The following is a 72,089-nucleotide window of genomic DNA, read 5'->3' as shown; positions in this document are numbered from 1 at the left end:
CAATACCCCATTTTCGCAGTCCACTGGTACCGCTTCCAATTATCGAGGTTCCCTTTGATCGCATAGCCATTTACTTGGTGGGCCCCTTACCTAAGTCAGCTGGGGGACACCAATACATTTTTATTGTCCTCAATTATGCAACCAGGTATCTGGAAGCGGTCCCTTTAAGAAATTGCTCATACAAGGTCATCGCACGGGAGTTGTTTCAGATGTTCATGAGAACAGGGCTCCCATCCGAGATCTTGACAGACCAAGGTACCCCGTTTATGTCAAAAGTGATAAAGGAACTCAGTAACCTGTTTAAGATTAAACACTTGCAGACTTCAGTGTATCACCCACAAACTGATGGGTTAGTGGAGCAGTTCAAAAAAACCTTAAAGGGAATGCTAAAGAAAGCAGTTGAAGAGGATGGTCGGGATTGGGATTGCTTGTTGCCTCCCTTGTTGTTTGCTATAAGAGAGGTACCCCAGGCCTCCACGGGATTCTCCCCCCTTCAGCTGGTTTATGGGAAACACCCCCGTGGACTATTGGATATAATGAAAGAGACGTGGGAACAAGAAGCTTCCCCGTATCGGAGTGTGGTAGAACACGTGTCTCAAATGCAGGACCGAATAACAAAAGTTATGCCCATAGTACGGAAACATTTGCAGGCTGCGCTAAACGCCCAGAGTCGTGTAAACAACCGATCTGCTAAAATTAGAGAGTTTAAATCTGGGGGATCGGGTGCTTGTCTTAGTGCCTACCATTGAGAGTAAGTTTCTCGCCAAGTGGCAAGGACCCTTTGAGATAGTTGAGGGTGGGCAAGGTCAACTATAAAGTCCATCAGCCCACCAAACATAAACCCTACCAGATTTACCACGTCAACTTGATCAAACCATGGAAAGATAGACAGGTTTTGACAGTCAGTCTGAAAGTCCCGGAAGACCCTGATGCTCAGAATAAGAAGGTAGGGATTGCAGAGGTTCTCTCCTCTTCTCAAAAATAGGAGTCCTGGGAGTTTTTGCAGAGGAATCGAGACTTTTTTTTAAAACCTACCGGGCCTAACCTCGGTAATTGAACATAATGTCATTACAGACCCTTGCATTCGAGTAAACCTTAAACCATACCGCATACCCGAAGCTCGCCGGAATATTGTCTCGGCCAATCTTAAGAGTATGGTGAACCTTGGGGTAATTGAGGAGTCTTCAAGTAGCTGGTCCAGCCCTATAGTCCTTGTACCAAAGCCAAATGGAACCTGGCGGTTCTGCAATGACTTTCGCAAGTTAAATGAAGTCTCCAAGCCAGACGCGTATCCCATGCCCCGGGTCGATGAGTTAATCGAGAGATTAGGACCAGCCCCGTACATCACCACTCTTGACTTGACCATGGGATACTGGTAGATCCCGCTTTCCCCAGAGGCTAAAGAAAAAACTGCATTTGCCACACTCGAGCTCTTATGGCAGTATGCCCGAATGCCATTTGGGTTGCATGGGGCCCCAGCCACTTTCCAGAGGGTCATGGACTTCATCCTGAGACCTCATAAGGAATTCTCAGGAGCCCACCTTGATGACATTGTCATCTTTAGTCAGGACTGGGAGAGTCACTTACCGAAGGTCCAGTTGGTCATGGATGCCCTCCGAAGGGCGGGGTTCACAGTGAACCCAGAAAGGAGCAAGGTTGTTTTGGAGGAGGCTCGCTACCTGTTGTAGGCAGGGGTGTGATCAAACCCCAAGTAAACAAGGTGGAGGCTATTCAGAAATCACAAAGAAACAAGTGCGTTCTTTCCTTGGCATTGTGGGCTATTATAGGAGGTTTGTCCCCAGCTTTGCCAGTCTAGCAGCGCCTCTGACTGATCTCACCAAGGGAAAGAACACAACTGTTGTTCAGTGGAGTGCAGAAGCAGCGTTCTGCCGGTTGAAGCAAGCTTTGTGCCAGGAACCAGTGTTGGTAGCTCCCGACTTCCAAAAAGAGTTCCTGGTACAAACAGATGCCTCAAAATTGGGTCTGGGTGCAGTACTGTCCCAGATGGTTGGGGGGGGGGTGAGCACCCTGATGTTTACTTGAGCTGGAAGCTCACGCCAGCTGAGAATTATTCCATTGTGGAAAGGGAGTGTCTCCCAATAAAATGGGCTTTGGAGACACTCCGCTACTACTTGTTGGGCTGACTCTTCAAGTTAGTTTCAGATCATGCGCCCCTTAAGTGGATTGCCCAAAATAAAGATGAAAAACTCCAGAATCACCCGGTGGTTCCTTGCTCTACAGGACTTCAGGTTTGTAGTGGAAAGGTACATCAGAATGCGGACCCCTGGCCTAGAACAGAGGGGGGAGGGGGATATGTAGAGGTCAGCCTGGGGCAGGGTTAAGAAGGGGTTAATCGAAGAAGGCAGGTACTTCCCCTTCAGACCTGCTTTTAATCAGGAGTGCTGAAAGTGTCAGTGTGGAGCTGTTGAATAGGAGAGAGAGACACAGCAGTACCCTGTGTGGAAACGTCCATTGCTAGATGGTATACCTGCTGGGTGAGCTTAACCACAAAAAGACTGTAGCTCTGATTGGAGCCATGAACTGTTTTCTATAAGCCTGTGTGCTGCTGAATTGTGAGCTGTACCTGTGTGCACATCCGTGTGATAAGACAAGTCTGCCTGGTCTTATGTTTATTTTTTTGCTATTTTTGTTGAATAAAGCCACTTTTATTTTACTCGACTGCCTCTGAGCCAGCTCTACACCCCTCTGATCCCCTACAATTGGTTTGGCAAGAACGATTCTTCATGAATCCATGCTGATTACTGCTAATGATACCGTTCTCATTACTAAAATCTTGTATATAGTCCCTTATCATCCCCTCCAAGAGTTTACATACTATTGATGTTAGGCTAACTGGTCTGTAATTCCAAGGGATGTATTTTGGGCCCTTTTTAAATATTGGTGCTACATTGTCTTTTCTCCAATCAGCTGGTACCATTCCAGTCAGTAGACTGTCAGTAAAAATTAGGAACAATGGTCTGGCAATTACTTGACTGAGTTCCCTAAGTACCCTCGGTTGCAAGCCATCTGGTCCCGGTGATTTATTAATGTTAACTTTTCCAAGTCTAATTTTAATTCTGTCTTCTGTTAATCACAGAGGTGCTTCCTGTGATGTGTCATGAGGATAAACACTGCAGTTTTGGTTGCTGAAGCTTTCCGATTCCCTTGTGAAGACTGAGAAGAATAAAATCAATACCTTCACCACCTCCCCATCCTTTGTAACCAGATGTCCTTCCTCATTCTTTATGGGGCCAATATGGTCTCTCCTCCCTTTTTTACTGTTTACATAATTAAAGAATTTCTTGGGATTTTTTTCTTTCTACTGCATGTTCTATCTTAGTCGTCCTTATTGCACCCTTACATTTCTTGTTGCATTCTTTATAAAGTCTGAATGCTGATGATGATCCCTCAACCTTGTATTTTTTTTGAAGGCCTTCTCTTTTTTGTTTTTATATGCATTTCTACATTGGAGTTAAGCCATCCAGAACGTTTGCTTGCTCTTTTAAATGTATTACCCAATGGGATGCATTGGCTAATGCCCTAAATTAATATGCTCTGAAAGAAAACCCATCTCTCTTCTTTGTTCCTAAGATTTTATCCCTGTAGCCATGGTGACGAGCAATCCTGACAAATAATCCACCAATAACCCTGCTGCCAGACCCCCATACATCATTTGAGACAATGAGTAGTCATTTGCATAGTTTTATTGCGGGATACAACTTGGGTGGGGTAAAGGAAGATATGAGATGCCCAAAGCACTTAATGAATTGTCAGCACATTGGTAAGACATTGATTAGCAGCTTTAGCCTTGGAAATGATGCACTCCTAACATTCACAGTCTGTTTCCCCTGCATATCTCCAATGCAGACTATTACTCCTCTTCCACTGCACTCACTCATGCAGACTATTACTCCTATTGTACAAATCCTCTACTGCAAACTGTTAAATTCCTGTTGCTTCACTTCCAATAATACAAAGAGGGACCACTCTGAATAATTACAGTTTGCTGGCTGTACTTGAATGCTGTTGCTTCAGCAAATCTGCAAGCCAGAGCCAAGCAATGCCTCTCCCCGATGGCTTAGTGAACTGAATAGCTGCACAGTCTCTTGGAAGGTATTACCAGAGTGCTTTACCAAGCCATAGATATGTGATACCTCTCCCCGGCCTAGCACGTGCTAATAGACGGACTACTGTTCCCAGCCAGTCCATAACTGCAAACGCTGCACTCCCCCGCCACAGCATTCTGCACTACTCTCCACAATTATTTTTTTGCTTATTGTACACCGACCTTCTCGAAAGGGCAAACTCTGTGTTCCCTGGTAACAGAACTCTGTTCTTCTCAGTCCTACTGTTACTTTTCCTTCACCGATCTTCTCCTGTGTACAAGTCCTGTGTTCCCCGGTCACAGCAGCTTGACACCAACTCATTGATGAAGATCTTTATCCAGGAATACATCCTAGCAGCTCCTCCATCCCTCCTCTGCACTCGGCGCGTCCCCCACTTGCGGCAGCTACCTATAACTCCATTCTCCTTTTCTCCTGCAGCATCAGAACCTCCCGGGCAGGATGTAACCCCAGCTTATGTGGGAGGCTTGCCCCTGCCAATACCGCATGGTAACTGGTCAGAGCTCCTCACATGAGCTGCCTGCCACTCAAACCTCAGGTCCAACCTCTGTTCCAGAACAATCTTCCTGAAAGCAAGGGGAGGTGCTTCTGAGTCAGAGCACAGGTAGTCACACCCACCACTACACTAAACACTCCCAATCTCAAATCAGCACACAGGCCTAACTTACAGCACAGGCCTGTCTAAATTTGCCTACACTGATCTCTCAAACCCAGAAAAAATCCTATTCTAGCACCTACCTTCTAGTACAGGGTGCTACATCCCTATTAATGTCTTCCAGCAAGGTTTGTAGTTTAGGGAAGTTAGTTCTTTTGAAGTTCAATGTCTTTGTATTCCCCTTATGTTACCTATTTGTGTGATTTATACTGAAGCCAATTGGCCTGTGATCGCAATTGCCTAAATTGCCCCATATTTCCACATCCGTGATCAGGTCTGTATTGTTGGTAATCAGTAGAATCAGTAACGCTTGTGGTGCATCTGCCATCTGACCCATAAATTTGTCCTGCAAGACATTTAGGAACTGGCGAGCCTTAGATGAATGCGCGGTTCCCTCCGCCCAGTTTTTGTCTGGATAGTTAAAATCCCTCATTATGATAACACTTTCCATCCTTGCTGCTAATCCAAATTGTGATAGGAGATCTGTCTCCCCTTCCTCCCTCAGGTTATGGGGCCTATAGCATATTCCCAGTTAGAGATGGACGAACTTCCGACGGGACATTTCGCTAACGCAAACCGCGAACGCGGCCAAAAGTTTGCGAACTGCAAAGTTCGCGGTGGGCCCCATTGACTTCAATGGCAGGCGAACCTTAAAAACCTACTGGTCATATTTTTCAGCCACAAAATACTTACTAGCTGTGCACACATAGTCCCACCACAGGGCCACTGACATAATACATGTATGAAGTGAATCTGGGATCGACAAATACAAGCATTCTTTTTTTATCTGTGAAATTTTGACAATTCAGGACTCAGGAGCGCATGAAGGCAATGGAGGAGAGGAAAGGTCAGGTTAAGCTATGAAGAGGGTGCAGGAGATGATCACCAGCACCGTGATAGAGAGTACTGACACCAACACCATGATAGAGAGCACTGACACCAGCACCAGTACCGAGAGAGAGCACTGACACCAGCACCATAGAAGAGTACACTGACACCAGCACCGAGATAGAGAGCACTGACACCAGCACCGAGATAGAGAGCACTGACACCAGCACCGAGATAGAGAGCACTGACACCAGCACCGAGATAGAGAGCACTGACACCAGCACCGTGATAGAGAGCACTGACACCAGCACCAAGTTAGAGAGCACTGACACCACACCAGCACCATGATAGAGAGCACTGAGACCACACCAGCACCGAGATATAGAGCACTGACACCACACCAGCACCATGATAGAGAGCACTGGCACCAGCACCGTGATAGAGAGCACTGACACCAGAACCGTGATAGAGAGCACTGACACCAGCACCGAGATATAGAGCACTGACACCACACCAGCACCGAGATAAAGAGAGAGCACTGACACCAGCACCAAGATAGAGAGCACTGACAGCAGCACTGATACCAGCAACTCGCTGCGGGACCCAAAAATATGACACCGCTCAACCTCTTCAAACAGGAGGGTACGGGCATATAGTACAGTGTGCTTTTTTTGTACAAGGAAGTGAGCCAAAGGTAGAAAAAAGGTCAGTGTGCTCGATTAAATTAATAGTTTATAGAGTTATGCATATACATGGTCTACTGGTCACATGTGTTGAATTCCTCTGAGATCCATGCCTCATTAATTTTTATAAATGTCAGGTAGTCAACACTGCCGTGAGCTAGGAGAGTGCGCTTATCGGTCACGAACCCCCCTGCTGCGCTGAACGTCCTTTCGGACAGGACACTGGACGAGGGGCAAGCCAACAGTTCCATTGCAAATTGAGCAAGCTCTAGCCAGAGGTTAAGCCTGCCCACCTAGTAGTCCAGGGGTTCATCACTCCTCAGAGCATCCACATCAGCCGTTAACCTGATGTAGTCGGACACCTGTCGGTCTAGGCGTTCCCTGATGCTGGATCCAGATGACACCTGTCGATGGGTCGGCTGAAAGAATGACCTCATATCAGAAGTCACCAACACATCTTCAAACCGCCCTCTTCTTGCAGGCGCTGTTGGATTTGTACCCGCAACTCTTTCTCTGGGAGTGGGAATTCCTCCTCTGCCAGCGCACGCAAAAACAGAATGCAGCAGTTGTCGAAGCAAGGTCTGTAAGTGCTCTATTCTGACAGCCCTCTGTGACGGTGGTAACATTTCCACCATTTTGTGTTTGTACCGGGGGTCTAAGTATGTTGCCACCCAGTACTGGTCCTTGACCCTTATGCTTTTTATACGGGGGTCCCTGTTAAAACACTGGAGCATGAAGGCCCCCATTTGCACTAAACTGGAAGCGGTGTGGTGGCCTGGCTCCTGCTCATCATCTAGGATAATGTCGTCCTCCTCGTTCTCCTTTCCCCATCCACGCACAACAGGGATCTCAGAAAGGTTTAAAGCATGATCTTCTTGCTCCTCCTCATCCGCCCCGGCACCATCCTCCTCTGACTCCTCTTTAGACTCCAGTTGTTGACTTGTCTCAGAGTAGTCCCCCCTGGGAATTCATCCAGCATTGCGACTTCCACATCTTCCTGCTCCTGCTCTTCCATGGCTTGATCAATGGCACGACGCAATGCACGCTCCATAAAGAATGCATAAGGTACCATGTCCCTGATGACGCCTGACCAGTTTGGTGATCTCATCAAATGGCCGCAGAAGTCTGCATGCGTCACGCAAGAGCAGCCACTGGCGCGGTGAAAAAAAACCAAGCTCCCAGAACCTGTTCTGCCGCAGAGTTCGTACAGGTAGACGTTAACTGCACGTTTCTGCTGGAGCAGCCTATCAAGCATATAGAAGGTTGAGTTCAATCGCGTCGGGCAATGGCAAATAAAACGGCTGACCGGCAGATAGGGATGAGCCGAACACCCCCCCCAGTTCGGTTCGTACGAACGTTAGAACCCCATTGAAGTCTATAGGACTCGAACGTTCGAAATTAAAAGTGCTAAATTTAACTGCTAATATATGCAAGATACTGTCCTAAAAAGGGTTTGGGGACCTGGCTCCTGCCCCAGGGGACATGGGTCAATGCAAAAAAAGATTTAAAAACGGTCGTTTTGGCGGGAGCACTGATTTTAATGACGATTAAAGTGAAAAAAAAAAGTAAATATTCCTTTAAATATCGTGCTTGGGGGGTGTCTATAGTATGCCTGTAAAGTGCCACGTGTTTCCCGTGTTTAGAACAGTCCCTGCACAAAATGACATTTAACTGAAATTTTAACTGCTTGCGGTTTTAATGTTATATCTGGTTCCTGCAATATGGTTGAAAATCATTGAGAAAAATGGCATGGGTAGCCCTCCTTGCCCATTACCAGCCCCTTTGGGTCTTGTACGGATATTAAGGGGAACCCCGTACCCATATTAAAAAAAGGAAATACGTGTGGCCCCCATGCCCTATATACTCAGAACAGCAGTATACAGGTGGTGCAAACAAGACAGGGACTGTGTAGATTTGTTGTGTTAAGTTGAATATGTTTGTAATTTTCAACTGGTACATTTTTAAAGTGTAGCTCCAGTCAAAAAAACAATTTTTAAGCTTTTTGGAAAACATAGGGAAGGGTTATCACCCCTGTATAATTTGTTTTGCCGTCAGTCTTTTTTCATCTCACTTGCTGTTGTCTCCTTCTGTTTGCAAGTAGGAGATGTTTGTAAGTTGGATGTTTGAAAGTAGGGGCCTGCCCTATATGCTTCGCAGAAATGGCGGAACAAGGTGTTGGTTTTGCCACAACATTGTAAGCCCTCAAAGTGACTCTTGGTGGGCGCTCGAGCGCCCTGCTGTGAACGATTATATCAAGAATTGTAATTGCATGCCATTGTTGAACAGTGGTAGAAAAATTGACCTTTGGTGGTTGTGGTGCTGGTGCCACAACACTATAAGTCCTCACCGTTACTCTTGAAATATTATATCAAGAATTGTAATTACATGTCCCTGTTAAACAGGGGCAGAAAAATTGGACCTTTAGGCACTGGTGCTGGTGCCACGACACTGCAACCTCACCCATATACTCTAGTTGTAGTGCAGGAATGAGCCCTGCTGCAAAGCATTGCATCAAAAATTGTAATTAAACGCCCCTGTTAAACAGGGGCAGAAAAATTGGGCCTTAGGCACTGGTGCTGGTGCCACGACACTGCAACCTCTCCCATATACTCTAGTTTTAGTGCAGGAATTAGCCCTGCTGCAAAGCATTGCATCAAAAATTGTAATTCAACGCCCCTGTTAAACAGGGGCAGAAAAATTGGGCTGATGGCATCACCCAGAACCAGAAATGTTCTTCCAACATATCAGCGGAAGAGGAAGAGGATAGACAATCAACATAACAGGACAGTCACTCAGCATCAGCATAGGCAGTCTTGAAGGGATGTGATATTTCAAAAAAAATTATTCGGTTACATCAGCTTCAGGTGCTTGGTAGCTGTGGGTGATCCAAGACTGATTTATCTTGATGAAGGTCAGTCGATCAACTGATTCGGTGGACAGGCGCACCTGTGATCGGTAACAAAGCCACCAGCAGCACTGAAGGTGCGTTCCGAAAGAACGCTGGATGCAGGACAGGCCAGTAGCTCAATTGCATACTGTGCAAGCTCTGGCCAGTGATCCGTCCTCAAGACCCAGTAAGCCAGAGGATTTTCGGTGGGAAAGGTGTCCAAGTCTGACCTTGCCCCTAGGTATTCCTGCACCATGTAAATCAGACGCTGGCGATGGTTGCTGGAACCGATCATACCTTGGGGCTGCGGACTAAAAAATTGTCTGAAAGCATCGGTCAGACGGCCACCTTCTCCACCGCTCCTTCTGACCGATGCCTGAGCAACACGTTGTCCAGGACCAGGAGTTTGTAACTTCCCAGTCTCTGGGAACGCGTTGCACAGACCTTTCTGCAAGGCCTCCTGGAGATGTCTCATCCTCTGCGACGGCAAGATAAGGTCGGCAACCTTATCCTTGTACCGTGGATCAAAGAGAGTGGCCAGCCAGTAATGGTCCCTCTCCTTGATCCGAGGAATACGAGGATCCTTCCGCAGGCTTTGCAGGATCAGGGAGGCCATGCAGCGTAGTTAGGCATTCGGTCCGGAGTCCTCTGGTTCACTAAGGACAACATAATCCGCAGCTACCTCCTCCCAGCCACGTACAAGTCCACAGGTTTCTTGGGACTGTAAATCATTCCTACAAGACTGCTGCTGCTGCTGATGCTGAGTGCCAGCCTCCCCCTCCATGCTGACACAATCATCCTACTCCTCCTCCTCCTCCTCATCCTCTTCCTGTGTGATGGGTGGCACAGCAGGAACACTGGATAAAGGGGGCCTTGAGAGGCAAGGAAGTCCTCTTCTTCCTGCCTCTGTTCTGCCTCAAGTGCCCTGTCCATTATTTCACGCAGCGTATGCTCCAAGAGGTGGACCACTGATGCATGCACTGTCACTGCTCACCACCCTTGTGGCCTCCTCAAATGGTGACAGGACAGTGCATGCATCCCTGATCATGCCCCACTGGCGTGGTGAGAAAAAACCGAGCTCCCCTGACCCTGTCCTGGTGCCGTAGTCGCAGAGGTGCTCATTGATGGCCCTCTGCTGCGTGTGCAGCCACTGCAGCATGGCCAACGTTGAGTTCCACCTGGTGGGCATGTCACATATAAGGCGGTTCTTGGGCAGGTTCAACTCCTTTTGGAGCTCAGCCAGCCGAGCACAGGCATTAAATGATCGGCGGACATGCGCACACAGACTTTCCTGGCCTGCTTCAGGACATCCTGTAAGCCCGGGTACCTGCCCAAGAACCGCTGCACCACCAGATTAAGGACGTGAGCCACACAGGGCACATGGGTCAGTTGTCCCTGTCAGAGGGCGGAGAGGAGGTTGGTGCCATTGTCGCAAACCACCATTCCTGGCTTAAGCTGGCGTGGCGTCAACCACCTCTCGGCCTGCCCCTGCAGAGCTGACAAAACATCCGCCCCAGTGTGGCTCCTGTCCCCCAAACAAACCAGCGCAAGCACGGCATGGCATTGTTTTGCCTGCGTACTTGTGTAGCCCCTGGAACGCCTACGGAGCACCGCTGGTTCTGAGGACAGAGCACTGGAAGAGGCCATGGAGGAAGAAGAAGAGGAGGGGGTGGAGGAGAGAGGTGTATCACAACCAATAGTAGCATTTTGGAGGCGTGGTGGCGGAACAACCTCCAACACTACTGCACCTTGTCCTGCATCCTTCCCAGCTGCCAGAAGAGTGACCCAATGGGCCGTGAAAGACAGATAACGTCCCTGTCCATGCCTGCTGGACCATGAGTCAGCGGTAATATGCACCTTACCGCTGACCGCCCTGTCCAGCGAGGCAAGGACATTGCCTTCCACATGCCGGTAGAGAGCAGGAATCGCCTTCCGTGAGAAAAAGTGGCGTTTGGGGACCTGCCACTGAGGAACCGCACATTGTACAAACTCACGGAAGGGGGCCAAGTCTACCAACTGAAAAGGCAGCAGTTGAAGTGCTAGCAATTTAGCCAAGCTAGCATTCAACCGCTGGGCATGTGAATGGCTGGGAGTGAACTTCTTTCGCCGGTCCAGCAGCTGGGGCAGGGACATTTGCCTGCTATAATCGGACGTGGGTGTACTGCTAGCAGAGTGCCCGGAAGCACTTGGCTGTGATACACCTAATTGTACACCTTCATTCCTCTCAGAGTAGGTTTCAGAGAGGACTGAAGGTCTAGTGGGGTTGGAGATCCCAGCTGATGAGGAGCAAGGGGAGGTCCGCTTTGTTCTTTGGTGTAGGTCTTTGAGGTACGCTTGCCAATGAGCTGCATGGCAGGTCAACATATGTCTGGTCAAGCATGTGGTGCCCAAGCGGCTGATGTTTTGGCCACGCGAGATACGCTTGAGACATATGTTGCAAATAGCAGCGGTGAGATCTGATGCACTCGTCTCAAAAAAGGCCCACACCAAAGAACTTTTAGAATAACGCGCAGAGGCAGCACCCTGCACAGGCGGAGCTCTGCGGTGTGATTCAGTCGGTGTGCTGCCCCTAAGCTGGCCCCCGGAGGGCATCCTGCCTTGTTGGACATGTGCCTCCTCCTCCTCTCTCCTACCAGGCACCCACGTGGAGTCAGTGCCCTCATCATCCCCTCCCTCTTCATCGCTGGAGCAAATCTGGCAGTATGCTGCAGCTTGTGGAACATGACTGCCAGATTGCTGTCCTTCTTGAGCATCCCCTATCTCTGCATTCACGCTACTGCCTTCCTCTAGCTGAGTATCATCATCAGAGCCTACAAAACACTGGGCATCATCCTGGAGCATGTACCCAACACTGTGCTCAAAGAGTTCAGGAGACTCCTCAGGAGGACGTGGTGGGTCTAGGGAAGGAGTCACTGATGATGACATTGAGAGGAGGGAAGACGTTGCGTTGGCAGCTGCTTTGCTAGTACCCTGAGCCTGGGTGAGACACAATGAGGAGGATGAAGAGGGCTTGGTCATCCACTCTACCAAGTCGTTGGCATGTTGCGGCTCAACATGTCCAGCTGCCGAAAAGGACAAGCGTGTCCCATGGCCACGTGCTGATGATGACGATGCACCGCGTCCACGACCAGCACTGTTGTCTCTAGACACAGAGCCTGCTTGCCCTCATTTATCGGCTTGCGCCTGTCTGCCTCTCCTTGCTGGCCTTCCAGACATGGTAATGGCCTGAAGGGAGTTGGGAAAACCAGCAATTGGGTAGTGTATATTGTGCTGGAGGCACACACAACTTCCACTAACTCCTGCAGATGGCAGATGGTTCAATTAGAGAAGAGCTATGTAGGTGGATATAGCGGTGTATACTGGGTTCAGAGCACGCAGACAGCACGCACAATCTCCTACCACTGACTGCAAGCTCTATTTAAAACGAGCAAGATAGATAGCTATATAGGTGGATATAGCGGTGTATACTGGGTTCAGAGCACGCAGACAGCACACACAATCTCCTACCACTGACTGCAAGCTCTATTTAAAACGAGCAAGATAGCTAGCTATATAGATAGATATAGCGGTGTATACTGGGTTCAGAGCACGCAGACAGCATGCACAATCTCCTACCACTGACTGCAAGCTCTATTTAAAACGAGCAAGATAGCTAGCTATATAGATGGATATAGCGGTGTATACTGGGTTCAGAGCACGCAGACAGCACGCACAATCTCCTACCACTGACTGCAAGCTCTATTAAAAAAGAGAAATATAGCTAGCTATGTAGGTGAATATAGCGGTGTATACTGCGGTCAGGGCACGCAGACAACAACCACTACAGAAGAGCAAGAACGAAAAATCGGCCGATGACGATCGGTGTATACTGTGTTGAAGGTACACAGAACACCCACTAACTCCTACAGACGCCAACACACTACACAAGGCCGCCGCGCTGGCGGCGTTATATAGTGTGGGGCGTGTACTACACAGCCTGAGCTATGATTGGCCACAGGCATCCTGCCTGTGGCCAATCATGGCTCTCCTCGCTGCCGGCGCTGTGATTGGCCAAGCATGCGGGGTCACAGTGCATGCTTGGCCAATCATGAGCCAGCAATGCACTGCGATGGCGCAGTGCATTGTGGGCCGTGAGCGCCACACGAATTTGGCGCGAACGGCCCATAATGTTCGGAATTCGCCGAACGGGCGAACAGCCGATGTTCGAGTCTAACTTATGTTCGACTCGAACACGAAGCTCATCCCTACCGGCAGATTGTGTCGCCACTGAATGTCAGCAAGGCGAGCCATGGCCGTGTAAGATCTTCTGAAATGGAATTTTCCTTGCCTGCCGTAACATGTCCTGGACCCCAGGGTATTTGATAACGAATCGCTGCACGACCAAGTTTAAGACGTGTGCCATGCATGGCACGTGTGTAATTTTGCCCTATTCAATGCGCTAAGCAGATTGGCACCGTTGTCACACACCACTTTACCAACTGTCTAATTGAGCGGTGTTAGCCACTGATCTGCCTGTGAACGCAAAGCTGAAAGGAGTGCAGGGCCAGTGTGGCTCTTGGCTTCCAGGCACAACAGACACAGCACAGCATGGCAACGTCTCACCTGGCATGTCGAATAGGTTCTGGGGAGCTTGGGCGGCGCAGAGGAAGAGACGCTAGCAGCGGAAAAGGAGGAGTCAGCCAAGGAGGAGAGGGAGGAGGATGGAGTAGGAGGAGGAGAAGAAGAGCCAGGCCTGCATGCAATCCGTGGCGGTAAAACCAAATCTACACGGGTGCCACGGGTTACATGCTTGACGGCCATCAGAAGGTTAACCCAGTGGGCAGTAAAAGTGATATACCTTCCCTGCCCGTGTTTGCTAGACCACGTGTCTGGGGTCAGATGTATCCTGGCACCGACACTGTGCCAGAGATACATTCACTTGCCGCTGAACATGGCCATATAGCTTTGGGATGCCCTTCTGTGAGAAATACTTCCTTCCTGGGACCTTCCATTTTGGTGTTCCAATGGCCACAAATTTTCGAAAGGCCTCCGAGTCCACCAGTTTATATGGCAGTAGTTGGCGGGCTATCAGTTCTGACAAGCCAGCCGTCAACCGTTTGGGCAAGAGGGTTATCCGGCGTCATCATTTTTTTACGTTCGAACATTTGACTCATGGAAGCCTGCCTTTTTCCAGAAAAATGTGAGGATGGCATGATGGAAGGTAGAGTGGAGGACAATTGTGAGGAGAGAGAGAAGGAAAAGTAGAAGAAGAGGCTGGACGGTGAGAGCCTGGAGTGTGGCTTTGTGGGTTCCGTTGCTCCCACTGGGCTCGGTGATGGCAGCTCATGTGCCCCATCCCTAGGTGAGTGTTGGGCTTACTGCGACTTATGCGTTGACTGCAGATGGCAACACTATTGTCAGCAGTGGACGTGTAACCGTACATGGTTGATGCCTCGCTCCTGATACATTAGTAGTCTGCTTTGTCCCTCCTGTGCAATGTAAGTCCTTCCTGCTTCTCCTCCCTATCTGCTGGTCCATATCTCCCTCTGAACTCCCCTCCTCTTCCTCTCTTGTGGGCACCCATGTGACATCACTAGACACGTCATCATCGACGTCACCTTCCCCACCGCTATAATTAGAGATCTTGGAGTAGGCAGCAACACCGGGGACCAACCTCCTCCTTGGGCAGATCTGGGTACTGTCGTCAGACTGCTGAGTGGCGGTTGTTGCTACCTCCTCTTCCTGATCCAATGCCAAGAGTGGCTGCGCATCGGAAATGTCTTGATATGGATCAGAAAATAATTCCTGTCACTCAAGCAGAAGGTATATGGTGGTGGTGGTGTTGGTGGTAGTGTCTTTGGGGGTGCACATAGCAGAGAGTGAAGAAGAGGGTGCAGATTGAGAGGATGAGGAGGGTGCAGAAGATTAAGGCTGAGTGAGCCACTCAACCAAGTCTGGTGCGTGCTTTGACGTAATCGCACGCACCTTCTGCAATTTGCCACTTTGGCTCAAGCCTGTTGCTCCTGCCCTACCCCTACCACCCCTGCGGAAGGGCCTGCCTCTTCCTCTGCCTGTCATTTTTTTAACCCCCCTAGCGGTAATCCCAAGTCTGGCACGGGTTGGGATTTTAATTACAGGAGCGGTAACCCCGAGCCAGACTCGGGATCGCATCGCTCGATGCAGGGGAGGACACAGGGAGAGTTACTTACCTTGTCCCCTGGATCCAGCGATGTCCGCCGCGCTGTGTGATCGAGCTGTCCTCCGCTCGATTCACAGTGCCGAGTGCCGCCGAGCTCCGTTCCCTGCGGCGTTACGGCGCACGGGAGCGGAGAACGGCGGCAAATTCAAAAAAGTTAAAGTACACAAAACACACACAGCACTGTAATCTTACAGATTACAGTGCTGTATTAAAAAATACACACCCCCTTTGTCCCTAGTGGTCTGTGCAGTGCCCTGCATGCACTTTTATATTATAAATACTGTTTTTTTCTGCCTGGAATTTGGAGATTGTCCATAGCAGCCAAAACTTGTCCCTTTTTCAGTGTTTTAGGATTTGATTACATTATTGAATATTTTTTATTATTCTTTATTATATTATAAACTTTATCATACCCGAAATGTCTGCTAGACTCTGGTTTGAACAGATTTAAAGGGGTTCTGCACTCATAATACAACATTTGCCCATTCTGTTGCCTCTAGTTAATATATCTCATAATGCCACCTGTTTTTTTTTTTTGATTCACCTACCTTTTGTAATCTTCAGTACTTTATTTTAAACCCCTGCGGCGATGGGCGGTCTCTTGCGGGGATCAGCGTAATTTCCTGTTGAAGCCCGCACTGTCTCCTGGGATCTCGTTCGTGTAATCCCAGGAGACATTGCGGCTAATGCACCCGACATCTCGCGAGATTTCGGGTGCTACAGCCGACATCTCGCGTGATTTTGGTAATTACAGCCGAGATCTCGCGAGATCTCGGCTGTAATTACCGAAATCACGCGAGATGTCGGCTGTAGCACCCAAAATCTCGCGAGATGTCGGCTGTAGCACCCGAAATCTCGCGAGATGTCGGCTGTAGCACCCGAAATCTCGCGAGATGTCGGGTGCATTAGCCGCAATGTCTCCTGGGATTACACGAACGAGATCCCAGGAGACAGTGCGGGCTTCAACAGGAAATTACGCTGATCCCCGCAAGAGACCGCCCATCGCCGCAGGGGTTTAAAATAAAGTACTGAAGATTACAAAAGGTAGGTGAATCAAAAAAAAAAAACAGGTGGCATTATGAGATATATTAACTAGAGGCAACAGAATGGGCAAATGTTGTATTATGAGTGCAGAACCCCTTTAAGAGCGTTATTCCTAAGAATTACAGGACTACAAAATAAAACGCCAGATTTCCATGCAAAATAATTGTACCGCTTTCAGCACCTAAAACCGGACTGAATCATACCGCCAGGGAGGTTAAATGACCCTGTGACAAAAGTCTCTAGAGAAGTGCAGTATGTATGTGGAAGAAGGTATATAACACCACGCTTCAATCTGTCGTTTTTGGGGGCCACTGGTCTATCACACTAATTATAATACTTTTTTTTTATTGCGTTTGTCACTCTTTGTAGTATCGCTGCAGAACCGCTCAGCAGTCACAATGCTGCACAGTGGAAATGCACGATACTATGCTTTCTATATGTGCAAGTATTTTATACATGTATTACACACCTATATACTGCACACCAAATAGTACACCTATACCAGTCCTTAAAAGGATCTTTGTGGACCTAGTAGCTAGTGATTTGCAGACTGTCCCTCAGTCCCTACACTGATAAAAGACAGCTGCAGAAACGAGCTGTAATCTGCAGTGCACCAGCACCCTATATATTGTACACCTATACCAATCCTTAAAAGGACCTTTGTGGACCTAGTAGCTAGTGATTGCAGACAGTCCCTCACTGATAAAAGACTGCTGCAGAATCGGGCAGCAGTCAGCAGCAGTGCACCAGCACCGCATATACTGTACACCTATACCAGTCCATAAAAGGACCTTTGTGGACCTAGTAGTAATAGCTAGCTAGTGATTAAACTGATTGTCCCTGCTCCACACAGCGTCCTGTTCCTACACTGACAAAAGACAGCTGCAATCACCAGCACAGCAGTGCACTGAACCCTATATACTGTACTACACCTATACCAGTCCTTAAAAGGACTTTTGTGGACCTAATAGCTAGTGATTTGTGTCACTACAGTCTCTCTCTGCTGCACACAGCGTCCTGTCCCTGCACTGACATAAGACAGAATGTAAAATGGCCACCAGATCAGGTCTATTTATAAGGTAGGGGGTATGTCCAATTGTCCATGTGTTGAAATGTCTCAATTGGCTGTCCTGTACCCCATGATGGATGTGTCATCATGGGTCAAAGTTCTTTCACACTGTAAACATAAATGTCCGCTGAGCGAACAGCGGAAATAGTCCACCGGTTTGGCGAATCGCGAACACTCAAAATTCGCCACGAACCAACCGCTGGGCGAACAGTTTGGCCATCCCTATTCCCAGTATTATTTTCCCCTTAGCTTCATCCCTTTGGGGATTGCCCATAAGGATTCCACCTCCCCCAAGCTCCCTTAGTGATGGCATCTCTCACATTCACTTGTACATTATTCTTGATATATAGGCATACCCCTCCCATTTTTTTTACCCCCCCTAGCCTTGAGATAAAGGATATACCCTTGAATATTTGCCAGCCAGTCATGAGAGCTGTTGAACCAGGTCTGAAATTCCCACAAAATCCAAATCCTCCTTGTACAAGAGTATCTCTAGATCACCCATCTTGTCTGCCAGGCTCCTGGCATTGGTGAACATGCCACGTAGTTTAGACCAGTCGCATATTATCCTCTTATTGAGTGTTCTGAGATTGCAGTTAGAACTTGCTACTATACTTACCTTGGGTTTATGTGCTTTGGTCAACCTACCACTAATGCCCCCAATACTACCCTCTGGAATATGTTCTGTGCTGACTATCTCTACCTCTGGACCCTCCCCTCCATCGCCTAGTTTAAAAACACCTCTAACATTTTGGCCATCTTCATTCTTAGCTCATCTGCACCCTCCTCATTTTTTTCCCCCGGGCCGCTCTGATGCCCCATACAAAGGCCGCACCACATCCAAAATTCGATCCGTATCCATATCCATATCCGTATCTATATTGCGCAATTGCGTATAGTTTATATACTGTTTTTGTGCGTGTTTGCTAAATTAAAGTGGGCCGGTCTGGGTGATGTCCCAGTCCAGCCCTGGTGCTTCTGCAGTAGTCATTGGTCCTTTTTACAACCTCTCTAGAGTGTTAATTCATGATTTAATATGCATTGCAGTAAGGCAGCCCTTTCATTTTGCCAACATGGCACACAAAAATCACATGGAAGTGCACTGGCAAGGTGTGCTGGGGTTCCATTCCATAAAAATGGCATCACAACGTGGATCATGAGTTACCGCAGGTTATCGCACATATAAGTGTGTTTCCAGTGTTTATACTTGGCCGTGTGGTTGTCACACATAGATCAACCTCCTGCTGCCATTCACCAACTTTTTAAAAAGTTACAAGTATAGCCTGAATAGGTGATGTAAGTATAGTCTGAATAAGCAGAGACCCGGTGGTGACATTACTGGGGCTAAAATATGTTATGTAATGAAAACAGAAAGGTTTTATTTAAAAGTTTAATTAGGGGGGACCAGAGAAGATAAAATATATGCAGACCATACCTCAGCTTCAAACATTATCTCAAATATTTTTTTTAACTCTTTAAGTTTCAACATACGTCAAAAAGAACAGGAAAATCAGTTATGATCTAAATGCAACAGATATCCAAAGAAATAAATGTCAGTTGCTGACAAGCATTTAATAAATGCCAGACTCTCCTGTAAGTTTGATCAGTGATATATGATTTGACATATAATGTGACATACTGTATTATGACATTATCTTTAGTACGGTATGTTGCCAATGGCAACCTCTAAAGAGGATGGTTTAACTTTGATTTATTTAATTTAAAAGTAAACCAATTTCAAGCCTTCAGAATTGCTTTTTATTTTAAATGAAATGAAGAAAGTTTAGATCCTCTGTTGTGTTTTATTGTTGTGTTTTTGGGGTAAGTTCACTTTTGGAGTATGTTACACATTATACCTGTATTTAGGGTGCAATATGTATCATGCTCCAGCACCCGCAACCCTTAATCTCCCCCCCCCACACCCTGTGACAGTGTTTCCTCACCCCCCGCATCCATTGTCACATTCAAAACTGGCGAGGCTGTGCAGGGCTTTGCCTGCATAGCTATGTTATTCATTCACATGAAGAAACTACAAGTCCCGTCTTCCACCACGGTAAACATATCATAATTCCCAATGAACTGTAAGGGTGCTGATGAGCCTCCTCATTGTCCACTGACAATTCCACCAGCTTTCAAACAGGCTATATGGAGCTATGGGCAAGAGAGGATGTAGCTGCAGGAGCCTGGGATTGCACCTACGATCCATTAATTTTTAATTAAAAAAAATATAAATAATGGTCATTTATTAATTTTCCTCAAAGCTGAATCTATACTTTAAAAATATTCCTTTGATTTCCTGTGCTTTATGATACCCACCACCTGGACAGGAATTTAGGAGATTCCCTCAACTGGGAAAACTAAAGCAATCAAGAGTTCTAGACCCTTCCTGACACCTATGTTTTTTGAAATTATTCCTATTGGAAATATTTATCACCGCTTCCTGCTCTATTTGATATCTGTGTAATAGACAAGAAATTATAGGAAATCTTTACAATGGGGACAGAGACAAGAACACCAAATGTGATATATCTGGGTAACTAATGGATTTCATTAAAGGATGATTTATAAAAGTGGAGGACATGAAAGGTGCAGTTGTTACTTATAGCAAAACCTTAGCATTTGCTATAATGCAACATCTTAATTTTCCAAACCAGGCTAAGTTCTACAGAAAAAAAGGTAAAAAACTTAAATAGATTCTGTCATCTGAGAATAAAAATGCTGCAGTAGGTATAAAACAGAGGCACATAGGGTGCCTACAAATACCCTTCAGCAGCCTCCCAAACCCTTTCATGATGGCTGAATGCCAGGAAGTTCTGACAAGCAAATCTTCACAGTTTTTTTAAGTGGCGAATCTTGTCCAAGCTCTCCTTCCTCTCACAGAATCCTATTGACCAGCGAAGTGCCCATGATAGTGGTGTGCCAATAGAAATGTGGGTGTCAAGACTTGGTAGCAAGCTCTGACAGAACCCAGCTTTATTGGAACGTTGCCTGTCCAAATGGTCCACCATTTGGTTGGGCCTACAATTTATACGTGCAGTCGTTTTGGAGGGTTTCCCCCATGACAGAATCTGTTTAAATACCTTATATATATCTTAATTTTCTTTGGTTATTTTTCATACACATTAGTGCCCTCTAAGAACCACTTTTCCAAACTAGGAATGACTTGGTAATCTGGAGCTTGCCTTAATGCCCTACATGCTTTGCAGTAGTGATTGTCCCACCCAGTTTCCCTTCTTACTCTATAAAATGACCTCCAGTTGAAATATTTCTTGTATCTTTCATCATCGTTGTCCAACTGAAAAAGGTAATCTGCTAGATCCTTTGCACTTGAAAAATCATCAACATGAATAAATGCTTCCCCAGGAAGGAATCTCTCATAGTTTTTCCTAGTTGTCCCTAACACAACAGGTACAGCCCAAGAGTCAAAAGCATTTGACCACAGCTTCTCAGTTATATAATCCTTATAAATGGAGTTTTCAAAGGCCAGGTAAAATTTGTACTGAGAGATGGTTGTATAAAAATTATCCCAAGATAACTCCATGTGGTTCTTTCCATAAACATCAATTGGAATGTACATTTTCAGCTCCTCATAATACTCATTACGCCGTACGCCTGGATACCATTTACTGACCACCCAAGCAACCAATTTAGACTTTGATGGGATAGTAAAACTTTGAGGCTCTCTCAAAGCTTCAATACGGCCATAAGGTCTATAGACATCAGAGTCCTGGCGGAATGTCATGGTCATATTGAACATATTGTCTAAGAAGTGGAGATTTTTAATGATCAAAGGGGGTTCCATGTTGAACCAAACCCAGCGCTGGTGATGAGGTCTTGGATCCCGAGGCACATTTTTTTCATACATGATATCTACATGGTGCATGACCACAGCATCGGCTGTGTTGTAGAGGCTTCGGTCCGTGGTTAGTTTGCAGCCAGAGATGCCATAAACACTTAAACAAGTATTTAATGGAAAAGTTTCCCCAAAAGGCCAAACCCAAACAAGAATAAGGAGATCTTTCTCTTTATTGTGGACTGAGATTGGGGAGTCATCAACTTTATCTGCTGTTGTGCTCATAATGTCTTTTTGTTTACATTCAAAGACCATGGAGAATCCTGCTCTTTGCCATGACCAGGTAAAGAAGATCACAAAGAAAAGAACTGGGACTAGGATGATCAAATTCTGATTACAAAATGGTTTCATTGCTGAGTTTATTCTGAAAAGAAATAAGCAAAGGAAACATTAGATTCAGTTGTGATTCTGAAAAGCATATTACTACTATATTGACTTTTTTTGGAAATGTATTTATATATAAAATTGTTAAATATTACATTTCTAATTATATTGTAGCACTTGTTTGTCTGTTAAAACATACATCATGTGGGTTATTTTGCATATATTGCTAGGTGTCCACTAGAGTGTGATCCGATTAATATGTGTTAAAATCAGAGGATAGTCTATTGTCTTTCTTGCTGTGTGCATACTGAGTTGGAAAGGCTATGCTATAACAAAAATTCTACCTACAACATAACTGCTGTTCCTTCCTAATTTTTTTCAGTTATATAACCATTTTTTTCTTATCATCTTTTTCTATGGAATCCCGAAAATTGATAGACCAAATAGCTGCTGGAATTACTCCAGCCAGAATATAATCCTATAGTCTACCAGAATGTGGTTCACAAAAAGTTCATGAAATTGTGCTGTGGGGTTGCTGGAAAAATTGTTTTACTTGTTTATTTATTTATTTATTTATTTTATTCATCCCCACTTGCACTGAATAGAGAAACCTGATGATATGTGAATATAAATAAGAGTAAAACATATATTCGCAATTAAAGCAAGGAAAGCAAATACTACTTTGGACAATTTTAATTGAATATTTTATTTTGAAAGTGCGTTACTTCATAAACCATTATATATATTCTTTATTTATTATTTAATATGTTTAATCCAATGTGGATAAAAAAAATTTAAAAAAAATTAAAAAGCACTTGCTGACCTCTGTAGCTGCAGACACTCTCAAGTAATAAATTCACAATTTTCATAGAAAAAGCACTCAAGTCAAGGTATAAGAGGGAGTGGGGTGAGCTGACCTGTCAAAAAAACAACTAAAATCCAACAACAGAGCTTCTCTTGTGAACTTTAAAGTGTATTGCCATATTGGCAGTAAATGTAACTCTATGGGTAGCTTCTATCACTTTTAAAAAGATGGCAATGTGGAGATAAGGGACAAGCTGGGGGACTAGATTCAGACACAGTGCATTAACATATAATGAGAGGTAATTTACTAAGACTGAAGCAGACAGAAACTGCAAAAGTTGTGCATGGCAGCCACTTGGCTACTAGCTTTAAAGAGGAAGTAATCCCTGATGGGTTTACTTCCTCTTTCATTCCCTGCAAAGGTAAAGCATAATGGACTACTATGCATCGACAAACAAAAATAGAAAAAAATTGAAAAAATCTGCGCTTAGTAAAAAAACAATAAAAAAATCAGCAGCTGAACATCATAACCAGGATACTGGGCACAAAGAAAACAAAAGAAATAGAGTGCAGCGCTTGGCCACTAAATAAAGAAAGCTGTGAAATCAAATACACAATAAAAAACACTAATAGATGGAGGCTTACCAGATCCCCAGTGACCCCAGATGCCTCCATCTATTAGTGGTGTTTAGAGGTGAAGGGTCCACGTGGTCAAGTACTATTTCATTAAATAAACAAGCTTTAGCTACTTCTATTTCATATATACACTGGACATTACTTATATTATATTTTTTGTATTAATTTACATATGGACATTTGAGCTCACAATTTGTTTGTTTTTTATTACCTCATTGGTCACTTGAGTTTAATAAGATTTTTTTCTTAATATTTTTCACAATATTTGTGTATTTGATTTCACAGCTTTCTTTATTTTTTTTGCACTACTATGCATCGCATAGTAGTTCATTATGTGTCACTTACCTGACACAGGAGCCAGCGAAGTCACCGCTGTCCCCTGTAGTCCGGTGCATCCATCTTCTCGGTGGGTCTCGCTGCTCCGCCACTGTCATTTGGCAAAGCCGCGATGACGTTCACTCCCACTCGCTGCATATCGCCGTTGACCGCGGCGCGCTCAGTGCACCTGGGCGCCGCTGTCTACGGCGCATGCACCGTAGACAGCGGTGCCTGTCTTTCGGCAAATATCTCCTAAACCGTGTAGGTTTAGGAGATATTTCTTGGACCTACAGGTAAACCTTAATCTAGGCTTACCTGTAGGTCAAAGTGTGTTGTAAGGGTTTACAACCACTTTAATTTTTAAACCTAACTGAGCAAGTCAGAAGCTTGGAAGCTGATCGGTTACTATAAACAGCTGTCCTGGATTCTGTCTGCTCCAGTTTTAGTAAATTCATCCAATATTTAAAGTGTCACCACAGGTAAAACTTTTTTTTTAATTTTAAAAGAGTAAGGGAGGGTAGTAATCCCTTTTAGCTTTTTTTTTTTTTTCCTTTTGCCTTCTGTGTCCCATTGTGGAAATTCCTATCCCATAGCCAAAACAGGAAGTGATAGAAAATCCCTCCAAAGTGAGGGAATGTCAGCGTGTCACCAGAGTCACCAGAACTAGTTTTCCCATTGAAAAATGTCCCCTTTATTCCTGTTCTGATGTCAACCCACAGTTTTGGGTTTTCTTTTACTTTCACTTTCAATGATAACAGTAAACAGGAATGGTAGAAAAGGTGAATCTCTCTAATGGGGCACAGACAGCAATAAAAAGTGGCAGGTGTACTAATCTCTCGCCACTCTATCCAAAACTAAAAACTCCTTTAACTCCTTGTTAAGAAAGACAGTCCTGCACTCCTAGTTGACAAATCATAACTAAATCTGTCAGCACAGTAAAGACAGTTTTAATTAGAGCAAACATAACTCTTCTTGATCCCTCTTAAACATTAGATAGCTGGGTAGAACTAAATAGGATTTACATAATGTTTAATCTCCCAGTTTTCAGAAAAGAGCATTTTAACCACTTTCCACCCAGCCCATTGTCAAAAGATGTCTGGGCGGGACCTTTGTCGTGCCGGGTGGATACAGCCAATGACTGATCAGTGTACTGGCCTGTGACCAATCAAAGCAGATAACATCACAATTGTAAACAATGAATGGCTTTCATGCCATTCATTGTGTTGCCAGCTGTGATTGGTCACAGTGATCACATGATACAGACAGGGTCAATCACAGCCCATTTGTACCATGTGATTAGCTGTGGCCAAGCTACAATTAGATTGTAGGGCGGCACAGTGGTGTAGTGGTTAGCACTCTCACCTAGCAGTAAAAAGGGTCGCTGGTTTGAATCCCAACCACGACACTACCTGCCTGGAGTTTGCATGTTCTCCCTGTGCCTGCGTACAGGTACTCCGGTTTCCTCCCACACTCCAAAGACACGCAGGTAGGTTAATTGGCTTCTGTCCAAAATTGGCCCTAGTATATGAATGGGGACCTTAGATTGTGAGCTCCTTGAGAGTAGGGACCAATGTGAGTGTGCAATGTACAGGGATAGGGGTAGACACTCACTCAGGTTGAACTGGATGGACTGGTGTATTTATTCAACCTTACTAACTATGAAACTATGAAACATTAGTAAAAATGTAATGAATCTATTTCATTCCGTAAAAATGCTTGCTTATACCAGTGAAATCCATTGGTATAAGCAATCATTATGTATAAAACAAATCCTGATCACTTCTGCAGAGTAGTACAGTGTTACAATGGTACTGAACTAAAAATCTGATGTTAGGACAGCAATCCCCCCTACTGTTGTGTTCTGACTGAGGGACGGCTAGCCCCCATCCCCCTGTGAGAACACTCTAGTCAGCGCTTTCAGTCATTGGCTGATAGCACTGATCAGGAGCCGGTTGGCTGCTGGTTTTCCAGCATGCACGTCCAACAGCAAACCTTCAGCCGGCTTCTGTCGGGCCGGTCGCCATACACATGGGTTGAATGTCAGCCAGTATTTACTGAACCGGCCAATGTTGCCTGACATTCGGACCATGTGTACTAGGCTCAAATTAACAGACCAATAGAGAGGTGGAGGTTTGAGGGCTCAAGTTTCATCCTATTAGCTGTAGTCAGTATTTGTATTTAGTATATTTGATGTTCCCAAGTAGTAAAAGATACTGAAGGTATGTGATGGCACCTTTGGGTGTGTATAACTAAATAATTTTTAGCACATCTGATACAATATTTTAAATTCCTGTTGCTGAAACCTAGTCATGAATTATAACATAGACGTTTGAAGCATTCAGTATGTTCCTTCATATTTGGATTAAAAAACACACAGCTTTAGGAAGCAGTTATAAAAAAAGCACTTTTTGCCACATTTCAAGGGCTTTTAAAGGGTGACTCCACTTTCGTGGGTAAAAAAATAAAATACTATAGAGTATACAATTGCGACCCAAGTCATATTGTAATTGAATATTATTAAAATGTACCTTTCCTTTTCAATCTGCAGCCGCTGTAATTTTCTGAAAATGCAATGCAATATAGCTACCTGGAGTTGTTCTGTACACAGAATGTATACTGAACACACCCCAGAAACATCATTTCCTGCTTGTGTGATTGGCTCACTGAGTTTCCCAGAAGTGTGCACTAAGATACAAGTCAGATTTCAGGCATCCCCTGCAACAAAAATGTCATTATTGGTGAGATACTCCCAATAGGAAATCATATCTACAGGGATGCAGACAGAGGTGTCTCTCTAATTAGGCAAATTAGGCGGTCGCCTCAGGCCTCGCACTCACTGTGACCTCGCGGCCGCCTAGTTCACCAATTAGAGAGCCATCTCTTCCAGCAGAAGAGATCTCTGCCATCACACAGTCCTGAGTCCCATCACTCTGCTACAGGGAGAGATACAGGCTGCGAGTGAGACCAAGTTATCCTGTGATCGGAGCTCACGTACAGCTCCGGATCACAGACAGGGAGAGCCACTCAGCATGTCAGCTCTTACAGATCTCACCCCTCCCCCTGCTGCCCGCACAACCAGACAGGAGAGGAGAGAGAGCTTCTGCTCCTCCTCCTCCCGCCCTCTCCTCCTGTGTCTGCCCCGCCCACTCTGCTCGGAAGTGTTCTCTGCTCTGCTCAGAGAAGGAGATGTGCGGGCGGGAAGATTCAAGCTGAAGCCTAGCAAACAGAAAAGAAAAAGTGGAGTCAGATCCATTCATCCATCCATCCAGTCCCCTCCCTGCCTCCCAGTGAGTACACTGATGTAGGTGATGCCCCTCGTTCCCTTCTTCCTCCACCTCCCTTGCTTTCTTTCCATCTTTTCTTTCCTTCATTCTTTACATCCTTTCTTTCTTTCTTTCCATTCTTTCTTTCCTTTCTTTTATTTCTTTCTTTCTTTCCATTCTCTTTCTTTGCTTCTTTTTTTCCCATCATTTCTTTCTTCATTCTTTCCAATCCTTTCCTTCTTTCTTTCCATTCTTTTTCTTTCTTTCCTTCTTTCCGTCCATCCGTTCTTTGTTTTCTCTCTTTCCATCCTTTTTCTTTCTTTCCTTCTTTCCGTCCATCCTTTCTTTCATTCTTTCCATTCTTTTCTTTCTTTCTTTCCATCTTTCCTTTCTTTCTTTCCATCCTTTCTTTCTTTCTTTCCATCCTGTCTTTCTTTCCTTCTTTCTTTCTTTCTCTCTTTCCATCCTTTTTCTTTCTTTCTCTCTTTCCCATCCTTTTTCTTTTCTTGCCTTCTTTCCCTCCATCCTTTCTTTCTTTCTTTCCTTTCTTTTCCTTTCTTTCCTTTCTTTCTTTCTCTCTTTCCATCCTTTTTCTTTCTTCCTTTTTCCATCCATCCGTTCTCTCTTTCTTTCCATTCTTTTTCTTTCTTTCTTTCCATCCTTTCTTTTCTTACTTTCCTTCTTTCGTTCATCCGTTCTTTCTTTCTTTCCATCCTTTCTTTCTTTCTTTCCATCCTGTCTTTCTTTCCTTCTTTCTTTCTTTCTCTCTTTCCATCCTTTTTCTTTCTTTCTCTTTCCATCCTTTTTCTTTCTTGCCTTCTTTCCCTCCATCCTTTCTTTCTTTCTTTCCTTTCTTTCCTTTCTTTCCTTTCTTTCTTTCTCTCTTTCCATCCTTTTTCTTTCTTTCCTTTTTTCCATCCATCCGTTCTCTCTTTCTTTCCATTTCTTTTTCTTTCTTTCTTTCCATCCTTTCTTTCTTACTTTCCTTCTTTCGTTCATCCGTTCTTTCTTTCTTTCCATCATTTTTCTCTTTCTTTCTTTCTTTCTTTTTTTTCTTTTCTTTCTTTCTTTCCCATCCTTTCTTTCTTTCCATCCTTTCTTTCCTTCTTTCTTTCTTTCTTTCTTTCTTCTTCTCTCTTTCCATCCTTTTTCTTCTTTCCGTCCATCCGTTCTCTCTTTCTTTCCATTATTTTTCTTTCTTTCTTTCCATTATTTTTCTTTCTTTCTTTCCATCCTTTCTTTCTTTCTTTCCATCTTTTCTTTCTTTCTTTCCCTCCTTTCTTTCTTCATTTTCCTCTTTCTTTCTCCATCCCTCTCTCTGTCTTTATTTCTTTTTTTTTCTTTCTTTCTTTCTTTCTTTCTTTCTTTCTTTCTATCCTTTCTTTCCTTCCATCCTTTTTCTTTCTTTCCTTCTTTCCGTTCATCCGTTCTTTCTTTCTCTCTTTCTCTCTTTCTCTTTTCTCTCTTTCTCTCTTTCTTTCTTTCTCTCTTTCTCTCTTTCTCTCTTTCTCTCTTTCTCTCTTTCTCTCTTTCTCTCTTTCTCTCTTTCTCTCTTTCTCTCTTTCTCTCTTTCTCTCTTTCTCTCTTTCTCTCTTTCTCTCTTTCTCTCTTTCTCTCTTCTCTCTTTCTCTCTTTCTCTCTTTCTCTCTTTCTCTCTTTCTTTCTTTCTGTGACAGCCTGCCAGAATAGCTAGGATCTGTGAGAGCAGCTTCCCTGTGCAGCTCTGCTTGAGGAGAACATATCTTTATTATTCCTTACTGCCCCTATACTGTAGCCTCCTGCCCTCTGTACTGTTCCCTCCTGCGCCATGTACTGTCCACTCCCCTATACTGTAACCTCTTAATACAGTTCGTTTTCATTGCTTGAATTATTTTTCCCATTATGGAAGTGAGTGAGGCCTCATGTCTAATTTTTGCCTAAGTCCTCCTCTGGATGCAGGCCCAGCAGCTTTGCTCATTAAACAAAACAAGATAAAGTTGGCGCACAAATGAATGGTCTCTTTAAGAGCGTTTGACTATCTCGTGGGATGTTTGTTTATTTAAATAAATGTCCTGTAGATGGTCTCAATGTGCGGCTGTTAACCCATTATGGACTTGGCAAAAAATGGATGCAGCAGAAAAAACGATCAAAAACAGCGCATCAAAGGGACTAGTAGATTGATGTGAAAAAGACTTTAAAATTTCATTTATTAAATGTAAAAAATAAATAAACACAGACATCTGATCCCTGCAGGATCTCAAACACATAAAAAACACCAATCATAAAACGGACAGATGTTTGATAATGAAAAGCTCCTCAGATCTCTCAATTATAACTTTGGAAAGGTCAAAACCAAAGACCAATGTGCACAGCTTTCGAATACCTAATGAATGCAATCAATCATCTGAAAGAACCCAAAAAGTCAGTGTAAACGAATGGAACAACGTTCCTAGGGACACTCACTTCATAGGTGTTCAATGGGCTGCAGAGCTGATGAGTCCAGTCTGATGACCGAGGGGGAGGTGTTTATTTCAGCTCCATCTGATATCATCTGGTGACTAAGCTTGATCCTTACCACCTAGCCAGCAGCATTACACCTCTGCCTCCAAGCCGAACGCTTCAGATGGAGCTGAAATAAACACCTCCCCCTCGGTCATCAGACTGGACTCATCAGCTCTGCAGCCCATTGAACACCTATGAAGTGAGTGTCCCTAGGAACGTTGTTCCATTCGTTTACACTGACTTTTTGGGTTCTTTCAGATGATTGATTGCATTCATTAGGCATTCGAAAGCTGTGCACATTGGTCTTTGGTTTTGACCTTTCCAAAGTTATAATTGAGAGATCTGAGGAGCTTTTCATTATCAAACATCTGTCCGTTTTATGATTGGTGTTTTTTATGTGTTTGAGATCCTGCAGGGATCAGATGTCTGTGTTTATTTATTTTTTACATTTAATAAATGACATTTTAAAGTCTTTTTCACATCAATCTACTAGTCCCTTTGATGCGCTGTTTTTGATCGCTTTGCTCATTAAAGCTCTGCAGGTGCCACAGCTGATTGATAATTATGAAACCACTTCCATTGGATGAATTTTTCCACATTGGTACAGAGAAACACACAGGGATTTCTTTAGAAAATCAAAAGGCAAGAACCTCCTTGTAATGTACGTAGATCACCCAGAGGGGAATGTTTGAGTTACACCTTAATGTTTTTCGTAGCCAGGTTTTCTTCTTCAGTAAGTAAACTGATAAATTGTCAAATAAAGAAATCAAATTGTGTTCAAAACAAAAAGTCTACAGATAATCTAAAACTTTAAACACTTGAGCACATTTTATAAATCAGAGAAATCCTATGAGAAAATAAATGTCACTGTGACAACGTACTAATAAAAGTAGATAAGTACTAGGCAAAACTTATGTCATCAGCATTTGTAACAGGTGTAAGGTTGAAAAATATATGATATAATACAACTATAATAGTGTGTTTGTGTGTGTGTGTGTATATATATATATATATATATATATATATATATATATATATATATATATATATATACATACACACATTGTATATATATATATGTGTGTGTTTTTGTGTATGTGTATGTGTGTGTATATATATATATATATATATATATATATATATATATATTAAACATTTTTAAAATGTAATAATAAATCCCTTTGAAATTTCCACCATAAAGGATAGCAAATGGGGCAAATCTTATGCTGTTGAAATTTTACAAATAGGTGCAAGGGTGAAAATTAAAACAGAATAAAATAGAGAATATACCATAATATATTATATTAATAACTATATTAATAGTATAATTTAATAATAAGTGGGTCCCTGTGAAACTCATAAAGGATAGTAAGATAGTAAATGGGTAAAGGACAGTAGCTGTATTTGTGTGCTTGTGGAAAAAAGTTCATAATACCTGTTAATTTGCATATTTTGTTATTTTAAAATACATTAAGTTTAATACCAATTTAAAAGAAAAAAGTAAAAAAAAAAAGAAAAAAAAACATGTAAATATAATAAGACTGCAACCCTGGGAGTTTTTTTATTTTTTTTTAAATGCAGGGTTGTGGGATAAAGTGAGATTTGCTACAAATGTTGAATCACGCAGAAAAAAATGAAAGACCAGAAACCTCTACTGCAACACATCGGATGTTTGAGCAAACGTCATGTTACCTGATGTCACTAGGCTTTAGAATATCATATTTACTTACTTCTTTTGGAAGAACCTTCTCATGACAAAGGTAGAGGAAGAAGACATGCAACGACCATCAAAAAGCTTTGTGTAGGAAGCATCCTCTAAACTTGATTCTGTACCGTACCTTCTCCCTGTCAGCTTCATTATATGCAAATGTCCTTCTACAGTTTTAACTTTGATGACTTGCGGATGACTTGGGAGAAGCTTCTGTTTGTGTAGTATTGGCATCGTAAAGCATTAATATCCCTCTCATCAAAGACTTCAGAGTGACACAAACGTTCATCAGGAATCCACAGCCAAACAAAGCCACAAGCTTCCCTCCCATGCCTAAGGTCAATTCATGGTATATAATATAGCTCTTTATGTCTTGTGAAGATTTAAGTGTTTTTTTTCTTATTCTTAAAGGACTACATGAAATTCCACCATTAAAGACAACCTCTGAAAATATCCCCCCCCCCAAAAAAAAACCCTGCAAGACAAAGGCATAATGAGCTAATATGCATCGCATACTAACTCATTATGAAATACCTACCTTAAAACAAAGCTGTTGCAGTGGCCCCCGCACACCGCTGTCACGGCCGACACCTTTCCTGGAGCTTCTTCCAGGTTCACAGGCTTTGGAGCTGTGATTCACCGGAGCCGCAATGACGTCACTCCTACTTATGCATGCGGGAGCCGCCGTTCACAACACGGGCTTGGAACGAGACACGTGGGCCGTTCCTTCAGAGCGCATGTGCCAGTGATGTCACTGGCTGCATGCACTGGAAATATCTCCTAAAATGTACACGTTTAGGAGATATTTTAATACCTATAGGTAAGCCTTATTATAGGCTTACCCATAGGTAAAAGTTTGCAGAGGAAGTTTACTTCCTCTTCGTATGTCAAGGAAAAAAAAAAGAGGTACCTAGCTCTAGAATACATGCACATCTCATGTTTTATACCCTGAAACACAATGCAAATACAAAAAGATGACTATGGATGTGCCAGAAACATAGTATGCTCCTGCATTCTCCTTTGACATGAAACACATAGGGGTTGATTTGATAAAACTAGAGAGTGCAAAATCTGATGCAGATCTGCAAAGAAACCAATCATTTGTCCTCTTTCTTTCTCTTCTTCTCCCTCTCATCTCATGTTTTTCTTATTTCTTCTATTATTCCTGGATTTGCTTCCTTAGCGGTCCAAGATGTGGTTTAAGGCTCCATGCACACTGGAGCTCATAAACGGCTGTTTTTTGGGGTTTGGGCGTTTTTTTTTAAAGCCCATGAACTCCTCTCTATGTTATCCTATGTGTCCATGCACACATGGACGTTGTTGGATGTTTATCAGCAGTGGAGTTTATGGGCTGTTTTCTGAAAACAGTATTGGAAATGCCAGACACCGGTAAAAGGTGTTAAATGAGGGTTAACGCTGTAAAAAGAGCGTTAAGCCTTGTTCGGCGTTTCTCCGCCTCTATTCAAAATCAATGGTTCCCTATGGGAGCCGATTGATTTGAATAGAAGTCGCACCAGAAGTTGGATCAACATCAGCTGTAATGCTAGGTACGCGGTGCGCAACGACTTATATTGGCATGGGGCGTGGTCACTGGGTGATGTCATCCGGTGACCACGCCCCCTTATGACGTCACCTCTCTGGGCATGATGGGGTCGTGCCATGGAGTCGTTGCGCACTGCGTACCCGGCATTACAGCGGGAGAGAGTATCGTGTCAACATCAGAAGAAGAGAAGAGGGAAGAAGGCGACGGAGAAGACCAGGCCACTGCTAGCAAAAGAGCGGGCAGAAGATAGCGGAGGAGCCTGGCAGAAGATACCGGAGAGTGTGGAGAAGAAGGAAGAGACCCCTGAAGTTGCAAGAGACCCCCGGAGCTGCCCAATAAAATACTTTAAAAATCTGTGTAGTGTGTTTTAGTTTTTACACATTTTAAGGTGAATGGGTAGGGGTACAAGGTACCCAATACTCATTCACATAGGGTGGGGGGGCAGGGATCTGGAGGCCCCCTTATTAAAGGGGCTCCGAGATTCCGATGAGCATCCTGCCGCAGACCCCGACAACTAACGGCCAGGGTTGTCGGGAAGAGGCCCTTGTCCTCATCGACATGGGGACAAGGTGCTTTGGGGTGGGGGGGCGCAGAGCCCCCCTCCCCGAAGCACCTATCCCCCATGTTGAGGGCTTGCGACCTGGTACAGTTCAGGAGGGGCGCTCGCTCGTCCACACCCCCTTTCCTGACTGGCTGGGCTGCGTGTGCGGATAAGGGTCTGGTATGGATTTTTGAGGGGACCCCCATGCCGTTTTTTCGGCAAAGAAGGTTCCCCTTAAAATCCATACCAGACCGAAGGGTCTGGTATCGTCCGAGGGGGGGAACCCCACGCCAATTTTTTTTTACATTTTGGCGAGGTTCCCCCTTCATCCTCAGCACAAAAGTTGCACCACAAGTCAGATCATGATGATCCGACTTCTGGTGCGACTTCTATTTAAATCAATGGGCTCCCAGAGAAACGCTGCTAAAAGCTAACACTGGTGAACGTGCATTAATGGCAATGCAAAACACTGATGAAATCACGTTTTTTCAACCAGCGTTTTCTGCCAGCAATCTGGTGTCCAGAAACAGCTTTTTTAAGCTCCAGTGTGCATGAAGCCTAACGCTTCTTCCTAGTTATCTAAATGAGAAAAAAGCTCAAGCGTGAAAATAGGGATCTGACTGGTTGTTACTGTTAAGTTTTTATTTACAGTGGTGCATATACTAAATGTTGCATTGTCTTGTACTGTGGTTTTAAGTTGGCCATCCATTGCGCACTGCCCTTATTCTTTGCAACCCTGTAATTTGTTGCGTGAAAGTTCTTTAAATAAAGGATTTAAAAAAACTAAAAAAAGGGACTCCCATGCACAGCTGCACCAGATTTTGCACTCTCCAGTTTTAGTAAATCAATCCCAGTGCATTTTCAGTTCTAAATTTTTATGCACACATTGTCAGCCCTGCCTACTATACTGATAGATCACAAATAGCACACGCCATTTCTTATCTCTTCTACCCCTCTTCTCCATAACCCCTCTTTTTGCAGAGGCAGCAAGCACAGAAATGTATCAACTCACAAGATTTCTGGCAAAATCAACAGATATTTTTTGCCCGGCGGTCGTTTCGCAGCGAATTTGATGACACATCCATCATGGGGTACAGGACAGCCAATTGAGACATTACAGCACATGGACACTTGGACATTCCCCCTAACTTATAAATAGTCCCGATCCGGCGGCCATTTTACATTCTTTCTTCTGTCACTATAGGGAGAGGTTGCTGTGTGGAGCAGGGAGAGACTTCAGTGACCCAAATCGCTATCTGTTAGGTCCACAAAAGTTCTTTTAAGGACTGGTATCATGGTATAGGTGTTAGGTGTAGTTCAGGATATAGGTTTGAGGCGCTGCTATTCAAGTCATTGTTGCAGCAGCCTGAGTGTCTTTTGTCAGTGTAGAGAAAGGGACAGGACGCTGTGTGCTGCAGGGACAGTCAGTTTAATCATTAGCTGTTACTATTAGGTCCACAAAAGTGCTATTCAAGTTATTGTTCCAGCAGCCTCTGTTTTGTCAGTTTAAATAGGGACAGGCAGGAAGCTGTGTGTGAGGCAGTGAGGGACAGTCAGTTTAATCAGTAGCTGTTACTATTAGGTCCACAAAGGTTCTTTTCAGGACTGGTATGGTAATAGGCTTGGACACATATAATATTCTTTCTTCCAAATATAGAAAGAATATTATACTTGACTGCTGCCCTTCTGCTGCAGTAGTCCTTTATCAGTATAGGGACTGAGGTAAAGTCTGCTAATCATTCACAACCTACTTGTTCCACAAAAGTCCTTATAAGGACTGGTAAGGTCTAGGGTACTACAGTACATAGGGTTGAGTGAGGTACAGTCTGCTATTCCTTAAGGACTGGTATAGGTCCACAATACATAGGGTTGAGGTGCACTACTGCTGACTGCTGCCCTACTGCTGCAGTAGTCCTTTATCAGTATAGGGACTGAGTTACAGTCTGCTAATCATTCACAACCTACTTGTTCCACAAAAGTCCTTATAAGGACTGGTAAGGTCTAGGGTACTACAGTACATAGGATTGAGTGAGGTACAGTCTGCTATTCCATAAGGACTGGTATAGGTCCACAATACATAGAGTTGAGGTGCACTACTGCTGACCGCTGCCCTATACTGCAGCAGTCCTTCATCGGTATAGGGACTGAGAGTTTTGTCACACGGTCATTTAAAAAATGACAGGCAGAGGAAGAGGCAGGCCCTTCCGCACGGGTGGTAGGGGTAGGGCAGGAGCAACAGGCTTGAGCCAAAGTGGGAAGTTGCAGAAGGTGCGTTCAATTCATTTAAAGGACGCACCAGACTTGGTTGAGTGGCTCACTCAGCCTTACTCTTCTGCACCCTCCTCATCCTCTCGATCTGCACCCTCTTCTTCACTCTCTGCTATGTGCACCCCCAAAGACACTACCACCAACAACAACACCACCACCACATACCTTCCGCTTGAGTCACAGGAATTATTTTCCGATCCATATCAAGACATTTCTGATGCACAGCCACTCTTGGTATTGGATCAGGAAGAGGAGGTAGCAACAACCGCCACTCAGCAGTCTGACGACAGTACCCAGATCAGCCCAAGGAGGAGGTTGGTCCCCGGTGTTGCTGCCTACTCCGAGATCTCTACTTATAGCGGTGGGGAAGGTGACGTCGATGATGACGTGTCTAGTGATGTCACGTGGGTGCCCACAAGAGAGGAAGAGGAGGGGAGTTCAGAGGGAGATATGGACCAGCAGATAGGGAGGAGAAGCAGGAATAACTTACATTGCACAGGAGGGACAAAGCAGACTGCAAATGTATCAGGAGCGAGTCATCGACCATGTACGGTCACATCTGGCGCTCCCAGGACACCGGCACATGGCTCCGCAGTGTGGGCTTTTTTTAACGTGTCCGCTGCTGACAATAGCGTTGCCATCTGCAATCTTTGCAGTCAACGCATTAGTCGCGGTAAGCCCAACACTCACCTAGGGACGACCGCCTTAAGAAGGCACATGAGCAGCCATCACCGAGCCCAGTGGGAGCAACGGAACACACAAAGCCACACTCCAGGCTCTCACCGTCCAGCCTCGTCTTCTACTTCTCCTTCTCCTCTCTCCTCACAATTGTCCTCCACTCCACCTTCCATCACGCCAAGCTCACGTTTTTCTGCAAAAAGGCAGGCTTCCGTGGGCCTAATGTTCGAGCGTAAAAAAATGATGACGCCGGATAACCCTCTTGCCCAACGGTTGACGGCTGGCTTGTCAAAACTGATAGCCTGCCAACTACTGCCATATAAACTGGTGGACTCGGAGGCCTTTCACAAATTTGTGGCCATTGGAACACCACAATGGAAGGTCCCAGGAAGGAAGTATTTCTCACAGAAGGGCATCCCAGAGCTATATGGCCATGTTCAGTGGCAAGTGAATGTATCTCTGGCACACAGTGTCGGTGCCAAGATACATCTGACCACAGACACGTGGTCTAGCAAACACGGGCAGGGAAGGTATATCACTTTTACTGCCCACTGGGTGAACCTTCTGACGGCCGTTAAGCATGTAACCCGTGGCACCCGTGTAGATTTGGTTTTACCGCCACGGATTGCATGCAGGCCTGGCTCTTCTTCTCCTCCTCCTCCTACTCCATCCTCCTCCCTCTCCTCCTCGGCTGACTCCTCCTTTTCCGCTGCTAGCGTCTCTTTCGCTGCACCGCCCAAGCTCCCCAGAACCTATTCGACATGCCAAGTGAGATGTTGCTATGATGTGCTGTGTCTGTTGTGCCTGGAAGCCAAGAGCCACACTGTCCTAGCACTCCTTTCAGCTTTGCGTTCACAGGCAGATCAGTGGCTAACACCGCTCAATTTGACAGTTGGTAAAGTGGTGTGTGATAACGGTGCCAATCTGCTTAGTGCATTGAAACAGGGCAAAATCACGCACGTGCCATGCATGGCACACGTCTTAAACTTGGTCGTGCAGCGATTCATTGTCAAATACCCTAGGGTCCAGGACATCTTGAGGCAGGCAAGGAAAATCTCGGCCCATTTCAGAAGATCTTACACGGCCATGGCTCGCCTTGCTGACATTCAGCGGCAACACAATCTGCCGGTCAGACGTCTTATTTGCGATTGCCAGACGCGATGGAACTCAACCTTCTATATGCTTGATAGGCTGCTCCAGCAGAAACATGCAGTTAATGTCTACCTGTATGAACTCTGCGGCAGAACAGGTTCTGGGGAGCTGGGGTCTTTTTCACCGCGCCAGTGGCTGCCCATGCACGACGCATGCAGACTCCTGCGGCCATTTGAGGAGATCACCAAACTGGTCAGTCGCTGCCATGGCGCCATCAGTGACATGGTACCTTATGCCTTCTTTATGGAGCGTGCATTGCGTTGTGTCATTGATCAAGCTCTGGAGGAGCAGGAGCAGGAAGATGAGGAAGTCACAATGCTGGATCAATTCCCAGGGGGGGCTACTCTATCTGAGACAAGTGAACAACAGGAGTCTGAAGAGGAGTCAGAGGAAGATGGTGCCGGGGCGGATGAGGAGGAGCAAGAAGAGCATGCTTTAAACCTTTCTGGGATCCCTGTTGTTGTGCGTGGAGGGGGAGAGGAGAATGAAGAGGACGACATTATCCTGGATGATGAGCAGGAGCCAGGCCACCACACCGCGTCCAGTTTAGTGCAAATGGGGGCCTTCATGCTCCAGTGTTTTAATAGGGACCCCCGTATAAAAAGCATAAGGGTCAAGGACCAGTACTGGGTGGCAACGTACTTAGACCCCCCGGTACAAACACAAAATGGCGGAAATGTTACCGCCGTCACAGAGGGCTGTCAGAATGGAGCACTTCCAGGCCTTGATTCGCAAAATGCTGCATTCTGCTTTTGCGTGCGCTGGCAGAGGAGCAATTCCCACTCCCAGAGAAGGAGTTGCGGGTACCAATCCAACAGCACCTGCAAGAAGAGGCCGGTTTGAAGATGTGTTGGTGACTTCTGATATGAGGTCATTCTTTCAGCCGACCCATAGACAGGTGTCATCCGGATCCAGCATCAGGGAACACCTAGACTGTCAGGTGTCCGACTACATCGGGTTAACGGCCGATGTGGACGCTCTGAGGAGTGATGAACCCCTGGACTACTGGGTGGGCAGGCTTGACCTCTGGCCAAAGCTTGCCCAATTTTCAATCGAACTGTTGGCTTGCCCCTCGTCCCTCAGTGTCCTGTCCGAAAGGACGTTCCACGCAGCAGGGGGGATCGTGATCGATAAGCGTACTCGCCTAGCTCACGACAGTGTTAACTACCTCACATTTCTAAAAATGAATGAGGCATGGATCTCGGAGGAATTCAACACATGTGACCAGTAGACCATGTATATGTCTATAAACAATTTTTTTAATTGAGCACACAGACCTTCTTTCTTCATTTGGCTCACTTCCTTATCCAAAAAAAGCACACCGTACTATATGCCCGCACCCTCCTGTTTGAAGAGGTTGAGCGGTGTCATATTTCTACTGGGGCTGCTTATTATGAGGGGCTCCCACCATCCCTGTGCTGTGCTGACTTCCTCCTGGGGCTGTACCTCTGCTGTGCATATTATGAGGGGCTCCCACCATCCCTGTGCTATGCTCATTATGAGGGGCTCCCACCATCCCTGTGCTGTGCTGACTTCCTCCTGGGGCTGCTTATTATGAGGGGCTCCCACCATCCCTTTGCTATGCTGACATCCTCCTGGGGCTGCTTATTATGAGGGGCTCCCACCATCCCTGTGCTGTGCTGACTTCCTCCTGGGGCTGTACCTCTGCTGTGCATATTATGAGGGGCTCCCACCTTCCCTGTGCTATGCTCATTATGAGGGGCTCTCACCATCCCTGTGCTATGCTGACTTCCTCCTGGGGCTGCTTACGGTGCACGTGTCAGTGCTGTATATCACGGTGCTGGTGTGAGTGCTTTATGTCACGCTGCTGATGTCAGTGCTGTCTATCACGGTGCTGGTGTCAGTGCTGTATATCGCGGTGCTGGTGTTAGTGCTTTATGTCATGCTGCTGATGTCAGTGCTCTCTATCACGGTGCTGGTGTCAGATCACTCTATCACGGTGCAGGTGTCATTGCTGTATGTCACGCTGCTGATGTCAGTACTCTCTATCACGGTGCTGCTGTCAGTGCTGTATATCACGGTGCTGGTGTTAGTGCTTTATGTCACGCTGCTGATGTCAGTGCTCTCTATCATGGTGCTGGTGTCAGATCACTCTATCACGGTGCAGGTGTCATTGCTGTATGTCACGCTGCTGATGTCAGTGCTCTCTATCACGGTGCTGCTGTCAGTGCTGTATATCACGGTGTTAGTGCTTTATGTCACGCTGCTTATGTCAGTGCTCTCTATCACAGTGCTGGTGTCAGATGACTCTATCACGGTGCAGGTGTCATTGCTGTATGTCACGCTGCTGGTGATCATCTCCTGCACCCTCTTCTTTGCCTACCCTGACCTTCCCTCTCCTCCATTGCCTTCATGCGCTCCACAGTCCTGAATTGTCACAACAATTTCACATATAAAAAAAGAATGCTTGTAGTTGTCGATCCCAGATTCACCTCATACATGTGTTATGTCATTAGCCATGTGGTGGGACTATGTTTGCACAGCTAGTAATTATTTTGTGGCTGCATATTTGACCTGTAGGTTTGTAAAGTTCGCCTCCCATTGAAGTCAATGGGGCCCGCCGCAAACGTTACGGTTTGCGAACTATCGGCCGCGTTCGCGGTCCACGTTCGCGAAACGTCCCGTCGGAAGTTCGTCCATCACTACCCATAAGTGCCGCCTCATCAGTACCCATCAGTGCAGCCTTATCAGTGCACATCAGTGAAGGAGAAAAATTACTTATTTACAAAAATTTCTTTAATTTTCAGTCTTTTTTTCTTTTTTTTATAAAAAATAAAAATCCCAGCAGTGATTAAATTGTACAAGTGGATGTGCTAAAATGCAAGTGCACTTTTGTGGTGAGCTAGTACACGTATTTCAGTCCATTTACATTGTTACAGTAGTAGTAGTTGAGGTTGAAAAAAGACACAAGTCCATCAAGATCAACCTATGTGTGTGATTATATGTCAGTATTACATTGTATATCCCTGTATGTTGTGGTAGTTCAGGTGCTTATCTAATCGTTTTTTTAAACTATCGATGCTCACGGCTGAGACCACCGCCTGTGGAAGGGAATTCCACATCCTTACCGCTCTTACGGTAAAGAACTCTCTACGCAGTTTAAGGTTAAACCTCTTTTCTTCTAATTGTATTGTCTTTTTAACCACTTGCCGCCCGCCCTATAGGCAATTGACGGCGGCAAAGTGGTTTCATAATCCTGACCGGACGTCATATGACGTGATCAGGATTATGAGCCGATGCGCGCCCCCGGGGGCGCGCATCGCGGCAATCGTTGTTGCGGGGTGTCAGTCTGACACCCGGCAACTACGATCTCGGTAAAGAGTCTCCGACGGAGACTCTTTACCATGTGATCAGCCGTGTCCAATCACGGCTGATCACAGTGTAAATGGAAAGAGCCGGTGATCGGCTTTCCCTCACTCGCGTCTGTCAGACGCGAGTAGAGGAGAGCCAATCGGCTGCTCCTCTGACGGGGGGTCTGTGCTGATCGATTATCAGCACAGCCCCCCCGAGGATGCCCACACTGGACCACCAGGGACGCCACCAGACCACCAGGGAAAAGGTAATAAAGGTCATAATCCTCCCTAGACCACCAGGGATGCCAGTCAGCACAATGGGTGCCAATCAGTGCCCATAATGGATGCCAATCAGTGCCCACAATGGGCATCACTGATTGGCATGCATTATTGTTTGGCACTGATTGGCATCCATTACTATAGTATAACACCGATGCCGCCTATGAGTGCCCACCGGTGCCGCCTATGAGTGCCCACCTGTGCCGTCTATGAGTGCCCACCTGTGCCGCCTATGAGTGCCCACCTATGCCGCCTATGAGTGGCCACCCGTGCCGCCTATCCATGCCCACCTGTGCCGCCTATCCATGCCCACCTGTGCCGCCTATCCATGCCCATCCGTGCCGCCCATCCGTGCCGCCCATCCGTGCCACCTATCAGTGTCCGTCCGTGTCGCCCATCCGTGTCGCCCATCAGTGCCGCCTATCAGTGCCACTTCATTGGTGCCACATTGGTGCCCATCAGTGCCGCCTTATCAGTGCCCATCAGTGTAGCCCCATCAGTGCCCATCAGTGAAGGAGAAAACTTACTTATTTACAAAGTTTTGAAACTGAAACAAAAAAAACATTTTTTTTTTCAAAATTTTCTGTATTTTTTTATTTGTAGCGCAAAAAATAAAAACCGTAGAGGTGATCAAATACCACCAAAAGAAAGCTCTATTTGTGGGAAAAAAATGATAAAAATTTCATTTGGGTACAGTGTAGCATGACCGCGCAATTGTCATTCAAAATGCGACAGCGCTGAAAGCTCAAAATTGGTCTGGGCAGGAAGGTGTTTAAGTGCCCAGTATTGAAGTGGTTAAATTCCTTTACGTTGAAAATTGTGGGGTCACCAGTATGGTATTTGTGTATTGAAATCATATCCCCTCTCAATTGTCTCTTCTACAGAGAGAATAGGTTCAGTGCTAGTAACCTTTCCTCATAACTAATGTCCTCTAGACCCTTTATTAGTGTAGCACTGACCCCCGAAGGAGCTGCTGGTTTTATTGGGCTTACCGTTACCTTCTTGACCTCGTCTCTGTCTAGGGTTTCCCGTGGTAGATGGCCCAAAGAAATGCAGAAACTGACACTAGATCCTCTTTTGGGTTATTTATTTAGAAGATAAAACAGTCTCTTAATGAAGGGTAGAGGGCTAGGAGAAAGTTCAGGTACATTTGGATTGCAAAAATAGAAAGTCTCTTGTAGAAGAAATCCAGAGAACAACCGTTTCACAGCTAGATTCTCACAACCTCCGGATAGACCATCTCTCACTAGGCCGGTAGGGTGTTAAATAAAGCAAAGTCTCTGCCACAGAGTTGAATGTGAATCACTTGAGAAAAGTCTCTGCCACAGACATGAATGTAACCAAGGGTCATAGACAAATTTAGAGAACTAGCATATGGTACCAGTATCTCTCAGCCAGTCCGGCGATACCGTAAGATTGTAAGTCCATGAAGTGTCCTTCAACTGAGCCTCCAGGCTCCTTCAGGGAAACCAACCATGTGCACGGCCTCCTCCTCAAGATTCCCCCCCTGGATGCTTCTCCAGTTGCTGGGCCTCTCCTTAGATGAGATGGCACCGGACCACCTTTGAACCCTCTGGCCTCGACATCCACTTGGGCCTGTCCCTGCAGTTACTTCGCCTCTGGATATCCAGCCCCGAGACTTGGAATTGCATGGATCCGCACCCCAGGCCAGGAGGGCCATGGGGGCTGGTCAGGAGGACCAGCACAAAACAGACAGAAAATCTCTTCTGGACCAGAACCTTGTAACATGTGATCTCAGTACCTTAAATACCACCTCCCAGAGTAATCAGCAGGAGAACACTCCCACTGGGCTGGTTCCGAGAAAACGTGGCACTCAATACACCCAACTTGACTGCGTTCTACCACTTACTGGCAGTGACAGCGACACCTACGGTCAAAGAGAACTCAGTGCAATCCAGCCAGACTGGTACTGAAACCATAATTTAGCACAATTAGCCCTAAAACCCAACTGTGGTTTCAGGAATATTAAGTTTCAGAAAACATATAGCGCATGCTCATCAGGAGCCGGCGCTACATTAGTTTTGTTGCCATTCTTTGTACTCGCTCCAGTTCCAGCACTTCCTTCCTGAGGACTGGTGCCCAGAACTGGACAGCATACTCCAGGTGCGGCCGGACCAGAGTCTTGTTGATTGGGAGAATTATTATCATTTTAGCTCTGGAGTTTTTAATGCATGCCAATATTCTGTTTGTTTTGCTTGCAGCAGCTTGGCATTGCAAATGCAGTGTCTTTGTATTCCTCTTATGTTTCTTATTAGTGTGATTTTTACTGAAACTAATTGACCTGTGATCGCTGTTTCCTAAATTGCCCCGTATTTCCACATTCGTGATCAGGTCTGCATTGTTGGTAATCAGTAGGCCTAGTAACGTTTTGTTTCCAGTTGGTGCGTTTACAAAGACATTTTGGAACTGGCACGCCTTAGCTGAATGTGTGGATCCTTCCACCCAGTCTATGTCTGGATAATTAAAGTCCCCCATTATGATGATCCTTGCCACAAATCCAAATTGTGATAGGAGATCCGTCTCCCCCTCATCCCTCTGGTTAGGGAACCTATAACATACTCCCAGTATTACTTTCCCCTTAGTTTCCTCCCTTTGTAGCCCAACCCATAAGGATTCCATCTCCTCCCTTGCTCCCTTAGAGCACTTTCACACTGGTGCATTGGGGGCATCGGCGGTAAAGCGCCGATATTTTTAACGTTGATTTACCGTAATTTTAGCACCGCTTTTTCGGCCGGTAGCAGGCGCTTTTAACCACACTAGCGGCCGAATAAAGGGTTAAAAGCACCCACAAAGCGTCACTACTGCTTTCAATGGGTAGGGCTGCTTTAGGAGCAGTGTAGACACCACTACTAAAGCGCTACAAAGATGCTGCTTGCAGGATTTTTTATAGGCTACTTTCACACTGAAGAGTTTTACAGGCGCTATAGTGCTAAAAATAGTGCCTGCATAGCGCCTGTAAAGATCCTCTCCTCTCACTCCAGTGTGAGAGCCTGAGTGCTTTCCCACTGGGGCGGTGCTCTGGCAGGATACCAAAAAAAGTTCTGCAAGCCGCATCTTTGGGGCGCTGTAGGAGCAGTGTATACACCGCTCCTAAAGCACCCCTGTCCATTGAAATCAATAGGCAGCAACGCTGAAGAGATCTGCAAAGTGCCGCTGCAGCAGCACTTGTCGGGTGCATTTAACCCTTTTTCTGCCATTAGCAGGGGTTAAAAATGCCCCGTTAGCAGCCGAAGAGTGTCGCCCAAGCCTATTTCAGAAATAGACTTGGGCATAAAGAGGGTTAATTGCTTATCAATAATAATTATTATTTATAGTGGAGTGACTGGGCTCTTAAAAAAGTGCTGAAGCCATTAGATTGGCAAAAGAGCCAGGGAACTGGTACTTTGAAAAGGAAAGATCAGCGCTCAGCTTCCTCACTATAGGTTACAGATACTCGAAGACACCAGTGCCACCTGCTGTCAGCTTATAATACTGCCGGTGACACTGAGAAACAAGTTGAACCAGCGCCACCTGACGACAGCAGTGGATATTGTCGCTGTTGTGTTAGATTCGTTGTAATGTAACGGTAATCTGGCATCCCCCGTGTGGATATAATCGATACACCGGAAGGATCCGTCTGTTTATCTTATCAACCTAGTTTACGCTAAACGGGGTGAAAAATGTAGAACTCCCAGCATGCACCGTGCGTGGGGCTGTAGACACGTGACGTGGAAGCGTCGCTCGGTCTCCTAGCAATGGGGAACGGCGTGGTTGTCTAGCAACGGGAGACGCAGAAGGGAAGTGTGCTCAGACTGTGCGGTGAGAAATGTCGGAGAGTGTGGCTGAGATGACTCCGGATCCCCGGGAGCTGCAGATCCACAACGCCAAAGCCTACCTACAGCAAGCCGGTCCGAATGGGGTCAGCCTGTGAGTATGGAGGAGGGCAGATAATCGGTCACAGCATTGCACTGTGTGTGTGTCCATTATTAGAATAATGAACACTCGATCCAAAGACGATCCCGGTGTAATACAGTCTGAATCTGAAGATTATGGAAAGACAAAACTTTTATTTGGGCCCCATTCTCAACTGTGCATTCCAGGAACAAAACACAGACTTACGTGTGTGGAAAACACATGGAAAAGGCATGATGCACTTGAGGGATCATTAATTGTTAATGGCAGCCCAGATATAGCGAGCAAATACATGAAGCTCATCACTAGAAAAGGTCCCGGAGCTTCGGCATGTTTTCTGTATGTAGGGCAAGCCATTCATAGGAGTGCGCTGTCACACGCAAACACTGCAATAAAAGCGCGAATAATGCATGACAAATGCAACACGGCGATGTGAGTGGGGCATTACAGGGAATATACACTATATTACCAAAAGTACTGGGGCGTTTGCCTTTAGACCTCTTTCACACTGAGCCACGGCTGTATTAGCACTAAAGCACCGGCTGCTAGCGGGGCGCTTTTGTCCCCCTACTAGTGACCGAAAAAGGGGTTAGAAACGCCCGTGTTGCGGCGCTTCTGAATTGCTTTTTAGGGCAGGGCGTTTTGGGAGAGCTCCCAAACTGCCCCAAAGATGCTGCTTGCAGGACTTTTCCTAACATCCGCAAGCGCACTGCCCCAGTATGAAAAGTCACACTCAAATGAATGGGAGGCAGTTTTCAGGCATATTTACAGGCTAATTCTAGCACTAAAACACCTGAAATACCTGCCTCATTGTGAAAGGGGTCTTCCACGCACATGAACTTGTGACACGCACATGAACTTTAATGGCATCCCAGTCTTGCCTCACAAATGGGCTTCTGGAAGAATGGTCAAACATTCCCATAGACACTCCTAAACCTTGTGGACAGCCTTCCCAGAAGAGTTGAAGCTTTTATAGCTGCAAAGGGTGGGCCAACTCAATATTGAACCCTACGGACTAAGACTGGGATACCATTAAAGTTCATATGTGTAAAGGCAGGTGTCCCAATACTTTTAGTAATATAGTGTATATATACATTGTATACACATACAGCCAGATGTAGCAAGGGAACTTCAGGTTCAGCGAACCCCTCATATATAAGGATGCAAATCACCAAATTTACAAATTAATGTTTGACAAATTGTACATACAGTACTAAGATTTTTTTTTACACCAGTGTAATGCAGGAACATGCACAAAATCGCATGTTTTACAAATTTTGAGTTCTAAACTCCAAATTTCAAGTTCCAAATTCCGATTCTCACATTTTAATTTCTGAATTTCAAATTCCAAGTTCCAAATTCCAAGTTATAAACTCAGAGATCCGAGTTCCAAATTCAAAGTTCCAAATTCCAAGTGCCGAAATTCCGAGTTCCAAATAATAATTTTTGAACTCCGTGCCCTGAATTCCAAGTCCGAAATTAGTAAACAGAATGCCAATCTGCTATGCGTGAATCTATCCATTGCATATACGGGGCGGCATGGAGAGAGGGGGCGGAGCCCCTAATGGATGGGCTGCCACTGCAGAGAAGAATTTATTCTGCTTTTAGGTTCCACAATTGGATGGTTACAAAGTCTGATGCAGTTAGGGAAGGGAGGAGACTCCTACTGCCCAGTGGTGCAGTTTTTTGTTATACCCAAGCGAATTCCGAGTCCCCCGAACTCCCAATTCCGAGTCCCCGAACTCCAAATTCCAAAATCTGAATTCCAATTTCTGAGGTGGTGATAAAGGAAAGGAGAAAGCATGTTACTAAAGCATTTGACCAATGTTTTTAGGTTCTGGAAGTGGATGGCTACAATTTTTGATGCAGTTAGGAAAGGGAGGTGCAGTTTTTTCTTATACCCAAGTAAGGCTTTGTTGACGCCATGTGCAGAGACATGATTTTTTTGCACCTGTTTCTGCAAGGGCACAAAGAAAACCATTGTTTTCTTTGTGCCCTTGCATAGAGGTATTTTAGAAAAACACATCTCTGCACATGGTGTGAACAAGCCCAAAATATTCAATGCAAGCCAAATCTGCTTTTTTCCCAGCAGTTTTATGCCCATGTGGTGTGAATGAGCCCTAAATCCAGCTATTGATAAACTTTTGAAAACGTGTTAAAGCAGACTTCAAAGACTTGTAACCCTTTGCAAGTCAGATCTGTGAAAGGAAGTTTGTGTTACAACCAATCAGATGCGTCCTTTTGTTGCTCAGCCAAAACTCAGAGTATGACAGCTGGACAATGATTGCGAAAGGATGTGCTAGCCAGTAAGTTGAGGAAACTGCTGCACCTGTGACACCCTGAATATCAGGAGATAAGATAAAGTGAAAGAAAATAAAGTGCGCGGTCACAAAAAATATTAGATGAACTAAAACCAAACACTAAAACATGATTGTGAGTGCTATTAAACGTGCACAGCTGTCACTTATACTTTGACCAAGTGATGTGACCCAGTCAATTGTTAACACAATGGGGGTTATTTACAAAAGGCAAATCTACTTTGCACTGCAAATGCACTTAGAAGTGCAGTCGCTCTAAATCTAAGGGGTAGATCTAAAATGAGTGGAAGCTCTGCTGATTTTATCATCCAATCATGTGCAAGCTAAAATGCTGGTTTTTATTTTCCTTGCATGTCCCCCTCGGATCTACAGCGACTGCACTTCCAAGTGCACTTTCAATGCAAAGTAGAGTTTCCTTTAGTAAATAACCCCCAATGTAGAATAACATGGGTGAAAAAATATTGTAATTAAATTTGTGAATAAATGTCAAAAGCGAGTCCCAAATAGAACTCAATAAGGGTTGATTATTTATTATTATTATAATTATTATACAGGATTTATATAGCGCTAACAGTTTTAAGCAGCGCTTTACAACATTAGGGCAGACAGTACAATTACAATACAATTCAATACAGGGGGGAATCAGAGAGCCCTGCTCGTTAGAGCTTACAATCTAGGAGGAAGGGTCGAGTTATACAAAAGGGTAATAGCTGTGGGGGATGAGCTAATGGAGAAAATAGTGCAGTTGTTAGATGGAGGCAGGATAGGCTTCTCTGAAGAGGAAAGTTTTCAGGGATCGCCTAAAATTGGATACATTTGGACACAGTCTGACAGATTGGGGTAGCGAATTCCAGAGGATGGGCGAGGCTTGGGAGAAGTCCTGGAGGCAGATATGGAAGGTGGTGATGAGGGAGCTAGAGAGCAGGAGGTCTTGGGAGGAACGAAGAGGGCGATTAGGTTGGTATTTTGAGACTAGGCTAGTGTGGTAGCTGGGGGCAATCAAACAGTCCCAAATGATATTGAGTGCCAAATGGATGCTGTTCCAAAACCTTCAAAGTGCTGCATGCATCACCAAAGTGTACAATAATAAATGGCCGCTTACCAGTCCTCAAAGGTCAATGGGCATTTACACTGCTCTCAGCTGAGAGACATCGATCTGTATCACTGTCTATATGGAACTCTGGATGGTCAAAGGCACCCGGCTCACTGATAGAAGTGGAAAGGAAAAGGAGGGCCAATAGTGCAATATCTTTTTATTTATTAAAAAGGAATCGCATTTACAGACTGATAACTTGTATCAAGCACAGAATCTCGTGGTAGACACGGCTGTCTGCAGTACGGACTGTGTGACCTGATGACACGGCTGACCCCGACCAATTGTCCAGCTGGACAATGATTGTTTGGTGTGGACAATGCAGGCACTGTTCTGTCATCCGGTTAATGTACATAAGGCCCAATGATGGTTGGTGAAGGAAGCCAGTGTTCTGTATTCTATTAACATGTTTGTTTTTTCCTAATGATCAACAGATATGATCACATCTCTGCTCTCCTGTCCCGGATCCTAGCAGAGCGCCCACCTAATCCACTGGAGATCCTGGAACAGCTGAGCACAGAACTGCACTGGTCCAGGCTGAACAAAGGACTTGACACACTACGCACCCAGAAAGATGACCCACACACTTACATCAAGGCAGAATCCCACCGTGCGCTCTTCACCCATGGAGGTGGAGAAGGAGAGGAGGCCGAGGGAGATGGGGAGATGGTGAGCAATTAAGATTCAAACAAAGTCAACATAATCACTTTAAGTTTATGAGTCGCCCATAAAGTTCACAAACATGAATGTAAACGTTCCTGTACTATGGTTAGATATTGATGAAATATGTAAGGCCTCATGCACATGATTGTACAAGGGCTGTACAGCATGCAGCGCCTGCATAGTGACATAACCAGGACCCGTTGCATACCGTCACCCATTGAGATTCATTAGAAGAGGTGACTGTACACAGTTGTGTGCTGCAGATTGCATTAAACACAAACATTTACACTTACATATGCTTCAAATGCAGATAGGGTGTGATTGCCTTTCAGTGGCTCGGAGGTGATATGTCGCCTCCTGGAGGCCTGTTTTATCTCCTAAGAGGTTGCAGCACTGCAACCATGTGCATTGTATGCTGTTGTCTGCATCTGGCTACAGAGGGGATAATTCCCTAGGGCAGGGATATGCAATTAGCGGACCTCCAGCTGTTGCAGAACTACAAGTCCCATGAGGCATAGCGAGACTCTGACAGCCACAATAAAGGCACCCAGAGGCAGAGGCATGATGAGAGTTGTAGTTTTGCAACAGCTGGAGGTCCGCAAATTGCACATCCCTGCCCTAGGGACTCCTAGGTAGCCTCTTTAATAAACCTGCTGCTGGTGATATGTCTCTAGGGGCAGAAATGCCTGTCTGACACTAGCCTAAGGGACCTTTCACATGGGCGCCTTTTGTTCCAATCAACAGGGGATCTGTCTGCTCATCACAGCAGAACTGATGACAGGTCCCTGTCCACATAGTTTATGCAGAGCAGATACAGACAGAGCCTGCTCTGATCTACCAGTGTCTGGGAGTAAACAGACTCTGATGTCCGTTTACACCTGGCTGCCTCCAATCTGGTCCACTCAAATGGAAGAGGATGCATTTTTTTTTTTTTTTTTTAGAGGGCTTGATTTGATTTGATTTGAGTTAGGCAGGTGTAAACAGACACAAGTCTATTTGCACCTGGCGGGCCATAGTAATGCATGCACCTTCCAATCAGGTCCATCTGAAAAACTGACAGGAAGACCGGATCGGCTTAGGATCTTAAGGGGGTGAGGGTTACCCTTTAAGGCCAATTTAAAACCATTTTTTGCTCAAGTTATGATTCTGGTTTGCTACATTTTTTGCATGCTAGGGCACTGGGAATAGTGGGCATGCTATTTCTGAAAACTTCCGAGCAGTGCGATTTTCTTACAAAACCACATGCAAAACTGTTTTTTTTTTTCTTTTTTTCTTTGTTTTGGATATCGTATGGACAGATGAGAACACCTCCCCTAATTTTTTTAAGTTATCAGTGCACCATTGGGGAAATTTCTCTTTATTTTCTGTGCCAAAAACAACAGGAAGTTAGAGAAAATTCCCAAAGTGAGGAGAATTCCCCCTAGACAGGTGTTCCCAGAACAGGTGGGCCTGTTAGAAGATTTCAGCCCACCCCATGTTCTGGGGACAACTCTAAAATGTTGGGTTTTACTTTACCTTTTTTCTCTGTGATAATGGTCCCTAGTATAAATAGAGGAGTGAATCTCCCCAATGATGACCTGGAGAGCAATAAAAACCTGACAGAGGGGTCATCTGACACTATCCAAAAAAACAAAGAGAAAGATTTTGCCTAGAAATACATTTAATCACTTGTCTACCTACCAGCACTATTTTTAAATAGTGATTGATAGGCAGGGATTTTAAATGCATTCCCATCTGCTACAGCAGCCGGGAGGATGTTTACACATGTAGAGCAGGCAATGGGTTTTCACGTGCAAGTGACTTAGTCCGGTGTTAAGCCACCCGATCACTTCCACAGCCTGCCGACAGGTAGGTATGTGGACCCTAATGTCTCAGTAAAGAAAATCTGTAATTACAGTGTGATATTACATAGGGGACTATTGGGACTACACAATTTTAAGGCTTAGATTAGTATTAACTCGTTGGAATCTCATCTTTTATCTTTTACAAAAATATTTGGTAATATATTGTGTTTTGTGTGCACTATAATTATTATTATTATTATTATTATTATACACGATTTATATAGCGCCAACAGTTTATGTTGCGCTTTACAATGTATGGGGGGGGACAACACAATTACAGTACAGTTCAATACAAAAGGTACAGGAGGGCCCGGCTCGTAGAGCTTACATTCTAAAGGGAGGGGGTGGTGGTACAAAAGGTAATAGCTGCAGAGAATGTTTTGATGGGGGTGGCTCGGGGACAGTTGTTAGGTGGGCGTGGGACAGGCTTCCATGAATAAATGAGTTTTCAGGGATCTCCTAAAGGTGGACAGGGTAGGGGCTGATCGGACAGACTGGGGCAGGGAGTTCCAGGGGATGGAAGAGGCTCTGGAGAAGTCTTGAAGGTGAGCATGAGAGGAAGTAACAAGGGAGCTAGAAAGCAGGAGGTCCTGGGAGGATCGGAGGGGACGTTTTGGGCCATATCTGCAGATGAGGTTGGTGATGTAGATGGAGGCGATGTTGTGGATAGCTTTGTATGTTATGGTTAGCATATGGAATTTTACATGGTGGGGTAGGGGAAACCAGCGAAGGGATTGGCAGAGAGGGGCAGCAGTCACAGATCGATTAGTGAGGTGTATTATATACTATATACACTATAGTTAACTCTAATGTGTTTTTTACTGGACATTTGCATTTGATAAGCATGCTCTAATATCATGTGGCACATAAAAATTGCAACTTGCACCATTTTATTCTCCAGTGTCTATGCTTTCATAAAATAAATAGTTTGGGGATTTAACTAATCATAATGCCTAAAATGTGCATTTTAACATGTGCAATCACAGGAAAAATGTCTCTGGTGGAAAAGTGGTTAAAGTAGAAGTCCGATATAAACCTAAGGTTAAACCTGCTCCCATCCCCATTCTAAGTCTTATACTAATCAACTTGTAAAGGAAAGATGTGTATAGTTACCTAATTTAAGGGAGCTCTGGTCTAGTCATGTGTTCTCCCCAGCAGCCAGCTTCGGGGGAGAGGAGAGAGCAGCGACTATGGTTGCAGTGCCTGGATGGTAACGCCACCTATGGTTTTACTATGGGGCATCTGATGTCTGCTGTCCCTCCTCTCCCCTGAAGCCATGGTCATCTTATCTGCTCCCAGTGCTGGCTTCAAGGGAGAGGAGGAATAGGAGCCCTCGGATGCCCCATAGTAAAACCATAGATAACATTACCATCCAGGCACTGCAGCCATTGTCACTGCTCTCTCCTCTCCTCTGAAGCCATCGGCTGGGGAGATCACATAACCAGACCGGAGTGCCCTTAGATTAGGTTAGGCCTTTACAGGCTAGATAGTATAGGGTTTAGAATGGGGGTGGGAGCAGGTTTAAGCTTTGATTAGACCAGACTTCTACTTTAAGCATGTCATTGATAAACACAGATGTATCCTTAGATAAAAGCTTAATGTAAGATGGTCCATTTGGTCATTTGCCAGTAATATTCTAGGATTTGGCTATTCAATTTACTGCTGAGGAGATTTATGGTTTAGATGAGACAACAACAAATACCATCACCAAAATATAGATCCCATATTTTATTTTTTTTGACAGATGGACTCTCCTCTCCCCAATCTCCTGGATCTTGCTCACCTGCTTCAGCAAGGAGGTGTGAGTCTAGGGCGAGACGAGACGGTGCGTATAGCGCTTGCCTTGAAACGGCTCACTGACACACGCCCCCTCCAGCGCTGCCGATTCTGGGGCAAGATCCTTGGTGCTCATGGCAGCTACTTGGTGGCAGAGGTGCAGTTCCGAGAAGGTGAAGATGATGAAGCTGAGGAGGGGGCCGAAGAAGAAGAAAAAGCGGCAGAGGAAGAAGAAGATGAGGAGGAAAAAGAAGAAGCAGAAGATTTGCCCCCAAAATCCACATACCGGCCCCCTCCTGTGCTGCCTCGTGAGGAAAATGGCACAGGAGCAAATAAATATGTTTACTTTGTGTGTACAGAACCTGGTGCAGAATGGGTCCGCCTGCCTCCTGTAACACCTGCACAGATTACAGCAGCAAGAAAGGTATCCATCTCAATGTGTGCCTCCCAAACTGTAGTTATCATATGCTGCAATGTCTAGAAAAGACAAGCGCTGCTCAGCTATGACATTTTCCATTACTCCTTATCTTATTAACCCCATCTTGTATATGAATGTTACCGTGGCAACTATTTAAAGTATGGCCAAACCTTTTTTTGGCTATAATTCCCTTTTGACTGACAGATGTGCATTTATTAATGTATTCCTGTGCCCCAGAGGCAGATTCTAGCGTGCTCTTGCTGGCTGTTAGCTGACTGAGTATAACCACGCAATGTACGTGAAGGATCCTGACAGGCATGCCCACTCTCTCAAAAGCCTATCACCCCTGTGAGTGCTGGAGAGTGGTGACTGACAGTCACTGATCTTTGGTGAGAGCAGACTGAAGACTGAATGATCAATGACCATGTAATCACTCAGTTCTCTGTCTTAGACTCGGCAAAGGACTGCTGCAATGTCACACATAGTAATAAGCTTAGGAGTGTTTGGATCCTAGTCTGAACCCACCCAAGCAAGCCAGCCAGGAAGCTGTCACCTGTACTGGAGCAATCATCTGTAGTTGAGGGATTTCCTTTACTGCAGCCACAACTATACAAGGGGAATGAATATGTGTGGCTGTAGGGTAGGGAATGCATTGGCCACTTATAATTAGCCTAGTATAGTGACAGCTTCCTGGCGGGCTCCCTCAGGTAGCTTCAGACAAGGAGCCAAACATGCCATTGAGGAGTTCACCCCTAGTCACACAGATGCAGCATGCAGGTGAGTATGTATGTTTGATTTTTTATTAACCTCAAATTTCTCTTTTAAAGCCCGCCATTCTAATAATTTTATGGTGATTTTGAGGGGTTAGAGTCCCTGTCAGTCTTTTTTTTGCCATCTGTGTCTGTTTTCTTTCAGGGCAGGAAGGTATAGGAAATCTATTCAACAGGAACATGGGCAGAAACCAAAACAAGCTTTTTTAGTAGAATGGGGAAGTGTTTATTGTACAGGTGTCAAGATATGAGAAAAAATCCCCCTAGTGGAGTCTTGGCATAAATACCAACCTAAGATACATTTTGAAGATTCCCCACTCTGTCCAAAACTAAAATAAAGAATTTTGGCTGGAGTCAGACTTTTAAGTATTGGAAGAGTTTGGAGCTCTTAGCAATAATATCCTATGGAGGTTGAAGATAAGTTAGACCAGCCTGCAAAGAACCAGGGGCATGACTCACCCCATGCTTTATTAGAGTTTTATATTTCGTACACATTCCTCTAGGGCAGTGTTATTTCTGAACGTCATTGTGTACACACTACTTTGATTATTTTTTTACCTGACAAATGTGTGATTTGAACAAAAAAATTAAATCCATAAACAATAAAATAGCCATAACTTTCTTTCTGATCAATTGAGACCAAGGGCCGGTTCACACTGGTGCAATGCCAAACATCGCATGTGATTCACACTGCATTGCTGTACAAATCCCATGTGATGTTTGTATGCTGAATTCGCATTGCATAGATGCAAACAGTATGGCGGAATTTGCATCGCATTCGGACCAAACTCATGCAGGACCCCCCTCCCCCCTTTTTTTTGTCCGCACCAGAATCGGATTGCATGGGTGTTCACACCAATGCGATCCGATTCCTGTTTAAAATCGCAGTTCGCACTGCGATGTGCGGACCGATCTGGGGGTGTCATTAACTTTGTATTGACACCTGCAGTGGTTCATTGAGGGCAGTGTGAACTGCCTGCGAGTCAGGTGCGATGCGGGAACCCACACTGGATTCGCAGGGTTTCCCTAAGTCTGGGTTCACACTAATGCAATTGCAGACATCACATGCGATTCATACCGCATTTCTGTGCACGAAACATGCAGTGTCCGTGCGGTGCGCATTCAGCCATACAGTTTGTATGGCTGAAACCGCATTGTTTTCACACTAAAATGGTATAGGACCCTTTCTTTTTTTTTTGGTCCGCGCTAAAATTGAATCACATGGGCATTCAGACCCATGCGGTCCAATTCCATCAAATTCCACAGTTCACACTGCGTTCTGCAAACTGATTTGGGGTGTCCTTAACTTTATATTGTCTCCCGCAGCAGTTCGCAAAGTGCAGTTTGAACTGCCTGAGATTCTAATGCGGTGTGAGATTTGAACAAACTGAGTTGATTGGCCAGGGAGGAAAAATAATCAATCGTTTTGCATTGATCAGTAGCACTGAGATGCTTTGTTCATGAATACAATTGTATTTCAGTTAAAATTCCATAATGAGTAGAAAAGTATAAATTTTATTAATAGCGTAATTATTTCATAAGGTACAGAATAAAAAAGGCGGAATGTTAACAACAATGCATATAAGGTTTGACAGTTACCACATCGATTGACAGTATTTTCTTATGGTTTACCCAGCGCATTTCGGAGTTTCAAAATCTCCTTCTTCGGTGGGGTACGTAAAAGAGTCAATCATAAGTATGTTTTCTGAAACTGTCATATGCATAACATTCCAACAAAATATTAAAAACAACAAGAAAGTTGAGTGGAGTTGTGTCTTGGATCTGCCCGTCTATGCTTTTTTTGGTGTCATACCAAGTGTAGATGTGCTTGTTGAGGAGTGGTCAGATCAACCTGGGAAAGCATAGTCACCAATAATGCTGAAGTCAAAGAGAGGTGTGACTCTTATGATGAGAAGATTAATGGCGCTCATTCACAGGCAATTGTAGTACGCTACCAATCAAGTAGCCACTTGTGTGATATAAACGACCGTGTGAAGACACAATCCGGCATCCGACCAGGTGGTGGATGTCTCTAGTGGAAGCAGAGATGCTATCAATAACTTACAATCATAAGTTAAATCTTTTGATTGAAATCCCCTTCCCCATGTGTGGCATATGGGTTGTCGACTACAGATCGATTATTCCTATTAGAAGATCATTTGTCTAAGCCGTATAGCTGTCATTACTGTTCCAGGAAAATAGTTGTATTAGTCGCTCCTACTTCTTTATGAGCCTTATCTGCTAATACTACCATAGTAGGGGAAGAGCATGCTCATTATTAACATTCACGATTCAAAAACACATTAAAACTTCCAATACTGACAAACACTAGAGCAACCCTTGGCCATCTTTCTTTTACTGTAATATACCAATTAATTTTTCAACTAACATTTGTAGTGTAGATTAGGTTCCATTTTTCAACTTCATTTTTAGTCAACTGATATCAATTTAATCTTTATATCAACAGATCCGACGTCTCTTCACAGGAAACCTTGAAGCTCCAGTTGTGACCTACCCCCCATTCCCAGGAACAGAGGCCAACCTCCTGCGGGCTCAGATTGCCCGTATCTCAGCAGGAACCCTTGTCAGCCCTCTTGGTTTTTATCAGTTTGGGGAAGAGGAAGGAGAAGAAGAGGAAGAAGGGGCTGTAAGGGACACATACGAAGAGAATTCCGAATTTGAGGGCATTCCAGTGAATGAACTGGTGGAGAGCTTGTCTAACTGGGTTCACCATGTCCAGCACATATTACCACAGGTGAAAAGAGTCACTTTTCAGATGTAGGTACTGGTCCTAGTTTCAGGTTACATGGCCTCACAAACATACCTGGTTCCTTGTTCTAGGGACGATGTGTCTGGTATAACACAGCTGTAAAGTCAGAAGAGGAGATGGAAGAAGAAGAGGGGGAGGAGGAAGAGAAAGAGGATGAAGAGGAACCAGAGCCTGAAGTGGGCCCTCCTCTGCTCACACCTCTCTCTGAGGATGCTGGTACCCATCTTTTGTGTCCTTTGAAAGCACCTGTAGACTTGCAGAAAATATTATGATGCAAAGGTGGCATATAGATAAAGTAGATGTTGTGTGTTTTTTATTATTTTCATTATGGAGGTTTCAAAGTCGAACTCCAGGGAAAAAAATAAAAAAATACACACTTGCAGTTGGGCCCCCTGCGCTGCACAGGTAAATGCTCATTATGCCTGAGGGATGCTGTGCAAGCAGCTTTACCTACCTTAAACCCCGCTTTGAGCGGCTCCAGTGTTCCCCTACTCTGGCCAAAGCTCTGGTCTGTGGGTGACGACTCAGTGCCATTACATGCAATAAAGGGTCATTGTATTGTAAGCTGGGGAGGCTGTAATATGACCAGAGCTGGTCAAAGCTTACAGAGCAGCTGTGGTAGACCGGTCACAGCACTGGAGGGAGCCTGTTGGAGTGAGGAGTAACGTAAGTATTTCTCCCCAATCCTCTGCCCCTAGACTGAACAAGCATTTTACCTTTACAGAATAGGGGAGTCCACTGTAAAGGTGATTTTTTTTCATTTTCCTGGTGTTGGGCTTTAAAGTGGTTGTAAATCTCAGACATGAAATATGAACAAAACATATCCCTCCAAAGTGTGTACTTGTCTCAATTAAGAGGACTAAGTGTCATTTCTGTCTGCTGCTTCATTCCTCTGCTATCACCATCTATCACATCTGACAAGTTTTCCAGACACCAAGAGAAATATGGTGACAGGGGAGGGACCTCCAGCTAATTGACAGCTGCAGCTCTGTTCCTGTGTGCTGTGTGAAGCGGGGGTGTGCCCCTTCCCTCCAATCAGTTCTCAGAGCTCTCCTCACTGAGCTCTGCAGAGTGTGATTCTGCAATACTGTAGCTGCTGACGTTTAATATTAGGACATTTATCTGTCCATGAATTCAGCGGTATCTTCATCTGAGCCAATTTTTCAATCAACTCTTGGGATCCGCCGCTGCCATCTCAGGTAAGGGAAACCAGCAGTGAAGCCTTGAGGCTTCACAGCTGGTTCCCTACTGTGCACGTTTGAAGCGCGCTGCACTTTGTGAATGGCACGACGACGGGGGAAGGAGGAGGGAGCTGAACTTCTGGATGAGTTTTCTACGGGTTCCTGGTTTTGACAGGTGCCCGCTCCCCCCCCCCCACCCGAAAAGTGCCAAATGTGGCAGCAGAGGGGGGAGGCAAATAAGTGGAGCTTCCATTTTTGGGTAGAGCTCTGCTTTGAGCTCACTGCCCCTTTTTTCTGAACTCTCAGACAAGCTTTAAAATTCAGCACTTTGAACAGATGTAGAGAAGAGAGGCTGCAGATAGACAAGTACAACTTATATAGGAGTATTTGTTTCATCTCTGTATCACCTGAGACCAGTCACTGCACTGGGTATATGTAAGGGTTTACAATCAGTTTAAGGTATTTTAGGTGGGTAAAGTTCAACCACAAGCCCTGTTTTAGTGATTACACTCTTTTTTTATATGGATTCTGCAAGCAGGTTAGGATAAAAAGAGTTTGGTTTAGTGATGTTTAGTAGTGAGAAATTAACATCCTGCACTCTCATGCCTCAGATCAGCTCCAATTCATGCACCTTCGCACCTCTGATCACTGTCCCCCCTGCACATCTGTCCCATCACTGTACCCCCTGCTTTTCTGTCCCATGGCTGAACCCCCTTTTCATCCCTCCACCACTGTACCTCCTGCACATCTGCACCACCACTTTACCCCCTTGCTCTTCTGCCCCACCACTGTACCTCTCTGCACATCTGCTCCACTGCAGTATCCCCATGCTCTTCTGTCTCACTACTGAATCACCTTCTCATCTGTCCCATCAATGTACCTCCTGCACACCTGTCTCACCTCTGTACCTGCTGCTCTTCTGCCCCACCACTGTAACCCCCTGCTCATCTGTCAAACCAATACACCTCCTTTCACATCTGCCACACTGCTCTACCCCCCTGCTTTTCTCTGTCCCACCACTGGACCCGCCTTCTCATCTGACCCAAAACGAAACCCCCTGCTCATCTGGCCCAACACTGAACCCCCCTGCTCATCTGGCCCAACACTGAACCCCCCTGCTCATCTGGCCCAACACTGAACCCCCCTGCTCATCTGGCCCAACACTGAACCCCCCTGCTCATCTGGCCCAACACTGAACCCCCCTGCTCATCTGGCCCAACACTGAACCCCCCCCTGCTCATCTGGCCCAACACTGAACCCCCCCTGCTCATCTGGCCCAACACTGAACCCCCCTGCTCATTTGGCCCAACACTGAACCCCCTGCTCTTCTGTCCCACTGCCGAACCCCCTTCTCATTTCTTCCACCACTGTCCCTCCCTGCACATCTGCCCCACCGCTGTACCCTCTTCTCATCTATGATATGCAGAGTGGTGAAAGGAAGCAGAGATAAAACACATCTACCTGTCCTGACACACTCATCCTGCTGATTGACCTCTCGCATCCAGCCCACGTGCTTGTATATGATGTCACATACCAGCATCTGAAATGGATGTGCAATGATGAGCTCAGGTCAGGGGCATTTTCTGGAAGCAGTGGGCCTGTGTGCAGGATCATAAGTGGGGCCTCCGCTCTGCGCCACATGAAAAGCTGGGTGTGATTTTCATTGCGCTGAATATTGGCTGTGGCTTAAAGGGTAAACAGAGTGCTGGGGTTCAGTAGCAAGTAAAGCAAAGGTTCAGGAATAATTTCAACAAAGTTCCCAGAAACTCAACAGTAATTCCATAAACTGTCTCCCTTCTTTCTAAGATTGGTAGTGGCAACCAAGCGAGTCATCTTCCTCCAGATGGTGGGCAGGGCTAGCAGGACTGTGATTGGCTTTAGCAGTGGCCAATGACAGTCCTCCTCCTGGAAACAGGGACAAACCCCCCCCCCCCCCCCAGCAGAACTGCACCCAATCTCTTCCCCATCACAAAAGCTGACGATCGTAGCTACAGCAAGGTTACGAAACCAAACAATGTTTCCCATCTTTTATAATGTGTGGGGGCACAGTGCCTCCCCCTCAGTGCAGGTGCGGCATGGGGAATTCTGAAATTGGATTGCATTAGTGTATCATTGACACTTCCCTGCACTGTTCTGCTGATGAGGATGGAGTCGAGTGCAGGGAAAAGGGGCTTTGTGTGCCAATGTCTTCCTTGTTCTTAGTCCTAGTCACTAGGTAATGTCCTCTGCCTTGTGGATAAATACATATAGGTGCTGCCTGTGTGTAGGTGTTTGTGATCTCCTATGGTTCTATAAGTGCCTTGCAGCACAGAAATCATCATATATGCCTCCTGGAAGTGGACATTGAATAAGACAGTTATGTGAATCTGCCTCCTTTCTTGTTGCATTTACAGTGTACAGTATGCATACCTCCCAACTGTCCCTCGTTGAGAACTAAATCCCTCTGTCCCTCGTGCAGCCTCAGTTGTCTCTCATTTTGGACAGTGTGTGGACCTCTAAAAAAAATTCAATGTTTAACTGTGGGCTCCTTGAGGGTAGGGACCAATGTGAGTGTGCAATGTACAGGAATAGGGGTAGACACTCACTCAGGTTGAACTGGATGGGCTAGTGTCTTTATTCAACCTTACTTATCACATTAACATTTAACCAATCATTTTTTGCTTATTAATTCTTCATGGGCCCTGTAACTGAGGCCCTGGCAGGGAGTGTACCACATACCTGGTAAAAGAGCCTGAAATGATGAAGAAAGCCTCTCTTACAACTCAAGGCCCCTGGTAGTGTGAAGAGGAGTGCAGAGTGGCATGAGTGCCTGAAGGTCTTTCCAGTAGCAGAGTGGGTATCCATGCCAGGCAGGAAAGGTCACCAGTAGTCTTCAATGAAGCAGGTGGGCTGGTAGACAGCTGGTGGAGGGCAGTCTGAAGCAGGCTGGTACTGGTGACAGCAGGCAGGTGAGGCATGCACTGGTAGCCGACTGTAGAAGAGCAGAGTCAGGCAAGCCAGTTCATACGCTGGCAGGATAGATCAGGTACGAGAAGCAGGCAAGAGAGTGGTCTGGGTAAGGAGCCAATCAGTGGAAGAGAAACAAATGAAGCATACAGAAGCGGAGGTCAAGGACAAGCCGGGGTCAGTGCAGGCAGAGTTCAGAGAGTGGTCAGACAAGCCGGGTCAGCAACTGGAATCAGGATATAGAATAACAGGGTTACAGGATATAGGGAAGGCTGAAAGACAAAGAAGCATTGATCCTGAGCACCATTTAAATGGCCCATTTAGCACCAACATCTGTCACCTGTGCACGTAAGCACGCTAATGTGCACGTGTGCCCATATGCATGGGCACATGTGCATAAGTATTAGCCAAGTTCCTACGTGTAACAAGAGAAAGAAGGCATTAGCCTGTGAAGAGGCACAGAAGTCAGTCTAGAAGAACCGTGTTGTCTACTGGCATGCTCTTTCTGACAGGGTATGTCCTTTGCCTACATACTTTGTGTTAAAGGATGTCCCTGATTGCCATCTCAGAAAGTTGGGAGGTATGAGTATGTGCAGACAAGTCGAGTGTAGTACACTGGCCTGAGCTGTAAGGACAGCTCTCACACCACAAGAAAAAAAATGGTGGATCCCTGGTTATATTAAAGAATTTAATGTGTAAAACAAAACAGTTATCCTTTGAAGTGGAATGAAAATCTACCAAATGTCCAACAACTAAACACAAAGGGTTTGGGTATTCAAAAATACACAACTTTTTTTTAACTTTTCCCCATGAAATGTATTATATATTGCTATTCCTGGTTCCCCTATCAATATAGAATATTATTATAGCTGCTGTTAGAGGAAACTTATATTGAGGAAGTAAAACATTTGATCTCACATTCTAGAAATCTATCTGCTTGGCTGTTGAAACAGTGATTTCGGTACTCTTGAGTCACTGACTTGGAACACGTATACAGATCAGAGGCTCTGAATTTAGTCTGACTTTGCGGATCTGCATGCTTGTTTAAGAAAGGTGACCTTGAAAGTGCTGAAGCCATGGGATCAGTATGACAGCCAGACAGCACATTCAGAACTGTGTCCGCCTCTGTATTTCTCTCAGTACGGGTTCCCTTCAAAAAAGACACAAGTTGGTCATCATCGGATCCAGCCACTTGCAGCAGGATGAGGAAATAATTAAATGTTTTTGGAGACTCTGTGACCCTATTAAACACTCTGTGGTTAAAAACTATTGAGGGAAAAGTTGATCACCTGAGTTTGCTTTTGCCAACATCTCACTATTGGTAAATGAATAAGCCACCATAAGTGTTTACGGTGTGCATAAACATGTATGCTCAGCTGATAGTAGTTTGCAGGTTTATACACATATCTTCTATGGCAGTCAGAATAGTTCTACTCCCACTAAATCATATTGTCGTGGTAGGATTTTATGGTAATTTATTTTTATTTTTTTCAGAAATTAACCAGACGCCACCATGGACAGCTTCACTCTCATCTTCTCTCATCCCTCAATATGCTCTGGCAGTTCTTCGATCCAATCTGTGGCCAGGAGCCTACACCATCTCCAGCTCCAAGTATGTTCTCCCATCTTGCGACCTTTTCTAAAATTCCCATCATTGCCCGTCTAAAGCTTGTTTTGTTGATTTCAGATGAAGCTTAAAATATATGCTCTCCTCTTTTTTCTTGTAGGGTAATTAGGCATACAGGGCTGGCAGGAAGGCACCAGTGTGTGAAGGATAGATACCCTTAGGCAGGGCTGGGACAAGGGGTGGGCAGGAGGGGCGGCTGCCCTGGGCACTGTGGTATCATGTGAGATAGGGGGGCACCACAAGGAGGCTGGTGGGAGGGGGATTTGTGTTACGCAAGGGAGTCTGGGGGGGGCGTCAGGGGGTAAGAATTGTTCTAGGAGGGCAAATTTGGGAGGTGTGGTAGAAGTGGTAATTTGGGGGGATTTGTGTTGGGAAGAGGGATGGGAGAAGAGGATTTGTGATAGAAGGGGGGATTTTGGGGGTTTGTGCTAAAAAAAAAAAAATATCGTAGCGTGGTAATATATATATTTTTTTTTTGCGTGGGGAGGGGTGGGGCGCAATTTGGCAGGTTTGCCCTAGGCTTTGGATGGCCTTGTCCCACCACTGCCCTTGGGGACAACATCCCCTTGTTTTCAGAGAGAAAAGCATCTTTGGTAAAATGTTTGCTGAAGTGCTGGCACCTTACTGGTCAGGTTTTGGATAGCTGCACAGCAGTTTCTTCCAGCATCAATGTGTCACCCTTTCAACAACTAATTCAAATGTCTAAATATGCCCTTGTGCCTGATTAAAAATAGAAGGGAAGGCATTTGAGTGTGTTGAAATCCCAGATCCAGGATTTAATTTAGAGCCTCCAGAAGTTACACAAAATCTATCCTTGCGGTGGGGGTGGGAGGGGGTGGTGGCATCAAGGGTTAAATATAAAACAATTGAAAAAAAAGTGGAAAAATGCTGTGCTAAAATATGATAATGTACAAGGTGACTCAATTAAAATTAAATATAAGATATAAGACAAACACATGCATATATGAGTGAAAATAGGTCCAGATTAGGTCTTCAAAAACACTGCAGTGACACTTTGCAGAAAGGAAGTGTTCAATCCACTTTGACAATCACCACGTGAGCCTTAACCAACTACAAGCAATGGCCTCTTACCAGAACATGAGGACTCCACTACAGAGTCAAATCGGCATAAATATGACAATCCCATCAAGCATGATCTTATTTACAGATCTGATTTACATTGTTTGGCTGGAGTTCAGCAGTATATCTCGTGAATCCAATCAATGGTAACATCAATGGCAACCAAAAATGCACGAAATTCCACATGAAATCAAAATAGAAGAATCCACAGTGTAAAATGGTCTAAAAGGTTTTATTGCACTTCAAAGTATGAATACTACTAACATGAATAAAAACAATACGCACTTTGTATGCATAACAAACCCAAGATGCATGATAGAGGTTCCAAACAATGCTTCACAAAAATTACCAGTCCAAGTAGGTGTGGCGACATCACATGCATTAGCTCCTTGCAACGCGTTTTGTCATATGTGACATCATTAGGGGCATAAATGGTAATTTTAGCATGGCAATTTACACAATTATCAAGGGCTAACTGCTTGTTAGGTCTAGGGGTAGCTATAGAGACTGCATTACTTACCTTAACCCCCATTCTGGTTGGCTGCACCACTGTTCTCATCTACCTCCGCTGCTCTGGGTTGCCGGTGGCTCAACAGCATTATCACAAATAATCAGGGCTATTAACCCGACAATGCACATGGAAGATGTAAGAGAGTGACCCAAGCTGGGAGCACTTTAGAGAGGAGGCTTCATGTGACCGCTCACACTGCTGGAAAGGCACTGCTTGACCATGCAATAAGGTGAGTATTACTCCTTTTTCTTTCTCCTGATTAACCCTAGACTCAATAGGTAGTTAAGCCTTGCAGTGCAGGAAGATCATACTGCAAGGATACATTTTCTCTAATTTCTGGTGTTGGGCTTAATAGATACCCCACCCATTGTAAAAAAACAAACAGGGAAAAAAGCAGCTCTTGTAATACTCCCCTCTCAAATGCATTTCCCTGAGACTCACTGCACTGCGGTCCAGCACCATTCCTCTTACAAACAGTATGACACCCAAAATCTTTGAACCCACTTCGTGTAAACACAGGACCTCACGAGCTTGCCTTTAGGAGTGTATCCTAATGTCACCCCAGGCGCACAGCACAACTATGCAGATTGCCTCGGCATATTCTCTACATCACCGAGGACCGCATAAAAATGTGAAAAAGAAAAGGACTCCTCTGATACTGGAGTCTTCAACTCAGGCTAAATATACCCCCAGTGGAAAGTCAGTCAAACAAAAACTCACAAATAAAAATTGGGAATTTTTCATTCTAACAGGCAAAAGGTGATAGGAAGGGAAATCTAAAGGATGAACAGTTAAGCCGCGTACACACGGGCGGACTGTCTGGCCTACTTAATCCGCCGAAACACATTTCAGCGGACAATCCGCTCGTGTGTGGGCTTCAGCGGACTTTTTCAGCGTGCAGTCTGGCGGACTAAGTATTTCGGAATTTCCGTAATACAGTCCGTCGGACTCGCATTTCGGCGGACAATCCGCCCGCGTGTGTGCCAGTCCGCCGTACTTTTGAAATGAGCGGACTTTTCCCGCCCGGAGAAAAGTCCGCTCATTTCGAGCGGGTATCCAGGTAGGCGGGGCCCGCGAAGGAGACGTCGCGGGCCCCGCCGCCTGGTATGGACTTAAAGGGGAACCCCAACGCTGAAAAAAATCGGCGTGGGGGTCACCCCCAAGTCCACAACAGACCCTTGTCCGAGCACGCTACGCGGCCGGCCAGGAAAGGGGGGCGAGCGAGCGCCCCCCCCTCCTGAGCCGTACCAGGCCGCGTGCCCTCAACATGGGGGGGTGCCTTGGGGAAGGGGGGGCTGCGCGGCCCCCCCACCCCAAAGCACCTTGTCCCCATGTTGATGAGGACAAGGGCCTCTTCCCGACAACCCTGGCCGTTGGTTGTCGGGGTCTGCGGGCGGGGGGCTTATCGGAATCCGGGATTAAAGGGGGCTCCCGGGGACAAGGTGCTTTGGGGTGGGGGGGCAGCGCGGCCCCCCCTTCCCCAAGGCACCCCCCCATGTTGAGGGCACGCGGCCTGGTACGGCTCAGGAGGGGGGGGGCGCTCGCTCGCCCCCCTTTCCTGGCCGGCCGGGTAGCGTGCTCGGACAAGGGTCTGTTGTGGACTTGGGGGGGACCCCCACGCCGATTTTTTTCGGCGTTGGGGTTCCCCTTTAAGTCCATTCCAGGCGGCGGGGTCAGCGACATTTCCTTCACGGTCCCCGCCTACCTGGAGACGCGCTCGAAATGAGCGGACTTTCCTCCGCGTGTGTGGGCGAGTCCGTTCATTTCAAAAGTAGGGCGGATAGTATGGCGGACTTAGTACGCCGTATTAGTCCGCTCAAAAAGTGCCGTGTGTGGGCAAGTCCGTTCATTCGAAAGTATGACGGACTGTCTGTCGGATTGTCTGACGGACTAAGTTGGCCAGACAGTCCGCCCCGTGTGTACGCGGCTTTACAGTAATAAAAACTGCATTGTGCTTACACTGTTTTACTGCTCAGATCACAGAAAGAAGTGGTGTTACACTTTATTTATTTTTTTGTAATATTTCAGTTTTCATTAAAAATTGGAATCAAATTGCTTAAAGCAGAACTCCAGGAAAAAATGTTTTTGTATGCAAATACAGGTGCTTCCATACCTTTCAAGAATTGGTTGATGTTCTTGTACATAGTCCTTTTTCTAGTTTATCACATGAAGGGCCCTCCACCCCCCTCATATCCTGTTCACAAGACTGGTGGCTGATACTGTATGCCCTTTTTGCCCCCAGCCACCAGTCTTGTACACTCCCCCCTGTAGTCCATTATAAAGCAAGTACGTCGCTGCAGTGGGCAGACCTGGGAGACTCAGACTGATCCGTCCACTGTCCTGTATAGTTAGTGTTGGTCTGGGAGACTTCTGGTCTCTCCCGCCTCCTACGACCTCACTGACAGACCAGGAGTCTAAGCATGCAGTTTATGAAACTATCATGACATCCATTCCCGATACTGTGGGGATAATGTATAGTGTCACATCACCAAAATGTGAAAGTAGGAGAAGAGTGTGCAGTGGGGTGTGTGTGTGGGGGGGGGGGGGGCAGTCTCCTATGAGTATAAAAATGATCTGCCACACACCCATAATCCTCCCCACTTGAGACTCTAAGTCCTTGGACATGATGGCATTTGTAGTCTCAGTGAGTGGCGATGAACAGCAATGGGAAGTGTGGTCAACGGCTTCTGAGATCCCTTCTACTAGAGCCTGAGGATTGAAGAAGAAGCTGGGTAAGAAATTACATCATTGATTTTTATACAAAATGTTCACTTTTAACTAAAATCACATTAGCGGTTTTGCTGAAGTAGCCAGATTTGAACACTATCCCGGAGTTCTTCTTTAATTGTTACCTAGTTAGGTTGAGAAAAGTCACTAGTCCATCTAGTTCAACCAATAAAAAAAAAAAAGAAACACACAAATAGAAAAACTCCATATACATTATCCTATACCCACAGTTGATCGAAGAGAAGGCAACCCCACAAATCTCTACCTATCAGTGTAACCAATCAGTGCCCATCACTGCCACCTATCCGTGCTCATCAGTGTACATCAATGACGGACAAAAATTACTTGTTTTAAAATTTTATAACAAAATGTAAAAAATATATATATATTTTTTTTAAATGTGGTCTTTTTAAATTTTTTTAACAAAAAAATAAAAACCGCAGAGGTGATCAAATACCATCAAAAGAAAGCTCTATTTCTGGGGATCATTTGGGTACAGTGTAGCATGACTGCGCAATTGTCATTCAAAGTGAATCAGCGCTGAAAGCTGAAAATTGGTCTGGATAGGAGGGGGGTTTAAGTGCCCAGTAAGCAAGTGGTTAATGTTAGTAATTTGTGCTTCTCAGGAAATTTGAAAACATCTATATCGGCTGGGGGGTGAAATACAGCCCTGAAGGATACAGCCCCCCTGCACCTCCTCCGCCCCAGGCAGAGTACCCCAGTGGACCTGAGATTACAGAAGCAGTGGACCCCACTGTAGAGGAGGAACAAGCTCTAAAGGCTGCACAGGAAGAGGCTGCAGCTGCTGCTGAAGAGGCAGAGGAGGAAGAAGAAGAAGAGGAGGAGGAAGACGATTAATAAAATATATTGGTTTATGCTCTTCTTAGTTCCACAGTACAATATATTTAATAAAACTTTGTTTTACTTTTCATGTTTGTTTGGTGGACTATTTACCTATTGATATGTGATGTTGTTTTCTTGTATCTTGTGTAAACTAAGTGAAGCAACAAAGTTCTTCAAGTCATTCTGTCAGCAGCTCCACTTCCCCTGCCAGACCTTCTGCTCTGTACTTACATCCAAAAATGACAAGGATGGAAGGCTGCTAAGTCAATGTAGGAAGGGTGAGAAGAGTGAGCTGAGCTGCTGAGAGAAATATTTGAAGGACTTTGTTGCTTCTGCTGTTAAAGTCCAACTCCAGGGAAATTAAAAATTCACCCACACTGCAAGATATTTAGGTCTATGGAAAAGCAGTTTTACTCACCCAATTCCCCTATGTTCCAGCAATGGAATGCCCTCTCACCCACTGCAGACTTAAGCTGACTTGGCATGCTATGTGACTGCTGGGGCATAGTGAAGAAGAGGCTGCAGAAACCAGTTTAGGCTCGGTTCATACCTATGCATTTTTTATGCTTTTTGCAGAAACGCAACACAATTCACTTAACATGGTTTTGTATGGGGCACGTTCACATCTGTGCTTTTTTTCAGCTGCTTTTAGAAAGAGTCAGGGACTTTTTTTTAAAGCAAATGGTGCGTTTTTGGTTCAATAGACTTCAAAGGAGAAGCTGCAGAAAAGCATGTAGTGTGCTTTTGCTGTGATTTGCGTTTTGCATCTTTTAATCAACCCAACAACAAATTGGCCAAAAAAAAAGAATGAAAAAATGCAAAGCACATTAAAAAACGTGAGGAAAAATACATAAAAAACGCGTGTGCAAAAAACGTAAATGCACTGCAAAAAGCATTGCAGAAACGGATCGAAAGCAAACTGCATAGGTGTGAGGCATGGGTCAGGGACTTTTTTAAACACGAAACAGTGCTTTTCTTTGCAGAAAGCATGTAGTGCATTTTACTGCGATTTTGCGACGATTTGAGTTTTTAAATCTGCCTAACAACAAACTTTCAAAAAAAGCATTAAAGATGCACATCGAAAATTGCCACAAAATCGCGGTAAAAAACACGGAAAGCACCGCAGAAACGCTCATAAGCAACATGCATAGATGTGAATCGAGCCTTACAGTGTAGAGGCAGCTCCACTGCAACAAAGCATTTTTACTTTCCCTAGAGTTAAGTTTTAATTTTGAGAATAAACTGCTCCACAGTGCCTGCAGCTTCACAGGTTAAATGTCCACAACAACCTGGTGACAGAATTATGTTTGTTGTATTATTGGCCCATGTGTGGCATCAGATTGGATAAATGGCCCATGTGTAGCATCTTAAACCACTGACCTGGAAAACATTAGGCCATGATTTCTATAGGTTTGGGAGTATGTATTTTGTTGTCTTGAAATGGTGTTCATCACCAATTGACCAGATGTTCATATTCTCCTGTAAATGCACAGATCAGATAAGTACGGTAGGATGAGCCTTGTTCATGAGTGTTCTCTGTTATATATATATATATATGTGTGTGTGTGTGTGTGTGTGTGTGTGTGTGTGTGTGTGTGTGTGTGTGTATGTATATATACAGCGCCTTGCGAAAGTATTCGGCCCCCTTGAACTTTTCAACCTTTTGCCACATTTCAGGCTTCAAACATAAAGATATAAAATTTAAATTATTTGTGAAGAATCACCAACAAGTGGGACACAATTGTGAAGTGGAACGAAATCTATTGGATATTTTAAACTTTTTTAGCCAATAAAAAAACGGAGAATTGGTGCGTGCAAAATTATTCAGCCCCTTTACTTTCAGTGCAGCAAACTCACTCCAGAAGTTCAGCGAGGATCTCTGAATGATCCAATGTTGTCCTAAATGACTGATGGTGATAAATAGAATCCACCTGTGTGTAATCAAGTCTCTGTATAAATGCACCTGCTCTGTGATAGTCTCAGGGTTCTGTTGAAAGCGCAGAGAGCATCATGAAGACCAAGGAACACACCAGGCAGGTCCGTAATACGGTTGTGGAGAAGTTTAAAGCCGGATTTGGATACAAAAAGATTTCCCAAGCTTTAAACATCCCAAGGAGCACTGTGCAAGCGATCATTTTGAAATGGAAGGAGTATCAGACCACTGCAAATCTACCAAGACCTGGCCGTCCCTCTAAACTTTCAGCTCAGACAAGGAGAAGACTGATCAGAGATGCAGCCAAGAGGCCCATGATCACTCTGGATGAACTGCAGAGAACTACAGCTGAGGTGGGAGAGTCTGTCCATAGGACAACAATCAGTCGTACACTGCCCAAATCTGGCCTTTATGGAAGAGTGGCAAGAAGAAAGCCATTTCTCAAAGATATCCATAAAAAGTCTCGTCTAAAGTTTGCCACAAGCCACCTGGGAGACACACCAAACATGTGGAAGAAGGTGCTCTGGTCAGATGAAACCAAAATCGAACTTTTTGCCCACAACGCAAAACGATATGTTTGGCGTAAAAGCAACACAGCTCATCACCCTCAACACACCATCCCCACTGTCAAACATGGTGGTGGCAGCATCATGGTTTGGGCCTGCTTTTCTTCAGCAGGGACAGGGAAGATGGTTAAAATTGAGGGAAAGATGGATGCAGCCAAATACAGGACCATTCTGGATGAAAACCTGTTGGAGTCTGCAAAAGACCTGAAACTGGGACGGAGATTTATCTTCCAACAAGACAATGATCCCAAACATACAGCAAAATCTACAAAGGAATGGTTCAGAAATAAACGTATCCAGGTGTTAGAATGGCCAAGTCAAAGTCCAGACCTGAATCCAATCGAGAATCTGTGGAAAGAGCTGAAAACTGCTGTTCACAAACACTCTCCATCCAACCTCACTGAGCTCGAGCTGTTTTGCAAGGAAGAATGGGCAAGAATTTCAGTCTCTCGATGTGCAAAACTGATAGAGACATACCCCAAGCGACTTGCAGCTGTAATCGCAGCAAAAGGTGGCTCTACAAAGTATTAACGCAAGGGGGCCGAATAATTTTTCACTTTTCATTTTTTTATTAGTTAAAAAAGTTTCAAAAATCCAATAGATTTCGTTCCACTTCACAATTGTGTCCCACTTGTTGGTGATTCTTCACAAAAAATTTAATTTTTATATCTTTATGTTTGAAGCCTGAAATGTGGCAAAAGGTTGAAAAGTTCAAGGGGGCCGAATACTTTCGCAAGGCACTGTATATTGGCTGTGTTCACCATGGAAATAAACAAACCTTTGAAGGACAGCGTGCTGCGGCTGCACTTTGAATACATATATGCATCTGTGAAAATCTTGAAGAAATTCCAGAAGTTCCATAATAGACCTCTGTTTTTAATGTGTGTGCACTTTTATTATCAGAACAGGGATGAGAATACATTTCCTGCTTGTGCACAAAAATATCAGCATGACTCAACAACACAGGATTTGTTCTGCATTGGCAAGGGTTTTCTGTTTCATAAATGATAATTATTGTGCATCTAAGTTTCCCTGGGCTAGATTCTTGTCATTGTCAAAAATGTGGTGAGAACAGCTAGCTTCTCATTAAAATGTATCTGCAGCAGATTTGCATGGAAGCCCATTGTGAATTAACATGGAATCTGTGTCTGAAGGTTCTTTTTTACCCAGGTCAATTTATATCCACATAGTAGTTAGTCACAATTAGCTGGACTTGTTCTGTAATGTTAACAGGGCTTTTTTGTTAGAGAAGAGGTGCATAAACTTACCCAACCCTCCCCACTTCCCCAAAGGGCATCGATGTGAGTCATTGTGCGCACCACGTTATGGGGTGGGTGTAGCCAAATTGCACTAACAGTGGGCAGGTTAACCTCTGCACCCCAACATCCACAGCTCACCTCTACACCTCCCATTCACTGCTCACCTCTACACCTCCCATTCACAACTCACCTCTGCACTTCTGTCCACAACTCACCTCTGTACCCCTGTCCACAGCTCACATCACCTGTGCACCCTCGTCCATAACCCATCTCTGCTCCCCCTTTTAGGCAACTCACCTCTGTACCTCCATCTGCAACTCATCTCTGCACCCCCTGTCCGCAACTCGGCTCTGCATCCCCACCCAGGAGCAACTCACCTCTGCACCCCCCATCAGTAATTCACCTCTCCAGCCCTCGTCTGCAACTCAGTTCGGCATCCCACCTTTGCACCCCATCCATAGCACACTTACCCCCTTCCAACGGCTCTCCTCTGCAACCCTATCCATGTTAACCCCTGTCAACAGTTCACCTCTGCACCCTTCTTCCACAGCTTATTTCTGCAACCTCCCCCCTTCCTCCAGCTTATATCTGCAACCACCCTTCCCCAACAGTTACGTTTCTTTAGCCCTCTTCCATATCCCACTTCTGCACCCCTCCTCAACTCTGACCTCTGCACATCCCCTAATTCCCTCCCTCCACCCTCCATGCTTACCTCTGCAAAAAGCACCCCTCAGCAGCCAGCACAGCTCTAGTGCCTCCTGTGGCTTGTTTTACCCACAGAGTGCACACTCATTAGTGGCTCCACCTCTGCCTATTGGTCATCAGTGGCAGTGGAATCATCATTCAGGGGCATCTGGGCACCAGACCACAACTCAGTGCACGATTCCCCCCCCCCCCCCCGCCTGCCCATGAATACAATGCTCCAGATCTGCTGTCCCTCCTGTATTCCCTTGTTGAGTGAAGGGGCAAGGAGGGATTCTGTCAGAGGCGCACTGTCACTTGTAATCACAGAAGTAAGGCTTTACACGTGACTATAGATGGTGAGCACACAGCCAGTAGCAGCGGAATGGAGTTCTGCTATGTATGGCTGAAAAAAAGGCCTGATATGTTGCAGAAGATTGGTATTTTGTTCATGCCATTTCTTCAGTTCAAATAAGTGTTAGGAACATTCCCCAGCATCTGCAGGCTGGATTCTGAGCTGTGTTGCCCGCGTCCAAAGATG

The 72,089-nt window shown here is 45.2% G+C and overlaps 2 protein-coding genes across 2 annotated transcripts; one reads left to right on the top strand and one right to left on the bottom strand.

Moving 5' to 3' along the window:
- Positions 1-19,393: 19,393 nt before the first annotated feature.
- Positions 19,394-31,092, bottom strand: LOC143932104 (4-galactosyl-N-acetylglucosaminide 3-alpha-L-fucosyltransferase 9-like). Its single transcript, XM_077455810.1, has 2 exons — positions 30,878-31,092; positions 19,394-21,685 (listed from the first exon to the last, which is right to left on the bottom strand). Exons 1-2 carry the CDS (start codon positions 31,087-31,089, stop codon positions 20,575-20,577), a joined length of 1,323 nt encoding a protein of 440 aa, XP_077311936.1. The 5' UTR covers positions 31,090-31,092; the 3' UTR covers positions 19,394-20,574.
- Positions 31,093-44,390: 13,298 nt separating this feature from the next.
- RSPH6A (radial spoke head 6 homolog A) lies at positions 44,391-67,195 on the top strand. The gene is made up of 7 exons (XM_077455797.1): positions 44,391-44,557; positions 48,388-48,622; positions 52,205-52,660; positions 55,892-56,179; positions 56,266-56,410; positions 61,816-61,933; positions 66,893-67,195. Exons 1-7 carry the CDS (start codon positions 44,457-44,459, stop codon positions 67,122-67,124), a joined length of 1,575 nt encoding a protein of 524 aa, XP_077311923.1. The 5' UTR covers positions 44,391-44,456; the 3' UTR covers positions 67,125-67,195.
- The last annotated feature ends 4,894 nt before the right edge of the window (positions 67,196-72,089 follow it).

The sequence above is a fragment of the Lithobates pipiens genome, unplaced genomic scaffold, assembly GCF_037356315.1.
Source record: "Lithobates pipiens isolate NorthernLeopardFrog02 unplaced genomic scaffold, aLitPip1_a1.2 Scaffold_1, whole genome shotgun sequence".
Classification (NCBI taxonomy): Eukaryota; Metazoa; Chordata; class Amphibia; order Anura; family Ranidae; genus Lithobates; species Lithobates pipiens.
Note: the sequence above shows the minus strand (reverse complement) of the source record. Positions and strands in the feature narration are given on the sequence as shown.

Coding starts and splice junctions, on each gene's coding strand:
- RSPH6A (XM_077455797.1), top strand. CDS start 44,457: ATGTCGGAGAGTGTGGCTGAGATGACTCCGGATCCCCGGGAGCTGCAG. Junction 52,661..55,891: donor AGATTACAGCAGCAAGAAAG/GTATCCATCTCA, acceptor TTATATCAACAG/ATCCGACGTCTCTTCACAGG. Junction 56,411..61,815: donor ACCTCTCTCTGAGGATGCTG/GTACCCATCTTT, acceptor TATTTTTTTCAG/AAATTAACCAGACGCCACCA.
- LOC143932104 (XM_077455810.1), bottom strand. CDS start 31,089: ATGCCAATACTACACAAACAGAAGCTTCTCCCAAGTCATCCGCAAGTC. Junction 21,686..30,877: donor AGAAGGTTCTTCCAAAAGAA/GTAAGTAAATAT, acceptor ATTTCTTTTCAG/AATAAACTCAGCAATGAAAC.